At 28.1% G+C, this 56,949-nt stretch overlaps 2 protein-coding genes and 1 non-coding gene across 3 annotated transcripts; all 3 read left to right on the top strand.

Annotated features, from left to right (window-relative positions):
- The first annotated feature begins 904 nt into the window (after positions 1 to 904).
- On the top strand, positions 905 to 976 carry trnae-cuc (transfer RNA glutamic acid (anticodon CUC)). The gene has a single exon. It is a non-coding gene; the product is annotated as a tRNA-Glu (tRNA).
- A 10,732-nt stretch (positions 977 to 11,708) lies between these two features.
- On the top strand, positions 11,709 to 28,925 carry LOC100214359 (uncharacterized). Its single transcript, XM_065803411.1, has 4 exons — positions 11,709 to 12,034; positions 21,400 to 21,487; positions 27,968 to 28,059; positions 28,750 to 28,925. The coding sequence occupies exons 1-3, from the start codon at positions 11,744 to 11,746 to the stop codon at positions 28,051 to 28,053; spliced, it is 465 nt and encodes a 154-aa protein (XP_065659483.1). The 5' UTR covers positions 11,709 to 11,743; the 3' UTR covers positions 28,054 to 28,059; positions 28,750 to 28,925.
- An 18,784-nt stretch (positions 28,926 to 47,709) lies between these two features.
- On the top strand, positions 47,710 to 49,212 carry LOC136083248 (zinc finger MYM-type protein 1-like). Its single transcript, XM_065802648.1, has 2 exons — positions 47,710 to 47,800; positions 47,933 to 49,212. Exons 1-2 carry the CDS (start codon positions 47,710 to 47,712, stop codon positions 49,210 to 49,212), a joined length of 1,371 nt encoding a protein of 456 aa, XP_065658720.1.
- Positions 49,213 to 56,949: the final 7,737 nt, after the last annotated feature.

Below are 56,949 nucleotides of genomic sequence, written 5' to 3'. Positions count from 1 at the left end.
GGGGGGGAGGGGATACTCCCATCTTTGTATCCGTCCTTGGTAAGAAATACATTCAAAACATTCACCAAATAAGACATTTGTGCATGTTTGGACAAACTATAATTAAAAAAACCCAAAGAAATTGACATAGAACATTATACAATTTTTGTATTTTGTAAAGTTTGTCAGTAATTTGTTCTATCTCAAAAGTCAAAAATCACTAAATGCACAATAATTTTCTAAAAATGGTTTATAAGGGTATTATATATTGACCTTGACAATTTTATAATAAAAAAATTTGGTGCAAAGTTTATTTTGAATATTTTTAGGGCTTTTGAAAATTCAAATGCGTTTTTTTCAAAACCATAGTTTAGCGACATAGAACAAGATAATACTGAGGGGACGATTTGTTAACGGCTGTTAAAGTATAAATTTTAAACTTTATGCTCTGCGACAATAGTCGTTACAGCAGCTTGTATTACTATTACTATTTACTATTACGCAGGGCGCCTAAATGCTGCTATTTCCTATTTCCTAAATGCTGCTGTTTCCACTCGTCAATCTTAAGGTAAATATTCGCTTTTAAAACTTTTGTTCTCTCTTTAAATGGAACCTCGTTATAGTTCTTAAAGTTTTTGTTTTTAAAACGCTTCTATTCATCTTTAATCAGGATTCAATGTTAGTATAAAAAATCACATTACATGTTTTTATATATAATAAATATATTTTCATTATAAAGTTATTAAATTTCATTATACATTATAAAGAACAAGATTTAATACTAACGCTTTTATATATAATAAAAATATTTTCACTGTATAGTTATTAAATTTTATTACACATCAAAAATAAAATTTAATATCGACACTTTAAAATTTTAAAATAACATTTAAATATATAATATATAGAATTTGCCATAGACATGTCCCGTGTGGTCTAGTGGCTAGGATCCGGCGCTCTCACCGCCGTGGCCGGGGTTCGATTCCCCGCACGGGAGTATCTTTTTTAACTTTTTTACATGTTAACATTACTTAAACTTTTAACTTTTTTATATGTTTACATTATTTTACATGTCTTAGATTTTAAATAAAAATTTTTTATTTGTATTACTTTTTAATTTCGGAAATAGATTCTACTAAAATTTACAAGTTACAAATTTCAAGTAAACACTTTAGTCAATTAAAAAAAACTGATTGAAGAGAACTTGTACTTTAAGTATAACTATTAATAACTTAGAATAGTAAATTTTAATTATAAGTTCTACTTATAATTAAAATTTACTATTCTAAGTTATTAATAGTTTATAAAAACAAAATACGAATTCTCGTGAAGAACACGTGGTACCATCGATACCGAAACAATACCAGTATAACCAATACCTTCGATACCAATATCGCGTGATCTTAATATCGGTATCGACTGTTATCAATATGATATCGATTATCTAGTGTCTTATGACTATGACGGAATTTTTTTGAATTTCTTAAATTTGTTCATCAAATAAACTCTTATGTTTAACTCTAATTTTTTTCATCGTCTTCCGACGATGAAAAAAATTAGAGTTAAACGACAAGGAAACGACCCACCTTTGATAAAATAAATCTGTGACAGTACTTTTTTAAATATTTTATTAGATGTTTTATTTAATTGTAATGCAAAAAGGGTATTCCAAAAAATATAAACTAAGTTTAAAAACTAAATTTTGAATTTAAAAGAATCTTAACACTTCCCTTTCGGAACAGCCCGGAATACATACATACATACATACATACATACATACATACATACATACATACATACATACATACATACATACATACATACATACATACATACATACATACATACATACATACATACATACATACATACATACATACATACATACATACATACATACATACATACATACATACATACATACATACATACATACATACATACATACATACATACATACATACATACATACATACATACATACATTGATTACATACATTTGAGATGGGTTTCCCTCTCTTTCAAGTGGTTTGTCATATTCATTCTTTATTTTTCCACAAATTACTTGTTTGCGTTTCTTTGCGAGTTCTGTATTTTTATATCTGGCTAAGTATAATCGTTTTTGATTAATTTTTTACATCTTTCTAACAATTTTTGTTAGAAAGATGTAGAAAAATTAATCAAAATTAATGAATGTGAGACCTTTCCTAATCTCACATTCATTAATTCTAAAACTAAAACACTAGCTTGTCTACCAATGTTAAATTGAACAACTGCCTTAAAAGTGCCAAATTGAAGTTACATAGGCTTGAGATAATTGAAGATACATAATTCTTTTGGTATACGCTCAATATTGTCATGTTAAAAAGATTCATTATTATTTTGGATAAGGCCATGAAGACATTTATTTAAAAGAATGTCACTTCTTAATTCACCATAAAATGGACTATTATGAAAAAATATGATCTGGGCGCAATTTTTTTAGTCAAAATTAAAAATTGTGCCGTTGCTATGGCGGTTGATAAGGAAGCTAAAAATACAAAGGTTTAATAAAATTTAGTTAAATAAAATTCTATTGCAAATTTTCAAAAATGGTTTTGAGATGGTGAATCTCTGATAAGTTTTGCACAAAACAAGAAAATAGTTTTTTTTTTCGAAAATTTTTTATTTCTGAAGGGTCTTCCACTTTTAAGCATTGCAAATAAAAGATGGAAGTTTAAAAAATTGGTAATCAATGTTTATAGTTAATTAATTAACTCTAAACATTGATTACCAATTTTTTAAACTTCCATCTTTTAAACTTCCATCTTTTATTTGCAGTGCTTCAAAGTGGAAGACCCCTCAGAAATAAAAAATTTTCGATAAAAAAAATTATTTTCTTGTTTTGTGCAAAGTTTTGTGCAAAGTGCAAAGTATCAGAGATTCACCATCTCAAAACCATTTTTAAAAATTTGCTATAGAATTTCATTAAATTTCATTATTTTTTTATGCTGAGCTTTTTGAACAACTAATAATAAATTTCTAGACTAGAATTGAATCAATAAATATGTCTAGATAAGAATTGGTAGTATTTTTGCCGGATTTAAAAAAAGTGTATTTTATATCTCATATTTAGAATATAGCAATTTGTTTTTAAATCCAGCAAAAATACTATAATAAAAAATAAAATCCTGGAGAGATATAAAAGTTCCTTGCTGATAAAACGTTCTTTAAAAACTTAACAAACCTGTAACTAAACAAGGAAGCAAAAGATAAGATTCAACCAAGTAGTAGTAAATGTCTAAAACTTTGATATTTAGAACTTGTATCGGGGTATTCAACAAAAGATTACTTTACGTAGGTCATAAATTTGTTGTGATTACTACTTGATAGTTGGAACAGTTGTTAAAAACTTATCCAGTCAACATTTAAGAGAGTAAACCATGCGATCGTTAAATTCGGAACGATGAAAAATTTAAAAAATACGTAAAATAGTTTAACTAATGCAAAAATTTAAATACTTATTTTAATCTAAGGAACCTGATGATTAAAAAAAAAGCTTTTCATCTTAATATTTTTCAATATTTCGAATAAATAAGCAAACATTTACACTAATCAACGACATTAACTTCTGCACAGAGTCTTTGGCAATTTTTTTTCTACTAATGTCCACTTTCTAATCTTTAGCTGTACTTATTGTTTTGCCGCTCTTACGCGAATATCCTTTGCTAATTTCCTAAAATTTCGCAATTGCACGGTACTGAGGGCAGTTTGGTGGATTCAAGCTTTTTGGTATGAATTTTATGCCTCTCATTTTGTATCACTCTACGGTCTTCTTAGAATAATGAAAAGAAGTAAGATCAGACCAGAACCAACAGGGGACATCGTGACTTTGATAAAAAGTCACGATGTCCCCTGATGTTGATAAAAGTCTAGCTTGCAAGCATTCCTTGATGTAAACATCCAAAGTTGACGATGTGACGAAAGCTCAGTTCTCAAACTGCAGCTGCATGTTGCTTGTCGTAAGAGAAGTTTCTTACCAAACTTATCCAATGATTTATCCTTGAACTTGATGTTGACACGTCCACGAACAATTGAAGTATAAAATGTACATAAGAACTGTTTGAATTCAAATTTCATGCAGGTTTTGTTATCCATAATTATGTAGCTATCAAATTTTGTAAGCCCTTTGTCATAAAGTTTTAGAGCTTGAGTTTTATCAGTCAGTGTTTACTTACCTAATCGGTTTGGATATTTAATGGCTCGATAAGACTTGAAATTGTTAAACTTCTTAACTTTCCTGACAAAAAACTCTGAAACTTAATACGTTTTGGCTCGTTTTCTGTTCGATAAGCCAAGATTTTGCGTGAATGGTAGTCTAATACTAATTGCTGCTTTCTTATCCTTAAAGCTGTTCTTTCTTCTAGATCCTTTTGCTTGTTCGATAGATAGAAAGTTCTAGTATCGCTTTATGACCATATAACCAGTAGTTTTGCAAGATTCAGATGCTTTAGCGATTGAAAGTAATGATGCATAAGGATTTTGTAAGTAGTTGTGAAGAATTTTTTTTCGTTTTTCTAACTATTTTGATGACATTTTAATTAAGAGAAATATTTTGACTCGTTTGTTGATGTTTTTAATTAATACTATCATTACTTATTGTAATTACGCAAAAAAAAAAAAAGATTTTAAAATGTGTTAGTAACAAGTTTTAAAACGAAGTTCATCGTTCCAAACTTAACTATCTCATGCTTTAATCCATTTTGACTACCGCTTACAAAGGTTACAAACTACAAATCAAGGTTTTCCTTTTTTCAACGCCAAGGCGCCATTTCGACTTGCCTCTGGAATAATTATACTACTAAGATTGTACTACAATTTTAAAAGATTTTCGACTTCGTTCTCCCTCCATTCTATTATACTTCCTACTTACAACTGTTATAATGATTGATGCCTATTGAAAAAACTTAACTCCCAACCAACATTAATATATATATATAATACTATATACTACATTATATAATATATATAATACTATAGCCAAAACAAATTTAATTTATAAAAAAGTTCTAGTTCTAATGGTTTTTTGTAACAAGTCCTCAAGTTATTTTTATGATTTACATTTAACAATATTTTTGCTTGTAAATTTCTCTTGATGTCTCATGGTTTCCATTAATATAGCATCCAATTTTCTTTTTTTAGAATTATTCCCAAGTTATCTTAAATTTTTGATAATGGTTGAGCAATCAATCTTCAATAATTTTTCGAGATATTTTACCTTGAAACAAACCTTTGTTTAGCAATGCCTCTAAATCAGCATCCTCAAAACCCTTTTCGATCAGGTTTATTTAGAGCTTTTGAGAGCACCAATGGCGCCCGGGATAAAAATGGAAAACGGCGCCATTACTTCAAATCAGAAATACAAAATTTAATGCTTTGTGAACGCAGCAGTTATTTATTTCTGATATAGCACATTGTATTTCTTCTATTAATTCTTTGGATTGAGAAGCTATTGAAAACTACTATTATTGAGAAACGGTTCTTTAAATCAAAACTGACATATGAATCAAAATGTAAGTTTTGAAGCTAATAAACAAAAAAATCAATCAACAAAATCTTCAAGAAAGGTTAATAAAGCGCCTAAAATTTTTTTGAGCTTTTCTGGTCGTCCAAATGTCGTTGACATTTGTCGTAGCTCCTCTTTTTATGTAATTTTCTTCAATCGAAATAATCAAATATCAGTAACGCAATCCTGGCCCATGGTCGAACGGAGAGAGTTTTTTACAAATTTTAGTTTACTAAATGATTGTCCAAGTGTATGGAAAAAGGCGATCAAGCTTCTCAAAAATTTGATTGAGTTGCTGGATTGAATTTCCTTGCTTAAAAATTGTTTTGTGGGACTTGTTAAAACGGCGAACCTCTTTAATGAGGCTCTCTTTGTTCACAATATCTCGGATAAAACGTGCAAGTTCTCAAGCTTTACTTTAAACGGAAAGATTATCATTATTGAATCAGAAGAATGAAAACATATTGCCAATTATCATGCTCTCCTTGAAGCTTGAATCAATCTGCTGGATCAGACTATCTAAACCAACATTAAAAAGTTCACTTTGAATTCTTTTGTTAGGCTGTCGTGGAAATGAACTGTATTTGATGCCTCATTGTGAAAGCGCTTTAGTTAAGTACGCTTTAGTTTACGCTTTTTTTTAGTAGAGAGTTCAGTTTCAAATCCTAGAGGTCTAGCTACAGCTAAAGCCTCTTAGAAAACTTGCAACCAAGAGCCCCAAATCTGTTTATGATATTTCAGCAGTTTTGCAATCAAACTTAGTTTGTCATCACCGGTAATGGCTTCATACCGTAGAAGACGACTAACGTTGTTAACAGCACTAAGGGTTTTATACCAAACCAAACTAGAAATACAAATTCAAAAGATGTTAATTATTTTTTTAAGCTTCTATCTTGTCTAAGCTACTCAGATTTTCTATGGCATGTTTAAGAGCTGTCAACATTTCTCTCAACCTCTTGGCAAGTGGTTTGATTAAGTCAGTACGAGATGAATAGAAAGCTTGTGCCGTGAAATTACTGTCGCTTCAGTAAGAATCTTCCATTGGGCAAGAGTTGCTCTAAAAACTACGTACCATGATTCGACATTTTCAAAGATTATTTTGATCTCAACGACTAATTAAACTGCGCGCACACCAGACATATTCAGATTGTGAGCACTACAGGGAACGTACAATGCTTCCGAAAATTTGTGCCTTATTAAGGCTAAAGCTCCCTTGTAAGCACCTGACATATTGGATCCATTATCGTGCCCCTGACCACAAAAATTTTGAATATGCATACTTAGCCTTGAAATCACATCAGGGTTAAGCTTAGCTATATTGACTCATTTCTTCACCTCGAAAAGTTTAACACACAAGAATTGTTCTTTGATTTACCAGCGGTTAATTTCTCTTTCATAGAAGAGAAAACGAATAATAAAGGTTATCTGATCAGTGTGAGATATATTGGGGGTACCATTGACTATGATTGTGAAGTAGATACTATCCTGGATTTCTTCGACAGCTGCACTTTGGATGACAACACCATGTACTATAATAAACTCATTTTGAGACGACGGAGAAAAGTAAGGGTACTCATTCCGGAGCCCTCTTGTTAATGGCGTCTTACATTTTCATAGTGGGATGCAATGACGGTGTTGTGGCGCCCGATAAGCTCTGTACCAGCAAGAAAGTTTCCATTTTCTTTTCAATTCACATGTATTGTTTCACCTGCAAACATAGTTGTATATAGTAATCATAATTAAATTATTACAAATATTATGTAAATATGAATAAAAATATATTTAACTATATAAGTAATTAAAAATGATATTGAGAGAACTGTATATTGAGTTACCTAAAAAAACTAAATTCCTAGAAGCCAAGAAAAGAGTTCAAAATTCCACGAAGAATTGTCATCCATTTAGTTGTCTCAAAATTTATTTACGTCTGGAGCTCTGAATATAAATCAGTGGAGCTGGGAAAACGAAGATATTCCTCTTTCGAATCCATGAAGAACTTTTGGTGCAATGGGCTTGATTCATTCTGCTACACATAGTATATAAGTTTCCTTCATTTGTTCCTAGCTCCTCCATTCCAACAAAAAAAGGGACAAAAACTCGCTTTTGAATACTGCTTTCGTGCTGGGGGTCCCTTTATAATAATTACATCTTGATCTTTTTAACTCAAAACAACTGGCCACAAAGAGGGGTCAGCATTAATTACTACCAAGTCAGGTTGAACATCATATTCTCCACTGTTAGATAAACTTCTGACTCTGATGAGTCACTTTGAAATTTATTTACCTCAACTTCAGGGAAATTGTTTGAGGCCCTTACTGATCAACAGTCCTTCAAATCACATATTTTGAGTGCAGTAAACTACATATATTGAAAGCAGCAAAGATAAAAAAACTCAAATACTTGATAACTGGCCGGGTAGAGGCAAGGCGGCTTATTTGTCTAAACAAGACGACGCTATAATTCTCTCTTTTGCTTCATCAGTCAAATGCTACTTGAAAAAGTAGCGCTTTTATTGTGAAATAGACAAGAAGTGTTTGCTTCAACTTCTTCAACAACCGCGTTGCTCACCTATGGAACACACTACCTAACGAAGTTGTCAATGCTATCAGTGTCGACTTCTTTAATGAGTCAGGCTGATCAGCTACCATTATAATTACCACAGCGCATCATCTTCCGCGCAATTGAGCACAAGCTAGCATGACTAACTGTTCATGGGCTTACGGAATACGCTCTTTTTAACTTTTCTAAATTAATTAGCAAAAACAGTTTTGGGTTTTAACGATTTGTTCTTTGTTTGGTGGAAAACAGTTTTTGTATAAAGCATCACCAGTAACAGGTTTAGCTAATTTTCAATATGATAATTTGCTAATTTTGCTAATATTCATGCTAATTTAAATCAATGCTAATTTTCAATATGATAAAACAAAGCAAACGATTGAAACAATAAAAAATTGTGGTGGCTCTGTTGTTGCTATTCTTGCAATAATAACAAAGTAAATGAAATTTTTTTTGAAATATCTAATCAGCTCCTTTTTTAAAAAAAATAAAATAAATACAATACAATATTTTTATAGTATTTTTTTTCTGCTGTGGTTAGGTAACATGGTACTTAAATAGTATAACAGCTATGTATAAAGATAATTTGTTGCTGATACAGTTCCTGAAATATTGAAGGGCTTAAGACATGATTTGAAAAAATATCAGTAGCTGTATATAATCTAGTTATGTTCTGGTTGACCTTCTTTATTTTATTTGCCATGTTTGGCTGCTTTATCCGTCATGGCAGGATAGCTAAGTTTTTTTCTTTTTTATAAAATAAGTGCCGGGTTAATGAAATCCGAAAAAACTGCATGCTAGGCAGTAAACTTAATTATTTATTTTTTAATTTAAGTGCCGGGTTAATAAAAATATGAACAAAACTACACGCCAGGCAGTAAACTTAGTTATTATCTTTCTTTTTTAAAAGGTTCTGTCTTATTCAACTACAACTAAATCCTATTTTTTTTATAAAAAATTATTTTTTATTCATTATAATAATAGAATTAAAACTCTAAATTATCTAAATTATCTCCCTCTCGAAGTCCCTGGTATTAATCTTTATTTTCTGTTTCAAAAGGTTTGAACCGTGCAAATCACTTTCTACACATTTCCATTGAGTAGAAAGTGGTTTGAAGGAGCATATAACTTTAAATATTTAAAGATTGACTCAAATTTTACAATTAGCTTAATAACTGTGATAAGATTTTATTTACAAAAAAATTAATTGTGTGAAGTTTAAGCCATACGTCAGGAACAATGACATGTTAGTGGAATAAGTGCTATTCAACTTGTTGTTGCAAACTCGGGTAATTATCTTCAAATTACAATTGCAATAAATATTTTTCAATTAAAAAAAGAATGCAACGTTCAGGTATACAGCGTTATAATATATTAAATTATTTACAATAACATGTTTGTCAAGTACCATAATTCTCGGTGGAGCCAACTTTACGAAGAAGGTTTTCGTTAGCAATCATGTATTTATAAAACTGTTCAAAGGTAAGGTTCTTTAAGTTATACTTTGTGAGAACGATGCACTTTATAGAGTCAACTAAAAGTCTGTTCCTTTCCTTTTTCAATTTAGGAATAATCAAAGAGAACACTCTTTCAACATTTCTGTTGTGTCCTGGGATACAGAAAAATGCTTCACAAATTTTAAGCAACTCTGAGAAGCAACTCGTATTTGTACATTTAAAAAAAATAAAACCCACTGTCCATGCAGGGGTATTTCAAAAAAATTGCTCATTTTTGCCTTGCAAAAATGATTTAAGATTACACTATTGGTCAAAAAATGGTACATCATCCAAAATGATACCTTTTTCTATCAGGTATAGAATGCATACCAATAGGTCATCAAATGTGCTGTCTTTTACTTTATTTAAATACATCCTACCAAAGCACTGAAATTCATCAAAAGGTTTCAACCGCTTTTCTAAACAAAGAATGCCTGATTCATAAATTAACTTAACTTTTGCCATAAATATTCTTCTCTGCCACTTTAAAGGTAGAGTGAAGAAAGCTCATAACTTCTAAAACTGACGTTTCTTCCCTTTCAACTACTGTAATATTTACTTAAAAGAGAGACATCAAGAAATGCAAAAAGTAAAGATAGGCGTACCACTAACAGTTTTTTTAAAGCTTCTTTCAAATACGAAAACACAATTTAGTCTTCTTTTCTATAAATGCCTCCAAAATTTACATTAGCATTGTCTCCAGCAAAAGCAACACACTTAGACGAAAATTCCTATGTTTGGAGTATTTTCAAAATATATTGTAATATAATTTCAGAGGTTTTATTTGGTTTGTTATCTAACGGGAGAATTTTAGTTTGGATACCACCTGCCTACCAGTCAAAGTATTGAATGACGATCATAAATATTTTCTGTGAACCGTGATTGCTAGCATCTGTAGAAAGACCAAAACATGAAATGCTACCCAACGATTTCACCAGTTAATCAACAATGTGGGGGCTTATTACCTGGTTTATGATTGCCTCAGTTTTTGTTTTTGAGCATGCGTTATTTTTAGCAATTTCCAAATCTTCAAATAATTTGTGCATTAAACCAATTATGCAGGCTATCGAGTTGTAAGACTGATGATGATAAGCTGTATAAAATGCTAAAGTTCTTCAGCTGCGAGGGATTTTTGCAATATCTCTGAGTTTTTTGATTGAAAAAAGGGTTTCAACTTATTCGATAACGCTGACACTTTGATTAGTTTTTAATGTTTCTCACTGTTAACTGGGCGCTCTAAGTCATTAGCTCCTTATGAACGACGGACAAGTAACTCACAAATCGTACACTTTTCTTCATTCTCGTTGCACCCGTCAGCAAAGCATAAATACTTTGTTTTCATAGTACTTGAAAATTCAGTTCAATTTAAGTGCTGTTGTTGCTATAAGAGCAAAAACTGACATAGAAAAATGTGCTGAGTTAAAAACGTTTTAGTTAAAAAAGAATAGATCTATACTTTTTTTAAGTTTTTTAATTCCTTAAGGCGGATTTCCACAAGACGAAAATATTCGCGCGAAGCGAATTTTTTCGTCAATAAGCATGTACAAATAAAACATTTTTGTCAAAATAACCAGAAATGTTTTATCTGCGCATGCTTATCGACGAAAAAATTCGCTTTGCGCGAATATTTTCGTCTTGTGGAAATCTTTAGCCATTCTTTAAAACAATAATTGGAAAAGCGAAGCACGCTGAGTTAAACTTAGAACCTGACTTTTTAATTTAAGAATAGATCGTCAAAAAGTTTTTTAAAAGTTATACAGTTTTAGGAATACCCAGGTAAAAAAGCTTTATAGAATTTCTATAAACTTTTGAAACATATGGCTATTAATTTCTATTTAAATTGCTATAAAACTTTTTTTTCTATAGAAAAAAAAGTAGAAAAAAAACAAAAATTTCTATAGAAATAAACAGAGACTCTATAGAAAATCTATAGAGTTCTATAGTATTTCTATTGGCTATATGTTTCAAAAGTTTATAGAAATTCTATAGAGCTTTTTTTCCTCCTTTTGCCAGACGTCTGGCAACCCTATATTCAAGCACAGTTTTAATTTCCTTCTTTCGTTCTTTCGCGGAACGATTATGACTTTAATCGCAACTCTCCGTTTGTTTTCATAATTATATGACCAAGGAGCGACAAACTTCCTTCTTTAGCAGATCTCTATTAAATATGGCTGCGTTTCGGGGTGCTCATGCGTTGCGTAATATTAGTAGATGTGTTCCAAAAAAACAAGTTAACAAAATAGCTGCATTTGCAAATCAAACAAGAACATTTCATTTATTAAATATTAATGTTTTAAAGCTTCAATGTTTCCCAAAATCATCGCCATTTGCTGCAAGTTTGAGGTATTATGGAGATGATCATCATGATCACGACGGACATGGTCATGGTTCTTCAGAATCGATCGAGGAACAAACATTAAACGTACTAAAGTTATTTGATAAAGTTGATCCGTCGAAGGTAATATATATGTATATTATTATGATGTATTGGTCTTTTCTTTTTTATTTTGAAGATAAATGATTACCTTGCAGATTAAACAATGCATTGAATAACTGCAGCGGTCCGATACATTCATTAAGGTTATTGCTATCATAAAATAACTACCAATTTATTGAAAGTAATAGTAATAAGAGAATATTTTGCTTTAGATAAAAAGTAAAAGCTTTGCGCTACCTGACTTTCTCTTCCTCCTCTATTATAATTATACGATGGCTCAGATTAAGTAACAAAATAGATCTATTTTTAGATTCTAAAAATCTAAGGAAAGTACTCTAATTTAATTTTAAAATTAAAAAATTACTCTAATGCAAATTTTTATAATGTTTTTACGACTAAAAAACAACTTTTTATAACTATTTAGAAAAAAAACAAAACATAACTTTGTTTATCTAATAAGTTTCAGCCATGCTGAAACTTATTAGACCCTAGTTTTTCCTGGACCCTAATCCCATTGAAATTTATTTACACTCATATCTGTGTGTTAGTCAATGTATTAGGCTTGTTCCTATATCAGTTAACAATTAAACGTTTAAATAATAATAGGCTAAAAAAATTTTAATTTTAAATTATTAGCATTATGATACATTATATACATTAAATACTCTCTTTATATTTTCAGTCCTAGTGGAGTGAATATTTTTAGATGATAAAAATGGATGTTGACAAATCAACAAATATGTTACACCTAACCATTTTTATAAGCAGTAGAATTAATATCATTTATAAAAATAAATGAATGACAAGATTTTTGACTACTATATCAACTTTTGTAAGTTCTAATATATTACTATGATTTTGCTATGTTTATATGTTTAAAAATAATCATCTAGAAACATAAGTATAAGCAATAGAAATAAAAAAAACTTTGAGTGAATGAGAATTCAATTAGTAACTGATAATTGGTGTTGTGTATTTTGCAAAGTTCAACTTAATATAGTTAAATATGACAAGGTGCTATATTAAATGGTGTAGCTGGAATTTATGCATCACTTTGATGTTGTATTAGTGAATAGGGCATAACCGAATCTTGATCCGGAAATTAATACTGGCCTGATTTTGCTAAAAACTGATTAATCAATATTGGTACCAAAACGGAAGACCGATCCAAATAGTTAAAAAAAAAAAAAAAAGTAAATAACCAAAACAAAAGACTAAATAACCAAAAGAACATGTTTTCTGCAAAATGCAAAAAAAAAAAAGCAGAAAAACTCAAAAAGTATTTATAGAAAAAACACCACTCTGCATATATTACTCATTTCTGCGGTTTTGTTGATTTAACAAACACACCATTTAATGAGCATGACATCAAATATCAAATGTAATTATGTAACCTAACTATCCAGATCATATCCGGAATTGGCATATGCCAAATCAAATTTAAAATTATGTTAGGTGTCATTCATATAGTTAAAAACTAGTCATTAATAATTAATATTAATAGCAATATTAATAAGCATAAATAAATTAAAAAACAAAAAAACAATTAAGCTATAATAAATTAATAAAAAGACAAAAAAAAAAAAATGAAAACACTCAATTAGTAACAACAGCAAACGACAATAAAAATAATTAGCAACAATAGCATAACTAATAACAAACTTTACCAAACAAAAAGGCAAGCACAAAAAACTATAAAACAAAAAGGCAAACACAAAAACCTCTACAAAATAAAATAAAAAATAATTATCTTTTATTATTTTTGGTGGAAACAGAAAGGTTTTTTCTTTTTCTTTTTTCTTTTCACCCTTAAATAAACGCTTCCACCAATTGGGATATCATTGCAAGGAATCATGATTGTAAAATGATGCCACTTAGAACAAGTTAATTTCATTTGTTTAACAAATTCAACAGTGGTGAAATCTTTTTATATTTCTCCATTAAATATAGAATTCAATATTTTCCACCAGGTTTAAAAGGCTTGGCCTGGTTTAGAATTCTCCACAAAAGAATTTTTTTATTATTTTGATTTGAAAAAATCTCTAAATGTATTTTCTGTAAACATGTTTTGACATTACATAAGTAAATGGCATTTTTTCTTTAACATTTTCCATTAAGTGGGCATTAGTTAATCTAACGCAGAATTATGATTGCAAAGTGCTTTATCTTAATATTCTATAGGTAAAAATTTATCAAATCAAAACAGTTCTAAAGAAATGTAAAGTATTAAATAATAAATTTTGATGAAATTTGTTATTTTCAAAAAAAAAAAAAAAGTTTTAATTTTAAATGTGATAAATATGTCATCAATCTATTCTTTGAATGAAGCACTGGTTTCATTCAAAGGATGAAGCCTGTGCAACCCTCTGTTGCACAGGCTTTATTCATTGGTGTTGGGTGCATAGGCTTCATTCATTTGTTATTTTCTCTGTGCTAGGGCACTTTTAAATCTAGAACTTTCTAGTAATTTCCAGGCTCGTACTAAGTTACTTTACAGATAATAGAAAGAGTATTGATCAGCCAGTGTGTTAAGTTAGGCTGCTAGGCTCTTTTTGTCTTTTTCATTAAGGTAGTTCATTAAGATATTTTTTTTATAAAATTGTTTATTTAGTTCAAAATAAAATGAAGGCTCTGTCAAAGAGAATGATATTTACTCTGAAGATAAAGTTGAGCAGTGCATTCTTTATTTAGAAACTGAGCAATCTGAAAACAAAGCAGAAGATGATGAAAAAGAACAAGGAAACTCTTTTATTAAAACTGATATCTTTTTTTTAAACTGATATGCTGTAGTATGCTACTTTTATTTCTTGGACAAAACGCTTTTAAACTTTGAAAGATGGATATTAATTGTTTTAAAGTTTATTCAAAAAAAATCCAAGTTTCAGTTATGCTAATTATAGCTAAAATCTTTTCAGTTTCTCTTAAAAAAATTATTTGAAAAAACAATTATTTAAAAAAATTTTGTTTTTTAATTGAGTATAAAAAGTTTATTCTAACAATTAAATTTTATAAGAAAATAATCCACGATCTTGCAGATGCAAGAATGTTCTGATTGGCACACTGTAGAAAAAAAATAGTATTTATTTGCAAAATGCTGCTGATGATGGAGGATTATATAGATACATTTGCCAACTTTTTTGGTTACTTTTTTTTTTCTAAGAATAATGAAAAAAAAAAAAAACTAATTTGAATAAACAGTAACAGTAAAGCAGCTGTTTTTTTTTTAGAAAAATCAAGAAACAAATATTTTTTTTCCGTAACCTTTTTCCGTTTCTCTGAAAGATTTTTGAGAATATTACAAATTATTAATATTTATACATATTTATATATATTAGAATATTAATATTTAAAAACATTCTCAATTTGAATATATTCAAATTTATAAAACCTATACTAAACATATACAAAATAACTCACTGTGTAGTGAGTTTAAGTATTAATTTTGCACAAATTTAAATGAAAATATAGCTCTATTAATTGCAAAAGTAATGAAAATAGTAGATTAAATGAACCTTTTGGTATTAACAAATAATTATTGTTTTCAGCTATTTCAGTAATTTCCTAAAAGTTAGTATTAGCAGAACTTGTCGGTGTATATAGATAAAATCAATCCAACTCTTATACAAAATGTAATTTTGATGCGTGTATATATATATATATATATATATATATATATATATATATATATATATATATATATATATATATATATATATATGGCCAGTTCCATAGTTCAGTGACGCATCATGCGGTGAGATTTTTTTATTACTCTAAATCAATCTTGAATTAAAATTTTATAATATAAACTAAACACAATTGTATTAACATAACACTGCTACATAGCAAAAATTAAAACATGAGTTCAGTGACGCATCGCGGAAAAAGGTGTTTTTTTATCAGCATACTTTTAAATGGAGTTTTCGCTGAAATTTTATTTCTTGCTTGACTTATTAGATTTTTTTGTTGTAATTTATTCATTTGGCAATAAGTTAGTCATAAAAAAAGCCACAAACAATAAAGTTTTCATATTGTTTTATTTTACAGAAAAAAAACTATCAGTTCAGTGACGCAACGTTCAGTGACGAAACAAAAAGACGAAATTAAAATCATTTTAAAAAGTTTTGTTATTTTGTAATAAATTTTAATTATACTCAGGTGAAAATAGCATCGGAACAATGTTATCATTCTAAACATAAAAATATTGTGATTTTGATATACCTTTGATTTTTCTTGAATAACTTAAAATAGAACTGAATCCAAGTTCATTTTTTTGTTGTCTTGTATCGTTTTCTGACATGTGAATTACAGATATTTGCAAATCTTGTTATGCTAACGCAAAATCTGCTGCTGACCTGATTTCGTATTGACTAGTTTTAACTCTCAGGGCTGCGATTCGCTTAACAGTAGCTCCTATTCCGTCAACCACTCCTTACCCGTGCATCGCTGCAAAGAAATGCCAGAAGAATTTTTTATGAAAACGTTTTTCAAACACAACCATTGCAGCCATAATGCTTTTGTTTTTGAACTGAGAAGTGGCATTGTCGCTGAACATGTGTACTTCTTTGACTTGATCAGGAATAAAGTGAAGGATTTTGTCAATGTATGGTATAACGGAAGACTTAGTATGATCAGTTGATTCTGTTACTATGGCAAATGTGTTTAACTCAATGTTCCAGACTGCTAGGGTCATGATAGAAACTTGATTTTGAACAAAATGAGCCGCTTGTGGCTCCTTTTGATAGGAACACCAAGCGTTTTCAGCCCAGTCAACTTGGATTACCGCAATTTCAGAATTAACACACATCGAAACCTCCTTCAGTTTATTAAAAATTGTTGATTGGTTTTTCTTTACAAATGCGTGTTTAACGAACTTATCACGCATTGCTGATATGTGTTGGATGAGTTCTGTTACAGTAGACTTTTTTGAAATTTTTTCAATGTTTGCATATGTTTTAGTTACAGGCTTTCTCCACTTGTCCCAGGATACTTTAAAACCAAATGTATTAAAAGTTTTCAAGTGTTTATCGAACTGTTTCATACCTTTGCATGCAACGCATTTGTCATAGGCGCAATCGTATGTGTACGGTTCACATACAAAGTTATTTATCATTTCAGATCCAACTTTGATTGAAGGCGCTTGAATTGATTTTGTTATTGCATCTAAGGCAAATCGCATATTTTCATGCAAACTACAAACACAAACATGTGTAAATTTTGTAACTGATTTTACATTGCGTGGAGGAAGGTCGCAAAATTTGCGGAGTCCAATTTTTATGTGCAGATGCTTTTCCTTGAATAACTCGAAAGCTTCTTTTAGCGTATAATATAAATGACGTATCTGAATATTGTTTGCTTTTCCGTCAGATAATTGAATTCGAGTGACATCTTTTTTGTTTGGTGATATTTGGGAAACTTCATCTTCATTATAAAAGTTTACAACTGCTAAAACATTGTTTTCAGAAAGACCATACAGCTTTGAACATGCTGGAGGTAGACCCGAATTATCTTTATAAGCAGAGCTATTTGAAAGAATAGAAAGAATTTCAGGTTGTTTCTCCTTTGAAGTTGGTAGTGCTTTTAAAACTTTTTTCAATGCTTTTCCTCTTTGTTGAACGTTTTTAAAAGATGAGCTTGGTCTTTGATATTGATTTAAAAGTTTTCTTTTTAAAGCGCGACTTTTTATAACTCTTAATTTTGCTTTAGCAGCATAAGCTGCTTTTTTTATTAGGATCGGCTTTCAATTTTTCTCGATATCTCTTAGATCTAACTCTGCACATTTCTTTCTTTTTATCAGCATTCCGAGAAACATAATCAGCTTGGTATTCTGCATAACATTTTTTTTTTACTTCTAATTTTGATTCCATTTCTTAAAAGTTTACAACTTTATAAGAAAATGTTAACATAAATCCAAAAGTTTACTAATATTTACTAATAGCCCTTCACAATACTAAAATGCAAAAATTTATTCGAATATGAAAAATTTGAAAACCCACAACGAAATCTGAACTTTTGGATAATATTTTGACTTCCTTACCGCGCTATTTTATAAAACGCTAATTATCCCGTTGATGGGTTCAGTGGCGCAACAGCTTTTAAACTATAACTATATGTTAATACAATGCTTTTTGACCAATTTTTTTTTTAGTAATGATTAAAAGTTTACATTAAAATATATAATTTCTAAAAAAACCTCGCCATAAAGCATAATTTCATTGCGATAATTAAACTTTTTTAGCTTTTAGTTCAGTGGCGCAACGTAATTTTTGCAGATGTGTATGCGACAAAAAAACACTTGAATTATTTTTAAAGAGTAAAAGTTTTTTTACTCAAGACATATATGTAATCTCAAAGATTCTTTCTAAACATAAATATGGATATGTTTTGTTTAAAATATTGCAATAACTCGCCCTCAAATTTTACTCACTTTTTCGAATAATAAAAAGAACAAACAGTTGCTAACATTCATCAAATTTATCTACTTGGTTCAAACATTTTCTACTCAAAATCTATTTTAACAATAATTTTAAGGTGTTCAAACTATAATTAAAGAAATAAAACCTTTTGAAAAAATATATTTTTAAACACGAAATTTATCTCTTCCATCGTGGAAATAGCCATATATATATATATATATATATATATATATATATATATATATATATATATATATATATATATATATATATATATATATATATATATATATATATATATATATATATATATATATATATATATATATATATATATATATATATATATATCAGCCCTCGAAATTAGGGTCGGTATTCTTTAATGCCGACCTAACTGCTGAACTAGAAATGTTTGAGGTCGGCAAAAAATCTCCAACCTTGTTTTTAAGTTTTATGGTTAAACCTTTGTTTCCCTTTATTTCTGTCGACTTCACACAAATAAAGTTCGGCAAATAATTGCTACCTTTTTTTTCCTTATTCTGAGGGCTAACATAATGAAAAAAAAAGAAAACTTAATATGAAATCTTTGTATTATCTTGAAATATCACTAATGATAATCTTGAAGACCTAAATCTACCAAAGTTAATTGAATAGTTTATAAAAAAAAAGCATTATCATATCCAAAATAAAGAATTCAAAATATTCAATCTCAGAAAAAAGCAACATGCATAATAAACTGCAGAGCATGGTTATTTAAAAAAATAAAGGAAAAAATGAATATTTGTTAAAATCATCTTCCATTGCAAACAAGCTTGTGATTTATAAAAGCTTACATCCTGTGTTTATATTAAAATAAATAAATTAAAATATAATATAAATTTTGTTAATTTGGATATATGGATAAAGACTTTTTTTTTTGAAAAAAAAAAGTCTATCCATATCCAAATTAACAAAATTTAGCAATTTAAAGTAAATTATCATAATTGTCAATATTTCCTAATAAGAAAATTTAACAGTTCATCAAATATCTCTGAAAATTTTTTTTTATAAATTACCTAATTATTTATTATAATCATTATGTTGATAAGAAAGAAAAAAGTTGTAGCATTAAATGACCTAACTAAAATTAGAAGATCACGAGTTGCAATTTGCATTGGCCCAAAGCCATTTAGTGATCTTAAAATTATATTATTCGAAGTAATTGTGATTAAAAGTATTGCAAAAAATTTTTATTAGGTTTTAAAACAATGTTATTACAAAATAATTTGGTCAGGCGAATGTTACTTTTGATTTTTTTTTTTAATTGCGGCATATAACAATAAGTATTTTCATCCTGTATTTGTATTAGCTGGATTAACATCTGTTTATAAAAATAATATTTAAAACATAGTAGTGATAAAGTCTCATGAAAGAACTTTGCAATTTTTGTTGCAGTAAATTGTTGATTTTTCTGCAAAGATTTTCGTGATCTGGTAAATTTTATTTTTATTTTAATTTCTAGTAAGTTAATTCACCCTTTGTAAATAATATAACTTTTTTAATTCAGTAATTAATAAAGTTCTTAAATAACAGTAATAAAGTTTTTAAACATATTTTATGTTGCAGATCACCTTTTGTTTCCCTAGGTCTAGGTACGTTCTTTGTTTTTCTAAAGCCATATCCGTTAAAGCAATATTGTGTGAATTAATGTAAATAATGCAATCCTTAACCGAAAAGAAATATGCAGAACAGTGTCTAACACTATATTAAACTAAAAACATGCTCTTTTTTGTTTTTCAATAAAAGATTTTTAAAAGGTGATGAATACTATTTTGGTAAACTAACAAACCAGTATGTATAGTTTAGTATGTGAAAATTTGTGTGCAAATATTTTTTATTCCTTAAATATAATTTAGATTAAACAAATTAAGCATTAATTAGAATAATTAAACTGTTAATTTTTTTATTTGGAAATAATTTTTTTATAAAATTAAAGATTGCACAAAAAAACTTTGAAAAAAATTTGCTGGTAAACTGCTCGCTACCAAAATTAAATTACTAATATTTTTAGAATACAATTTTGAAATTTTTTAAATATGCTGTCATTTTTGTTCGCCATTATGAATTTTTCCAGCTTCTTAACCTAACCTATCCCTTTAAACAGATGCCAAAGAAGAAAAAAAGAGTAAAGAGATTTAGTTAAAATAAATCTTTTTTCTTAAAGATTAAAGTGAAAAACATTTGAATGAAGACAAACACAGGTCAACATCTACACGTTTTACTGTTTACCAATAAATGTTTATTGATGAAAGTGTCTCAGATTTGACTTGACTTTTGAAGAATTTGACTCTTGTTATCCTGCCTTTCTGTTTTGTTGTTTCTTTTTTTTTCCTCTTTGTGTTAAGAAAGTACTTTTTTTAAGCAGTTGTATTTTTAGTTATAATAATTAATTACAATTATAACACAATTATAATAATTTTAAATGTGAAAGTACAATTATATCTACATTTAACTGTCTTCATTTTTTGTTTTCTTTAGTTCAGTGCAAATAAAAATCTGATCAACAAAATAAAAATAAAAATATTTCACAAACATTCTTAAAAACAATTTTAAAATTGCTCATAATTTTTTGCATAAATATTAAACTAATATCTCAAGAAACCGACAGATAAGAATCTTTATTTTCCTCAAACTTTTACATATAATCTGTTTTGTGCATTGACTTGTATTAAATTTTTTTACCAAAAATAACAATCTATCTAAAAATAAGAAAAAAGAAGTAGTAAAATTATACCACAAATCTAAAAAAAAACTTTTTTGTCACAAAATGATGATATGCAATTAAATCTAAAAGTACTTTTTATGTGAAATGATTATTTTTGAAATTTTTATATAATTTTTCTTCTTTTGTGAGTGTTAAGCTTCTACTTAATATATACTTTGCTGTTTAAATTTTTAAAATACTTATGCTTTAAAAATGATATTTTTTTGTAGGTTACTTTAGAAGCCCATTTTATTAATGATCTTGGTTTGGACAGTTTAGATGTTGTAGAAGTTGTTATGGCATTTGAAGACGAATTCGGTAATTTATTTATATTTAACTAGCAGAAAGTAACCCGTAATATGGGTTAGGGTTGGTCTGTTACATAATTAATTTATAAGTTTTTAGCAGAAAGCAACCCGTAATACAGGTTATGGTTGGTCTGTTACATAATTTATAGTGGCTGTTTTCCACAATTTAAAGTTGAGAAATATTAACTGATACCCTTTAAGAAAAATGTCTTCTAATTGAAAAAATTAAACCATCTGTAAAATTAACATAAAAAGTACGAGGAGGTAAAATAATTTACCAATTATTTAACATTATTTGAGTAATTTACAACTGACAAAGATCATATCAGTGAAAGGCAGAGCCATTTTCCTCGACATTACTTAGTTCAACACAATACGTTTTTAGTTACTGACACAAAATTATAACACTTCATATTGATTTAAATTGACGAAAAGCTAAAGCTAAATTCTTGTAATATTTTTTATAATTTAATTAATAAGAATAATATGAAGTGAATGTAAATTATACAGGAGTTATTAATTTTTTGGTATCCCCTTGATACATTTTTCTTTAAAAAAGAAAGTTGTCTTTAAAACATTAAATGCACACAACTAAATAAATTTATTAAAAATAACTAAGCAATTGAGTACAAATACATTAGAAACAAAAAAAAAAATTAATCCACCATCAAACATGTGTATAACATTTAAAAAAATACGTAAACTTTGATCTTTTATATTGATTAATGCATCATATGACAAACAATTTACCTGCATTTCGGTAACCTGTTGTCATACTTAAGTTGCTGTCATGATGCAGCTTGTCAGTGTTGTTTTATGACGTTATTTCATGTTGGCTTTTAGTAAACTCTAGTTTAATTTAAAAGACATTACAATAGATTTAAAATATTTTAATTAAAAAGCAAAATAGCAAATGCTTCAAGAAGCCAAACTATAAATATTTAAGATAAAAAAATCAATTTGAGATATAAATAAATTGCATTTATATAGCTAAACATATTGTCTTGGCTTATAGTAAATTTTAAAAGCAGCAAGTTCAATAAATTAAACTACCAATTAATTATTTTTAATAGAATGTAGCATCATTATATTATAATAATTGGGTAATGAATCAATTTAACTATATTTAAGTTTAATTGGTAAAAAACAAATAAAATTTTAACTAAAAGAGACCAAAACAAATCAAATATACAACATAATTTATTATTAAAAAAAAAATTACAAATTAAAAAAAAAAAAAAAAAATCACTGAAGAAAAAGCAGCAACAAAAAATATAACTGCAACTTCATTATGTGAAGGTAGGTTATATCGACGTCTATCTTGCCCTTCAAGTAAAGACATTTTTACAACCTTCGAGAGTTGCTCGACGAATTTCTTTATCTTCCACTTCAGCCATGTTTTTAAATGCAAGAGCAAATGGGTTCTCTTCACTAATATTAGATCATTACCACGCTGTATTCTAAAATTTACTGCTGCAAGTGGATCATAGATGTATAGTTGACAATATGTCGGCGGAACATCTTGATTTGGCCTAAGATTACCTATATGATGAAAAACTTGACGATATTTTCTTAAATATGACGGCCCATGATTCATGGGTTGAACTACATTAGCTTTAAATGAAGCAAAAGAAAGACAGGCATTATAATTTCTAATGAATTTTTTAAAATTCAGATTAGCATTTCCATCTGCATAGTTCCCTTTAAATAAATCTTCTTAATCTTGTGGAAATGATAAAGGTTGCGACAAAACTACCTTTTCATTATGGCAACATAAAAAATGTGTTTCATCAGGAAATTTCTTAGCACCTCAATGCTGACCAATATAATTCATTTCTCCTAAATAACTATTATCTAATATAGCTTTACTTTTTGCTATACAATACCTTTTTTTCGTATCTAGCAGCAATTCTAGCATTTTGTCGATTATTAATTTTATCTCACCTAAGCCTATCTCTTTCATTTCTGCAACAGTTAACTTGCCTATTAACATTTCCATTTTCTAAACTGCATTTTCTATCTGCTTCTAGCCTAATATCATCCATTTAAACTTCACTTTTGATTGAAAGTAGTAACAAAAATTCTTAAACAAATCTTAAAGATTGTGATCTTTCCTATATAATTTTTTTTCTACTCTAAATAGTACACACAAATAATTTTTATATATAACAAACTGTCATTTGAAATAAATTATACAATTATCTTATGACTTTAAAAAAATATGTGTCAGCTAGGAGATGTTTGAAATAAAATTAGCAATTAATAATAAAAAAAAGTTATTAAAAACATGCAATTCTAATAATAAACATACTGCTAACACAGAAAAATTAAAAAAAAAGCGTTGCAAACCTTTTTACAAACTTAAATATTATTTCTTCAAAGAAATCATTAGTAAAAGTTTTTAAAAAATTAGCTTTTACAAAATAATTTATGCTGGAACATCATGATTTAAAAATATTTATAGCAAAATCATGTAGTAAACAGCACTAAAGACAAAAAATCAAATTGAGGTAAAACAAGTTGTATATATGGCAAAATAATTTGTATTGGTTTTTAGTGTGATTTTTAATAATAAAATTACCTATTTATCATTTTTAACAATAGACACCAATGTGAAGGTAAGCCAAATGTCTATCAACTCAAAAGATAACAAAAAAAACAACAACATCACAGCAACAACACACAACAAAAGCACACACCATAAGTTAATATAATATGCATATAACATAACTTGAGTAACATAACATTCATATATAACAGAACATAAGTAACAGCGTTACGCAAAATGTTGTTAAAATACATTATTATGTGTTTTTAGAATAATTAATAATAAAGGCTTGAAAACACCCAGACATAAAGCAGTAATGGTTTGACACTAAACACTGTTGTGTAATTCTCTGTTTTAAGTACATCACTTGGCTGGCAATGTTGACAAATCTTGATCTACACGGAAACAACATAATATAAACATATGTACCAACTATAAACACAATAGATGTGTTTAAATATGTATAGAAGGTTAAATATCTTATATACATATTTAAACACATTTAAAAAACAATTACATAACACAAATTATCACATACACAAACAATAAAAAAACACTTTCTATTATTTATTTTTTATTTTTTTATAATTCACCTACCCAAGGCCGAGAAGCCCACTACAGATGAGGAGGCTACTTGTGATTATAACCCTCTCTCAACTCTGTAACTCCGAAATATGAACCTTGTCGAACAAGGCTGCTGCGCGGAAAAACAAGTTAAGTGCGGTACTACCAGGGACCGAGGCATAGTATTGAATATTTATGAATAAATTTTTCTGGTGTTTAGTTGCTTCATAAAATGTTGCCAACCATGGTTCTGTGGTCAGCTACATTTTATACTGAAGAGCGAAGCTATTAATTATCAAGTATATATGGAAATTATTAAAAATGATTGTTCCCTATGACATCAAAAAACAGGTAATGCAGAGCATTTTTAAGAAGAACAAGATTTATGGATTCGACTAGACTGGTCAGTCCTGATCTTAATCTGATCAAAAACCTATTTTAAACAAGAGTCAAACATGAAATGCCTTGGAGTGTAAAAGATCTCCAAAAAAAACTTGTTGAAATTTGGATAAAAGAGATATCACCAGACTTGTGTCTTTAATTAGTCCACATTAACCTTATTGAAAGCTTCTGTTTTGAATCATTTGTTATATGAAGTATTGACATTATTGTCATATTTTTTTGGATAATGTATTAAGAACAATCTTGATAAATTTGTTTATTAACAACATTTTATAAGATATTCAGGTTAAATGACAAACTTTACAAATTTCCATTTATAAAAGTTTTTTTGAATTACGCTAAAATTACTTTTTATAATTGTTACTATAGTTACATATCAATATAATAAGATAATCAGTTTATGTGAGTTGATAGTAAGTGTTAAGGTTTTTGCATTGCGTGGCATTTATTATAGTAATTAGTTTACAAAAAGGGTACCTAACAATTAATCAAAGTAATATTGCATAGTCATTAGAAACATGATATGATTAGGGATTGTCCATAAATTACACAACGCTAAATTCATTTAAAAAATGTAGGAGATCTTTCACTCTTTTACGCAACAATTTTTATTTAACTCTGTGACTCTGCGAAAGAAAACTTTTAATTTTTTTTTTGTTTTTTTATTAGTAAAATTTAGTGTTGCTTAATTTACGGATGATCCCTAGTACGATTTCATGCAATATGACATGATCCTCAAAAACTTTAGGTACAATACAGGCCTTGTTATAAATAAAAAATGCTTAACACACTTGTGTAACAAGGTTTTTGATGTCATAAATTTTTTCTTTTTCTTTTCATATTTTTTGACATTAATTTATTTGCACATCTGCAATTTACTAAATCACTTCAAAACTAGTTTAATTGAATAATATACTCATAACAATGTAGAAATGTTATCAAATGTTAACTTAGATACCGATTTTTTTTAAATAAAAAAGTATTTGTTTATTTTCTCGACATTTGACACAATCATGTTTTGTTTATAACTTAATGAATAAAAAAGATTTTGTTTAATTAACAATTATTTTTAGTTTTTAAAAATTAAGTGACTAAAAACTTTACGTATTGTAAAAATTGAAACAAATCATAGTTTTTTTTTACCAGCAATTTTAAGTAAAATTATAATTTTTTTTTTTTACAAAATAATCGTCTTAATTTACGTTTGTGTTATTCAAATGTGTTATTAACACTTGTATTATTTATATCAACTTAAATGTATGCTTTGTACATATTTTTAATGAATTTCATTTCTAGTAATACAAAATAAAAAGGAGGAATAATGGTCTTATAGGTTTAAACAATAGATAATTCCAGCAAAAGAATATAGTTTACTTATTGAAAAATATATAATACTTGCGCTAAAATTTAAAATCAATCAGGTGAAACCTAAGCATTACATGGTTAAATATAAAAAATATATTTTGTATATAGACTAAATTATTTTAAGCATACATGTTAATAATAAATGTCTCTCTAAACTAAGTTAGTTAAAAGTAATGTTTTTATAGTAAAGTTTTCAAAATAATGTTTTTTAAAGTAATGTTTTATTATCTGTTGTATTTATAATACCTGAACAAATGTAACTTATAAAATTAACATTGTTATGCTATTTTGCTTAGATTTACTTTTTTTAAATTTTTTATTTCATTTATTTACATCATATTAAAACAATACTTTTCTTCTGTTGCTGAATATTTTGATTATTTTGATATTTCGATTAAAAAATGTTGAAAAAAAAGTTTGCTTTATAAAAATTTAAACTTAATTATTTTTATTTATCTGAATTAATTTTATTTGTAAATAAAATTCATTAAAATACCCCTTAAAATATATAGAGAGTTATTTAAGTATTTCCAAACAAAAAAGTTTAGCATAGCATAAATAGCGTAGCGTAACTTAAAATCCTTCTTTGCTTTATCACAAGGACCTGTTAACTTGTATGACTTGTAGGCCTTGTATGACTCAATCATATAACTAAGTGAATACAAATTCACTTATTGTTTATAAAAATAAAATATTAAAAATTGTATATTCTCACAAAGAATTGAGCTGTTGTATTAAATAATACCATCACTTCTAAAACAGTACCAGTATAATTGGTATGTTTGATACCAGTATTGCGTGATAATCTTGATTTTAATACTAAGGTATTGTATTGATAACCAAGATTTGGTATCTATTATCTAATGCTTACTGATTACATGGTTTAAAAAACAAAACATAAAAAAATGTGAACTGTAAAAAAAGTATAAATTTAGGTTGATTATAAAATTTATATTTTGGTGTAAATAAATGATATTTGGGACCTGTCTTAATGACTTTAAATCACTAGAGCGTTTATCCAAATTTGATAAACAATATTTTTGAACTATATTATGAAGTTAATGGAAAAACATTAGTGGAAAAAACTTCAATTTTGCAATGTTCTGAAAAAAATCAGCCTAGTGGACTTTTTTATTATATAAGTAGCCTTCAGTTAATGTATGTACTAAATCCCCTGCCTATCTCTATTTCAACATCAGTGATGTTTCATGCAGACAAATTCTGTAGTATAATAAGACATGCAAAATGTTTTTACTAAAAGTTGGTCATTATAAAAGATGAGACTGTTTTAACAGTATTTCTGAAATTGCAATGTTTCCAAAACTTTTTAAAATTTGTAAGTTTTGTCTGGTGGTTGGTCTGAAAGTATTTGAATTAGGAAAAAAGCTAAGTTTACAAATTTTAGCCAGGCTACCAAGATTGAAAATGATGAATTTTTCTAGAAAATCATTAAAATTACGCCATGAAATCAACATTTGTAAAAATATTTTGTCTTGTAGTCCAATGACTACACTGTTTATAATATATATAAATATTTAAATATTTTCCACATAATGTATTTATTCTTTACTTAAGTAAAACATTAAATTTTGTGTTTTTCTTTTAAATAAGGTATTGAAATCTCTGACGATGAAGCAGAAAAAATATTTACTGTTCAACAAGCTGCTGATTTGATAAAGCATAAATTAGATCATTAGATTTTGGTTTGTATTTTTTTATTTTTATTTTACACAAAAAAACATACTTAAAACTTTTAGTGAGTATTTTTGTGAAAACTTTTTAAATATTATTTAATGATCAAAAAGTTTTAAAGTTCACAAAACACTTCTATTAAGTTGTAATTGCTTTTAAATTGTTTTATGTTGCTATGACAAAACATATGACATTTACTAGCAACACTGGATCAAAATTTGACATCATGTGATTCTGATTGTAGTTCTGGAAAGCTTTTTTGTAATTTACATTTTAATACCATAGCTGAAAAGCGAAAACAACTTTGACATATTATTTAATAATCACAAAAAATTTATTATTTAATACTTTAATAATTTAAAACTTATTATTTAATAATCACAAAAAATTGAATTCAAGTTAAGTTTACAAAACACTTCAAGTTCACAAAACACTGCTATTAATTAAATGGTAATGATAATTGAATGGTAAAAAGCTTTTTTGCTTAAATAAATTATGTATTTATGTAAATTATGAAATATTGCAAATAAGTATATATAACAAATATGAGAATTAAGTTTAAAAAATATTAGAAACATAAAAGTATAAATCTTTGTTAAATGAATGGAACTGGTTTTTAGGAAAGTTTTTTAAATATAGTAAAAATTTTTTTTTTACAAAAGTGCATAAATAATAATTATTAATAACACTTTATTTTTTAGTAATCGAAATCAATGAATCATCCGTTGTTTCTTCGAATGTATCCTGAGCGAATGAATGAATGAGCATTTGATCTAAAAATAACCAGCTCCTTTTTTAATTTAATTTTTAGATAAAAACTTATCATTTGGAGAATTGTAGTTATATCTGATTAATCATATACAATTACACAAGTTAATTACTGTGTTGTTATTTCTAATAGGGGAGATGGGGGCACCTTGATCCTTTTCAGGGTTTATGGTTGATTACTTGAAAACCATTGCAGACAACACTTCTATTTTCAATATTTTAAAAAGAATATTTCTTTACTCAAATCAACAAGCTAATTTTGGTACAAATAAAATTTAGTAAGCTAAAACTCAACTTTATAACATCGCCTACAAAGGATCACAGTGCCCCGTATATGGGGCACCTTGATCTGCACTATGGGGCACTTTGATCCTATAAACAGTTTTTACAAAATCAATAAAATGTTGGCAATAAAGCATAATTAAAAACATAGTTCTGCACATTTCTGCTGAGAGGTTCATATTTAAAGTTTATTGCGCCAGTTTTTTCATCAGAAATCTTTAGAAATGTTTGCAAAAACTGAAAAACCAAGGTCGAAAATCAAATGTCGATCGACACGAGCCGTGCCACCATGCTGCATTGGATCGGGAAGCTTGCAGACGATATCATCTCTGATAAACTCGTATAATTGCTCACTGACAGAGATGAATTTATATGATTTTAAATTTTCTCTTTTCAAATATTTGATCATTCGCACATTTTCTTTACAGATTTGTCCAACATAATGAATCGTTTTCTTTTTCGTATCAAATTTAACGAAAACAAAATCCTCCACATTCAGTGCATCAAAGTTAAAGTTCAGGTCTGATGATTCAACTATCTGTTGAGAAGATATCATGTCAAGATCATTTTCACTGTCATCACTTTCAAGCGGTGGTAGGCCATCAATATTATCAGAATCATCGGAAAGTTCCATTGGCTCATCGTCTTCAACGGCTGCACTTGTAGCATTTTTTTTCTTGATACGTTTTATCTTTCGAAGTCTCAACTCTTCCTCAAACTCATCATCGGATTCTTCAAACTGAAGTCTTCTAGGAGCACTTTTTGTTTTAGGTTTTGTTGTGGTCTTTTTTAAATTTTTCTGAACAGTTGGAACTTTTTTTTTGGTCGGTTTTTTTGTTTTGTTTTTTTCTTTTGCTAAACAAATCTCATTTCGAACAGGAGTGTCTGTCAAAATTCTTGTTTTATGTTGCCTACTTGAAATTGTTTTTTTCTGGCTGGAGCCTTCGGAAAGGGTCTCAGAACTTTAGGTGTTATGACATTCCGGATTGCTGTTACGGCAACAGATAATCCTGCTTCGGCAACAGATGGTCCTGCTAATTCAGAAGAGTCTCGCTCATCCAACCTAGCCATTTCCTGCTGATTTTCATCGGGGTTCGATACAATAGTTTCTGCAATATCTGCAATGATTTCTGGATGTTCAACAGTAGGAGGAGTTGGTTCTGGACGATCGGTCACTGAGGCTGCCAGAAATTCGTCATCTGTGAAAATGTCCGGGTTAAATGGTTTGATTCCGGCAACTTTAAACCCTGACTCAATGTTTGATTTTGTAAAAGCTTTACCATATGCTTCACACACAATCGGAACAATGTCATAAATAGTCATCGGTCTTGGACTGCTGACTAGCCAATTGCCACATGCCGCGTTGTAATACCTCTTCAGAGGCCCATACACAGATCTGTCCAACGGTTGCAGCTTGTGACTACAGTGTGGTGGAAAACTAAGCATAGTTATTCCGTTTTCTCTCGCCAAATCGAGGGCTGCCACATATATATGACTCTCGTGGTTGTCTAACACAAGAAGAACTTTGGACTCTTTCGAACAGTGCGAATGTTTGATGAAAGGTTTTAACCATTCGATAAAGATCTCTGATGTCATCCAACCAGATGGATTAGCAAATCCTACGCATCCAGATGCCATCTTTGATCATAAAATCCCGAAACTTCACCCTCGGAAAAACAAACAGGGGTGGTATCGAATTGCCGATCGCATTTACAGCACAACAAGCTGTCACGAGAGTTCCTCTTTCTGCCGATGTTATACTACCTACTTGTTTGACACCTTTACTAGCAATAACTTTAACAGGTTTTTGTATGGTTGTTAGTCCCGTTTTGTCTACATTGTAAATGCTTTCTGAACCAAACTGATGACGTTCCCGCACTTCCCGGAGATTCCGAAAAAATTCACTAACAGTGAATCTGTTGAATGCTGTCGCTCTTGCAAAGCTAGTGGCTTCTGGTGCTCGTAGAGATAATTCTGGTTTTCTTTTCATAAAGCTCTGTAACCAATCGATGCCTGCCGTTTTGTTCTTGATCTATGAATCCGGACAAACTTTATTATCAGCAACAGCCATTTCATATGCTAATTGGCGAGTTGTTTTTGTAAAAAAAGGCCATAGTTCATCTTCGACGCTTGAAGCAAATAATTTGATAACGAATCTTCCTCTTCTTCTGTAAAGACCTGTCGTGTATTAAATCTCGGTTTAAATGTAATATCTGGATTAAGCCGTTGCTTTTTAACATATCTTTTCAATGTCATACGATCGACACCAAACTCTCGAGCAACTTGTTTGTTAGGCCTGTTTATCAATAAAACTTCATTTACAGCGGCTCTCATTGTTTCTGGAGGTATCATTCCTCTATCTGTCTTTCGAATTCTACTTCTTACCATTTTCAGTCAATACCAAATCTAAAATATTGAAAACAAATTCAAAAACATTTTTAGGATTTGATGCAATATGATACAAATTATTGTCTATCAAAAATTCAACAAATTTAAATCGAGTATTATTACTATATCTTTATAGAATAATTTTACCTTTTTATCTAAATATTATTAATTTTATTTATCTAGCAAATAAAAATATTAGTTCTTTGTGCAATGAATGCATTTCAATAGTTATTTTAATGTAATCAAATACACAAAAACCAGATCAAATTAAACATGTATTACTATAATTTTAATATGGGGCACCTTGATCCTCAGATCAACCAGCCCCATGTTAGAGAGATCAAAGAACCCCTATAGGTATACGTCATGTAATAATGGCTGTATCTCGCCGATAAATAACATGCGACGCCAAAATCATACCATAAAATATGGGTCAATAAAACACATAGGGACTCTAGTTGATATTTTACAAATATTTAACATAGCAACAAAAATATATAAATAATTCTCATGTTCATCAAATTTACCTTTTATCGCGAAAATCAAACTTTTATTTCTTTAAATTCGTAAAATTATTTTTTTTGCAAAACAACAACGAAAATAAATAGCCGGAAGTCTATGCGGATAGCAACTTATGACGTCACGCAGATATAATTATAAATAGATGATGTAGTGCAAAAAAATCAAGCTGCCTTCCCCCCCCCCCCCCTACAGATCAAGGTGCCCCCATCTCCCCTACCATAACTTTACATCCATGTTTTCATGAACCGTTTTTGAATTAAATAACACTTTTGCAATACATTCAACATTCACTGATTAGGATTAATAAGCAGACTCTTTGATATTGATATTGAAAACAATCTTTTGCTTTTTTAATAGCAAAAGTTATTGCTATTATTATGTCATCTTACGACAAAGTTGTATTTATTTTTAACGCATGTTCTATAGACGCTCATGTTCTTACACTTTTTTTTTGAAATCAATTTTAGTTTACTTAAAGATCGTTCACCTTCTGTGACAGGAGTTGGCATCGCGCTAAAAAATTCAAAATAGAATGCATAGAGATAGGAAAATAGGCTATAGACCCTTTGAGTAAATTTGGTTAAGAAAGCGTAATGTGTTTTTAGAAGTGATAAACGAAGACTTTTTCAAACTATTAAAATGCAAAATATCTTCCATAAAAATGTCTTCTATTTCACAAGCTTTAATTTTTACCAGTTCTAGATCATTCAACCAGATAAATGAGGATTTTTAATATACAGTTTTCACAATCCTAATTTTAAATTGAATTGGTTGAAGGAAATGACAAAGCGTAATATTAAAAATATTTACTTCAAGTTTATGTTTTGGGAACTGATGGAAAATTAAAAATATATAAAAAAAACTTTTTTTAAAAAAACGACATTTTAAAAATGAACTAAAAATAAAAAATAAAATTTTTGTTTATTTATTACAAGAAACTAAACTTGTTCATAAAAGGTTTAATACCGATGGATGAAAGTAACACCAGGTTTTAATATGCTTTATTTAATATGCTGACGATTGACATTGCTGCATCGGAAGTAACAACCCAAACATATTTTTAAAGAGAGTTTACTGTAGGTGCATCAATTACATCCTGCGCTAGTTCATTTTAACAGTTTGTAAAAAAGTGCTGACGTTCTGGATAACCTTTGATTAGTAGGAATTTTAAACAGGTCATTTTTACTTAATATACTTGCTGAGTTTGATGAAAAAGGCAGTAGTTGTTAATTATAAAGTTCAATCTATTGTAAATGACAAGCAATTTTGCATTGCAGTATGAGTTCCTCGTTCTTCAAGTGTATTTACGCCGAGTAATTTTAACATTTGATTGTAACTAAAATGTTTAAGTAACGATATTGTGCGTTGTAGCACACGTCTGAGTAGAGCAATTTTCGAAAAGAGATGACCTGGTTTGCACACAAAACTTTAGATGCGTTACTTAATGTACAGTTGGTACAGTTTTTTTCCAAAGCTGGACAGCTCCGACACTGAAATGACTTACTAAGAGACAAGTGAAGAGACGCCACTTGTCTCTTAGTAAAGTGACAAGTGGCATCTCTTTACTAAGAGACGCCACTTGTGACTTAATCCCAATCTGACGTTTATTCTCTAATAACTAAACATTGTTGTCTATTAGCTAGCTGACCAGTGATCCAGTTTGATAGCTAGCTTGAAATCAAAGCACATCGCAAAGGCTGCCTTAAAAATCTGATTGAATATCATAACATTCTAAAGGAAACAGTTTACCGTGGTCATCTGGAGTACCGACTTTGCCAAAACATTCAACACAGTGTCACATAACGACTTCTACATAAGATGCGTGCCTATAGGAATATATCTTTTGAAGAAATCATTGTGTGACTCTGAGTTGAATATTGAGACTTTAATATTAGATTGTGCACAGTTTTTCATAATCTAATCTATGACAGTTCTCTCCGTCACCTTGCTTGTAGTTTTAAGAGACACAAGCATGTAGTTTTAAGTCTTGACTTTGTTTCTTTTTTTTTGAGTATTATCATAAAATTTATTAGATTTTTTTTCTGAAATAACCTGACAAAGCTTATCTTTAACAATAAAATGTTTTGTTTGGATAAGATCTAATGTCTAAATGTTGCCAATTTATAAAACAAGTCAAATGTTTTTTTTGGCTGATCCCCACCAATCAAAGAAAAAAGATAAATTATATAAAACTTTATTTCTTTGTTAATATAAATAAAGCAAAGTTAATTGCAATGTGCATTACCGAGTAAATTTATTTTATAACCTCATCAATAAAAACAATTTTTTTACCTTTTTGTAATTAAAATCTCATTATATATATATTTTTTTCGTCTTTTGGCACCAATTATCTTTGCACCCACGGCATATATGCCCCGATTGCCCCTCCCTCTCGACGGCCCTGTGTCTCTGCAAATAAAAGCGCAACACCACGTTTCATTTTTTTTTATTACGAATGTTATTCATTTTGACATAAACATAACTGCTTTTAAGCCATTAAAAAGTCTTTAAAAATAAAATCGCAAAAATATTACCGAATTTTAAACACTAAGGTGTACGTTGTTAAAAGAAATTCACTAGTATCAAATATACATATGCATAGATATATCATATAATATTTAAAATGAATAAATATAAAATGATAAGAGGTATAAAATAAAAAAAACAAAAAACATTGCTTTTGTGTAATCATAATTTATGTCGTGGTGGTAATAAACTTCTGCTCAGAATTGCGTTTATTATTACCGGCATTTCGAAGTGGCTCAGCACTAATACCTTTTTCCCGTTAGATAAACATCATCGTCATTTTTGCTTTACCCCGCGAATTACGCGTAGTCCATACTGCATTAAAAATAAATTCACTAGAAACAGCCAAAACTCTAACTTAACCCAAACTTGTAAAGCACTAATACTTTTGAAGAAAAAGAATATGGACGTGAATTCAATACCAAATAGTATAACAAATTTATAATAAAATAACATATATATATATATATATATATATATATATATATATATATATATATATATATATATATATATATATATATATATGTGTGTATATATATATGGAATTATATCATAATCAGAAATATATAAATATATATATGTATATATATAGAATTATATCAGAAAGGGAAATTCTTTCTAAAGAACTGCTTGCTTTAGCGCAAACCTTTGTGTTAAGAGGTTACGCAGTGAAAGATATCAATTTGCAATTTACTAAAGCTTTGCAATTTATTCAAAATCAACTAATAAATAAACTCCCTACAAATGTAGATGTAGATATATTACCCATAGTGACTCCTAATTGTGATATTGGGAAAGATATCAATAACATTGTTGTAGTGTATTGGCATATTTTTTAAAAAAAATTTTTTTTTTTAAGTTTACAATGTTAGTCGTGTTACATAATTCGTAAGCCGTAATACATAAACATAAGTCGTAATACAATTACGCAAATAATACAAATCAGCGTACTAACAATATAAAGCTCAGCTTTCAAAAGAAGATCATAAGGATCTTATCGTCGGAACCTTAAAAAGTAGTATTTATAACGTATATATATATAAAATAAAAAATATATATATATATGTAAAACATGTATAAATATATATAAAAAATTTAACGTATTTACATTATGCAAAGATACAACACATTTTAATATACAATAAGCTGAAGATTTAACAAATACATTTTACAGACATTTTTAGTAGAATTTTAGAATGTTGTCCTTAGAGAGAATTAATTTTTTTAACTTAATTTTAAAAACAGGAAGAGTAATAGAAGGATCAAAGTTTGGTAATACTATTTTATTCCAAAAATGGGGTGCACGATATGAAATATAAAATTGATTGAACTTAGTTCTACAAAAAGGTTCATTTAAAAAACTATAATTTCTTAATGTGTATTTATTTATTGGTTTTAAAAAAAAAAGGTCGTTAAAAACAAATAAAGATTATCAATACAAATAAAGATAATCGTTTAAAAGATAATCAAAACAAATAAAGATAATCGTTTTTCCATATAAAAGTAAAACATAAGACATTAAATAATTAATATATGTAATCCGCATAATTAACTACGCGGATTGCATTTTTCTGACGGCAATAAAGATGTTGTAATTTACTTTTATCCGTACTTCCCCAGGCGATGATTGCATAATTTATATTATTGTGTATAAATGAATAATAGAGTTGGGTTAATTTTTATTGTTTAGATAATTTCGGGCTTTGTATAAAATGCCAATATTTTTGGAAATTTTTGTGCTTAGATGATCAATATGTTTTCTCCAAGTAATATTCTCATCAAGATAAACACCTAAGAATTTTATAACAGTATCTCTTTTTATTATCGTTTCATCAATATAAATTTGAGGCATATTACTTGGTAAAAAACGTTTTTTGCGCAGGAGTCAAAGATAATCCATTTTGTTTTGTTTATATTTAAAGTTAATTCATTAGCTTTAAACCAATTAGAAATAAGATTGAGTTCTTTGTTTGTAGTTGAAAAGAGTTCATAAACATCAGATAAGAAAAGATTAGTATCATCAGCGAACATTATACTTTTCAATTTGGAAGCATTGTTTAAGTCGTTTACATAGATTAAAAATAGAAGTGGTCCGAGAATAGAACATTGTGGAACACCACAGGTTATGCTCAGAGGTTCACTTTGCTGACCATCATAACTATACACAAGTTGTTTTCGATTTGTTAAATAGCTTGTAAACCATTTTAAGATTTTATTATTTAAACCATAATGTTTAAATTTTTTGATTAAAATGCGGCGATTGACCGAATCAAAAGCTTTTGATAGGTCAATAAAAACACCTAGTGTATATTGAGATTGTTCAAAAGATTCAGAGATGTTATGTATAAATTGAATAATGGCATGCTCAGTTGAACTCCCTTTTCTGAAACCATGCTGATTGTCATGAAATAAGTTGTTGTAATTAAAATAGTTGTATACTCTGTTGAAGATAATTCTTTCTAAAATTTTAGAAAATATAGAAAGAACAGAAATAGGACGATAATTACTGATATTGTATCTGTCGCCTACTTTATGGATAGGGGTAACCCTGGCAAGTTTTAAACGTTCATGAAAAATACCTTGATGAATAGATGCTCTGAAAATTTTAAAAAGAACGTTTTATAATTGTTCCTAGCAATCTATAACAATATTCCCGTTTATTTTATCTGCACCAGGTGCTTTATTTTTTTTTAAGGATTTGAAAGCTTTTTCAAACTCATCAAATGATAGCTCAGCAGATAATTCTTCAGAGCAAATATCTTTGTCAATAGGTACCAAAAAATCATAAAATGAGGTTTGGGTATTTGGTATTTTTCTTGACAGAGAAAATATTTCAATGAAATTGGATCATTTCATTGAAATATTTATTGAATTCATGAGCTATTATTTGTGGTTCATACAAGCTATTGTTATCAATTTCAGCATTTGTGGTAAAGAGCTTGAGCATGTTTTTTGTTTTCCAGTAATTTCTTTTAATACTTTCCAAGTGCTTTTTGAGTCATTTTTAACTTTATTAATAAATTTTGAATAGTAAGTTTTTTTTAAATTTTTTAGAAAAGATTTTTGTAATCTTTGTAAATTTTGAAAAAGCAACGGATTTCTTTTTTCCGTTAAATTAACGAAGTAATTCGTAACCAAAAATCACAAAATTAACGGAGTATATCAAACGGGTTCTTCGAAATTTCTTTAATTCAACGGATCAAATATTCAAATCCGTCGAAAAACAACTGAACTTTTTATTAAAAAGGGTCTCTATGAGAAATTTTGAAGTGCTTTTTCTGTAGATTATATTTTTAAGTCTTGTTTGTTTGATTTAGATTTGTCAATATATTATAGTTCTTTATTTATAAATGATAAAGTTTTAAAAGGCGTTTTTCTTAAACCACATTTAAGTTGTAGATAAAGGTTTGCTGCAGTGAGTTTAGCTTGCCATTTTTTAAATTGCTTCACATTTGGACTAAATGTGAAACTAGTTGAAAAAAGCGTAATTTAAATTGTGAATATCCATTTGCTTTTTTTTACTAAATTTTAGTAGAGAAAGCAAATGGATAAACACTGTTTAAATTACACTCTGTTATTTGTAATTTCGAAGGTTGTTAAACTTATTTTAAATTTTCTATATATACATTTTTAATTTTTTTAATATGATAAACTAAAGGCTTAGTTGAACAATTATTTCTATAATTAAGACTATATGACTTGTATATATTCTTGTGTATTTTTCTATTTTAAACGTGACATGTAGTAACTTACGGTTACTACATGTCACGTTTAAAATAGAATATAAATATATAAATATAAAATAGGTTATAAATTTAAATCAGTTTTAAAATTAAAAATGTTAACATTTCTTTTGATGCCATCAAAAGATCCATCAATGATGAGTATCATTATTTAGGTTATTTGCAGCTATGTTTACACAGAGCTAGTTTATATGATTTTATAATTTGCAATTTTAAACATGTGGCATGCAATATCACAAGTAAACATTTTACAACTGTTCATCAATTGTAAAATGTTTACTTGTATTTTTTTATGGGTGTTTATTTAGTTTATATAGATATTGTTTAATTTGTATATTTAAGTGTGTATATGATTTTATGATTTGCTGTTTTAGACATATGTGATGCTATATCACACTGTAAGTTTAAATTAGTTGTAGAACTATTTTTTTTTTTTTACTTGCAATTTTTTTATGTTAGTTGCAACTAAGTTTATATATTGCTTGTTTATATTTGTATAGAACTTGCTACTTTAGACATGGTTAATTCAGGCATGAGGTATCAAATTTAAATTCTAATATTAATACTTTTAACGTGTTTATTATTACTAAATAAAATTTAATTTAATACATTGAAATGTAGAACCAATAAAATAACATAATTTTTATTAGCAATTCAGAAATAAAGAACTAGCAACAAATGTTTCTTACAGGGTTATTAGTAAAAGTTATTAACATTTTGTATTATGGTATATCATTTATATTCAATATTTTCTTTATTGTATTTTAAGGATTATTTATCTTTAAATAACCGACAACAGGTTGCTGGAATTGAAATGTGCACATACATGAATTTGCAACAGTATTAAAAATTGAAATCTAGAATAGTAACAATTGTATACATGTCTGTGTTTTTTATATAAATGTTTTTTGACCTTGAATATAATAACCGTATTAATAAAATATATATTAAAAAACTTTTTATAACTTTATTTAAATTTTTTGATTTTTTTTGTAATTGAAAGTTTCTATATTGAATTAAATTTTTATAAATATTTGATTAGTTTTCAATTAAAAAGTTAAAAAGTGTTTAAAGCTTGCTAAAAAATCTCTCCCGATCAAGTTAGTTTGTATAAATAGTACTGCTTGTATCAGATGTTGAATATCATAATAAAATAATCTATATTCTAAAAATAAGAACTATTTTGTAATGAAATCTCAGTTTTATCTGGCTTAATTCCTTTTAAATTTTAATAAAGGGAATAATAAATTATTCAATACGATGACGTAGTAAATTCTTCATTTTACCAAAACAGCAAAAGTCGCCCAGCGTAAAAATTCCTTTTTTTTAACGAATTGTTTGTTGCACGAACGGAATAAATCCATAATTTCAACGGACTAATATCGACGAACTTCATTCCGTTAAAATTTTAATCCGTTAACATAACGGAAAACCCGTTGGTGCAATAGCGACAGATGCAGTTCGTTGTATATAACGGATTTTTTCTTAGAGTGAACTAACGACAGTTCAACTTTGCTATACTAATTTAGTAACTCACTAATTTAACAAAATTATTATTTTTTTTATTAAAATATGCATAACATTCAAAATTGGTATGTCTTATATTATTTGATGTCTCTGTTTTTCTTGTATTATCAAAAAATATCAAAAACTTTTACCTGCTTTAGTGCACAGATGGTCCAGGAAAGACACTTTAATGCTTTTAGCATTAAATTTCACTAATATATAAGAAGAGTTATAATATATAAGTTTAAACTTTTTGGTTATTGAAAAACTTTTGTAATTGCTATTGTTTTTGTTGTGAATGATTTGCATTTTTTTAACAGCAAATTTATTCTGTCAGTCATACATCGCCAAGTCTGGCCCTTAATGTTACTGCCAAGTGGTCTTTGCAGCCAAATGTAGCAAAATCTGCCCATTAATAATCAAGGATTTAACTTGTTAACCCTAAATCACGCATTCGGAATGTCTCGTTAGCTTCGAATCGTTGTGGAATGTCTTGTTTTGTCACGTATCTTAATAGAATGTCTCGTATCGTTATGCCACGTCTCGAATCGTTATGGCATGATTATGGCATTAATATATATCATTGAGACAGATAGATATAAATATCTATGTCTCAATGATATATATTAACTAAATGTCTAACTTCAAAAAAATTCTGTAAGAAAAAGTAAAGCAAATTTTTAAAGTTTTTAAACCCGCTTTATTTAAACTGGACAATTAATAAGTGTTTGTTTAGCTTTGCTTTTATGATTGCGTCATTTCTGGCTGGCAAAACAAACTTGGTTGGCAAAAAATTTTCTTCATTGGGAAAGCGCGAGTTAGATATCTAGTTAATATAATGATCTGTCTCGTAACGTTCGTAATTATCCGGGACACAGTTTTTAAATTCCGAGAAAAAATTTATGTCTCGATTTATACCTTTATTCCGGGATAATCGTTTCCTTTGTCTCGTTATTTTTTTCCGGGAAATTTCTCGTCTCATTACGCTTTTCCCGGTTCATTTCGAGAAAACGATTTCGAGACGCAGACCCTTAGTGCTTATTGAGTCACATAAAAGTACTTATGTCAAAGTCAATTTTTCAATGGCGGAGTGAACTTTTTTCAAAAGATGTGCAAATAATAGTTCATTTTGCGCTTTTTAGGTAAAAGTTCATCAAACATCAGTACAGGGTTTGAAAAAAAGTCATAACCCAAATATATATATATATATATATATATATATATATATATATATATATATATATATATATATATATATATATATATATATATATATATATATATATATATATATATATATTATTGATAAATCCTATACCTGGTTGCATTGAATGATTTAAGGTGGTTTGCAAATCTGAGCTTGAATGCGTTTTTACTAATACCGATGTAAGATTAATCCGTAAAACTGGGATCAGGTGATGCTAAAGTGGCTTTATATACAACATTTTTTATAGACATTGGTTATTTAACGCGCATGCAGTTTTCTTAATGCAGTTGTAGTTTATATCATTAGCGGTGAGTTTGTTGCGCAAAATTTGTTCGTTGTGTAAATTAATAATTGATCGAATATTTGGCATGCAGCTGTGACTAATTTTTATTTAAGTCACTTTAGCATCACCTAATCCCAGTCTTTCGGAAAAATCTTATATCGGTATTAGTGAAAACGCATTCAAGCTCAGATTTGCAAACCACCTTAAATCATTCAATGCAACTAAGTATAGGAATGATACAAAACTTCCCAAGGAAATCTGGAAACATAAAGACGCAGGTAACATGCCTATAATTAAGTGGAACATAGTTAAAGATGCCCATCTTATAATCCATCTACAAAAAAGTGTAACCTTTGCATCAATAAAAAATATTTTATTATTACTTTTGATAGTCGATTACTACTTGACAAAAAAAGTGAATTGGTTTCTGCTAGAAGGCATAGGAAAAATTTTTTACTAATTACGGCGATTAACAAATATCGGATCGCGACGCAAATATCGGGTCGCGACGTCAGATGCCGTTGCAACGCTAAACTTGTATATTTTATAACGGTTTATATTTTATATTTGAATAATATGGCTAATGATTGCCGAATGACACGAAATTTTAATTTCCATTATAAAGTTGTATTTTTTCATATAAAATATTTTAATATATATATATATATATATATATATATATATATATATATATATATATATATATATATATATATATACATATATATATATATATATATATATATATATACAAATATATATATATATATACATACATACAAAAAAACACGATATTTTTTAATCTTGACATGTTTCGTAATTAACATACTACATTTTCAAAAGATAAAATTACAATTTAAAACTCTGGATATAAATATAAAATCAAAATTTGAAGACATTACAGAGAAATAATAACAGACAAATAGAATTGTTACAAACCAATAAAAATTATAATACAAATTATGATACCGTAAATAGCAAAAAAAATAAAAATGAAATTATAAGTAAATAAAAAAAACAAAACAAAAAACTACTAGACAAGTTTATATTATAATGAACAGTTTGTTTATTTAAAGATGGGTTTTTTCCATTTAATAAAGAGTGCTTCTTTAATATTCAATTTGTTTTTGTTAGAAGCAGTATCCAAAACTTTAAAAACAATTATAGTTACTTAGATTTTTACAATTAACAGATAAAATTAAATGCTTATAAACATAAGATTGTTTGTCACTTGTAAGATGCTCATAAATCCTTTTTGTTAAGTGTCTGGAGGTTTCTCCAATCTAACTGGCATTACATCCAGCACAAGAAACATTGTAAACAACATTGGATTTAAGCAGCTTAGGAAGCGGATCTTTTATACATAAACTGTTTTGTAATTTGTTTATAGTGAAAATTAAATTAATTATAACATCTTTACAATATTTGTTAATGACTTTATTATATATATGTATATATATTATGCTAGTGTATTCTACAAACAGAGTGCTCAATGTTCTAACAGAACAGAGCAATATATATATATATATATATATATATATATATATATATATATATATATATATATATATATATATATATGTATATATATATATATATATATATATATATATATATATATATATATATATATATATAAAGAGAGAGAGAGAAAATTTTTAAGGAACATTTATATATATATACATAAAATATATATATATATATATATGTATATATATATATATATATATATATATATATATATATATATATATATATATATATATATATATATATATATATATATATATATATAAATTAGTAAAAACACTTATCTAATTTTTTTGATTTCTTCTACACAGTGTTTCACCATCAGTAGGTTTATGAGGAAGAATCTACACAGTGAAATACACAGTGTAGAAGAAATCAAAAAAATTGGATAAGTGTTTTTACTAATTTATTATTGCTCTGTTCTGTTAGAACATTGAGCACTCTGTTTGTAGAATACACTAGCATAATATATATACATATATATATCTGTATATATATATACACTTTAATAAAATATATATATATATATATATATATATATATATATATATATATATATATATATATATATAAATAAGTAAAAGTTGATATTAGTTGATCAATTTATTATTGCTCTGTTCCTTTAAGAACATTGAGCACCCTATTTTGTAAAATACATTTTAAAATTGTTTACATATATATATATATATATACATATATATATATATATATATATATATATATATATATATATATATATATATATATATATATATATATATAAACGTATCAACTCGGTGCTACTAGTCACCATCACTGATGACTTATAGCACCGGTGATGATTCAGCTGTACTTCCTTAGAAAAAGAAATGTAAATGAATAATATTGCAAAAAAATGCAATCATATGAAGGTGTGAGAAAGAATAATTCCAATAGCAAATGATATTAGTTTTTATATGAAAACATTTGCTTAAATTGAACAGTAAGCCGTGACAAGTGTTGGTCAGGAAGAGCAAAACATTATCTTAACAGAACTTGCAAAAATCTTGTTATTATTTACCGCTTCATGCAGACTCCGGACCCTGGGCCAAAACTAAGTTGTGAAACTCTAAAATATTAATGCCATCTATACAATCACATTGTAAACATGACTGTAAAAGAATTTGATATATGGCAAGTATTGTAATTTATTACCTGACCCCAATAATTTAAGGCAGTTCTTAAATCATATATATATATATATATATATATATATATATATATATATATATATATATATATATATATATATATATATGTATATATTACCAACTAAAAAAAAGTTACTCTGCTTTTAGGATGAAACCAAAACATGCCATTAATGATTGTATTTTCCTCGATTACGATATCAGTTTAAGCAATAGAATAGCAAATAGCTGACAATGGGTTAGCTTGTTTGTATTATAACTGTGACTTCAGTGACAACGACTTAGATGTATTTCCTAGCACAAGTGAACAATTTGGTGGCGTTTGCATTGCTGATTTTCTGTGAACACACTTTATTTGTTCGCAAGGAAATAGTTAGAGTTAAAGTTAGACAGAGAGCAATTTTCGAGAAGTAAATGCTAATGGCAATGCAGTTTGTGATTGGATCATTAACCATAGACAAAAACCTGCATGGTAAACAATCTTTAATATAAAATCTTTCATCTTTGTTCAGTTTATTTGATTGAAATACTTATAGTAAATTTTTTTCACATCGCATAAATTTCTATTTCTTGACATTAAATACTAAAATAAAAAAAAATTAGAAACAACTGGAAGCATACTTACGCCTAGTTGAAAAAAGGCCTTATACAATTGAGTAAAAGCTTGTATTCTATGGTACGTAGTTCATAAATTTTACCTTATTTAATTAAAATATTCTTTGCTTTGTCAAAAAACGTTTTGATAACATATTAACAAAATAAAAATTTAAATTTTTGTTAAAATGTTTGTTGTTTTCTTAGGGTTAAATCTGGTCTTTCTACTTTATAAAATATATTTGTTATCACTTTTTAACCTTTTAAATAATTTTTACTTTGGTTTTAGGATGTTCTCGCCTCCTTCCTTACCAATGCCGCTAGTTGTGCTAGATCAGGCGCAGCCAGAAAGGTAAAAAAAAGGCAAAAATTATACAACTATCATATATAAACATATGAAGCATCAATACTTCAGATAGTATTTTAGGTCAAAAAATTGACATTTGCTATAAAAAATATTTTTTACGCGTACCTATGACGCGTACAACGCACACTTACGCGTGCATGTGTAATTTATGGGCGAAAAAAAAATTAAAAAAAAAAAATTGGATTCCTTGATCCAAAATACCAAAAATTAGAATACCACATATTTTTAATTTATATTTTACCAGTGCCTAAGACGCATCCCAGACAGCAAGGATATAGTGATCCAATAAAGGCTAGCCTATACCAGCGAATTCATTAATGGACCAATAAAGTTCCGTTCTTGGATTGCCAGTTCTAGGAAGCTGTAACCGTTTTCGAGCCTTTAAAAAAATTGCCTTACCTGGGTAGCCGCAAAGAAACCATTAATGGTCCAAAAAAGATTTGCCAAAGAAGATCAACAGCCATTGGGCCGATACTGGCCCATCAGTGGTAAAATCAAATTAAAATTGTTATAATCTGAGGCATTTTTTGTTTATAGCGCAGATTTTTGCATCTATCTTAGAATCATCGTTTTTCTCACTTTTCATACAAATAAACTTAAGAACTTTATTGTTTAAAAAAAAGACATTCAAGTCAGAACCTTTTCTGTTTTTTATATTCTATTTTGGGTGTATAATAATTTCTAGATAATATTAAAAAACTAATACTTTATTAAAAGAAATTTATGTTTTTTTAATAATTACAAAATAAATTATAGCAAGTTTAACTTGCGAACAAAATAAAACAAAAAAATTAACTTGAAGTTAATTCATTTGTAAAATCAATAAGAGTTCGTATGTGGCGTGTTGGTATACTGCAAATAACATAATGGTTATGTTACGTCAACATTTCTTACGAGTCTAATTTTCTCAAGCGTAATTATTTATATCCAACATCAACCATTAAATTGATTTAATGTTTAAATTTTTTTCACCAAGCGAAACTGGTTAAAGAAACTTAAAACCTAATTTATGTAAACAATGGCAACTGAAGATTGATCGAAATTGATAGAAAAAACCTGATAGAATTTCTATCAAACCTGGATTTTTTTTTTTTTTTTCGACATCTTTGCTACCAACATGGCTGCAAACAACCACTATTAGAATTGGAAGTTACAGAAAGAAAAAAGATGCAGTTATTGAGCAAGATAACGATTGACAGACGACTTGAAAGATTGCAAATTATATGAATCAGGAAAGCAAGATGAAAAAAACAAATTCCGAAGAACTGATGTTCGAAGAAAAAAGCTAGACGAATAAGAGTTTTTGGAGCAATTAGGAACAATCACAGAAAAGAAATCTTATTAACACGAGTAACACGAGAATAAATTTTAGTAGATTGCACAAGAGACGCTAGCTCTATAGAGCAGTGACCATTATGGTATTTATAGCAGTGGCGGAACTACTGGACGCAGAACCCTGCGTTGCGGGGGGGGGGGGGCCAACCAGCTATTGGGGGCCCTCATATAAAAAAAATTATACTCTCAATAATATTTATACTATAAAACTCTTTTCCGCAGGTATAGTGGGCCCTAAAATATAAAACTTGGATAAAAAAAATGTCATCCATCGTATTAAAATATATTGTTCAAAAATTTATTTTTGTATTGGAGTGCGTAGTTTACATTTAAACGAAAAGTTGTAATCTTTTTAAAATTGCATACGCAATTGAGAAATAAAGTACGATTATCAGCTGCGAACTGCCAGATGTTGTTGTATAGTTAATTTTTATACCGTTATGTTGTGTTTGTGTATGAATTAGACAATTAGACTGAATTCGGTAAAAGTAATAATTTGTTGCGTATAAATTTTTTTTAAACTGTAAGAAGTTCTTCAATTTATAAGTTCTTAGTTGCATATTCAATATTTTTAAAATATAAACAATATTATTTGTTATGTCGTTGCATATCAAGGATAATGATTCTATAATCCTTGTTGCATATACAAATTAACTTTTAAATGTATGTTCTCATTTTCAATTTTATATTAAATCTTCCGTTGTATTAAGTTAACTTTTCATTTCTTATTTTATCTGAATTACTAGTCTCCAATTTATTTAATCGTGTTACGAATAATAAAGTATTGTTGCACGAGAGTTTATTACTTCACTGATATATTTAATAAAAGGTAATTAATAAATTTGTAATAATTAAAAATTTTACAAAAGGTACTGAATTTATAAATTTGTAATAATTTAGATTTTGACTCATAATAATGGAAAAGAAATTAAGTAGTACAAGCGGTGCAGCAAAAAGAAGAAAGTTAAAAGAAACAAAAGCTACTTTAGCTAAATTGCCGAAGCTAACAACGTTTTTGAAACCAATCGAAAAGCGAGCGGAAACGGAAGTGGAAAGTCAAAACTCTGCAGAAGTGGTATGTATAAATCAGTCAGTAGAACATGATGATATCGAAGAAAACATTGCTACTGGTAATAAAAATGTGAACGAAGAAGATGTGAATAGGTCTCCGAGAAACCACCGAAATGAAGACAAAGAAGATTCAAACTCTGATACGAATGACGCCATTGAACAAATTAATTTAGAAAAATCAAGTGAATTATTTTCTACTGACATTGCAAATTTTCATGGTAAAATACTAACAAAAGATATTAAGAAAATAATTGTATTATCGGAATCGTGTCGGTCAAAAGGTCCTTTTATACGCGACCCCTTGCAAGAAAACCGTAGGTTTTCCAAGGAATATTTTAAAACTACCACAAAATATGGATCTGTAGAAAGAATGTGGCTTTGCTATTCCCCAAAACTTGATGCCGTTTATTGCGAGCCTTGTTGGCTTTTCTCAGAAGAACAAAAAGCAAAGGATAACTGGCGTGAGCATGGTGTCAGAGATTGACGTGGTCTTTCTAAAAAAATTAAAATTCACGAAAATAGTCAGCAACATATATTTGCTTATTGCATTTATGAAAAATGGCAACATAATGAAACAATTGATAAAAATATAGAAGAACAAATACGATACCAATCAAATTTTTGGGTGCAAGTCTTAGAGCGGATAGTAAATATAACATTAGCACTTTGTAAAAATTCTTTGACTTTTCGTGGTCATCGTGAATCATTTGACAATGAATATAATGGTAATTTTTTAACCCAAGTTCAACTTTTAGCTAAATATGATAATGTTATGAAGCAAGTTTTGAGTATGCCAAATGGATCTATAAAATATTTAAGCCATCAAATTCAAAATGAAGTCATACATTGCCTTGCAACGCATTTAAAAGCCACTCTTACTGCTGATATTAATAGTTCACCTTTTTATTCAATTATAATGGATACAACACAAGATATTACTAAAAGAGATCAGCTCAGTCAAGTATTTAGATACGTAAAAATTATTAAAAATGAAAAAGATGAAGCCACATCAATTGAAATTAAAGGAGTTTTCTTGGGATTCACGGAAATATATAACCACACTGCTGCTGGACTACATGAAGAAATTTTAAATCTGTTAGAAAAACATCATATAAAATTAAGTAACTGCAGGGGTCAAGGTTATGATGGTGCGAACGTCATGAGTGGGATATACAATGGGGTTCAGGCCCTTTTTAAGAAAAATCAACCCAATGCTATGTATATGCATTGCGCAGCTCATAATTTAAATCTTGTTATTAACGATGCGGTTAAATGTTGTGTTGAAGTTGATTCATTTTTTGTAATGCTAGAAGATGTGTATTCATTTTTCGGAAATAGCAGAAACAGGTGGGATCTACTATCCCAATATACAGGAGAATCACAAATAACATTAAAAAGGTTAAATCCAACGCGATGGGCAGGACGATATACTTCTCTTTTCGCCGTTAAAATTCGCTTTCTTGATATAATGAAAGCTCTTTCCAAGATATCAATAACAAGTACAAAACGTGAAGAACGCAAAGAAGCAGTACGAATACAAAAAAATATGAGCAGTTTCGAATTTGTTTTTTTATGCATGCTTTTGTCTAAAATCCTTAATGAGGTACATATACCATCAAAATTGCTGCAAACTAAAAATTTAGATCTTACGACAGCTTCAGGTTCTCTAGAAAATGCCAGCAAAAATTTAAAACAATATAGAAAGATGTTTGATTCAGCAAAACTTGAAGCGGTAGAAATAGCGACTACATGGCAGATTCCTGCAATATTTTTTCAAAAAAGAAGAAAAATTGTGAAAAGGCATTTTGACGAATTATCTACAGATCACCGTTTTGATAGTAGTGAGGAAATTTTTCGCATCAATTTTTTATAAAAATTTTGGACGTCGTTATCAACCAACTCGACAATAGATTTAAAGGAATGCAAGAAGTGGTACAATTATTTTCCTGCATCCATCCAAATAAATTAATGGTAATGAAAGAACGTGAGATCATAAGCTGTGCAGAAGCCATTCAGAGAAAATATAGTGAAGATATAACAACTGAATTTCCGCTGCAAATGGTTATGGTAAAGTCAATGCTACACGATGAAATATCAAAAATATCATCTATACGTGAATTGGCTGACCTTTTAATAGTAAAATTGTCAACTATAGTTGCAAGCGTTCCACAAGTGATAACAGCATTGTTATTTTTTCTTACATTACCTGTTACTGTTGCATCAGCTGAACGTTCTTTTTCGAAACTTAAAATAATAAAAAATTATTTACGAAATACCATTGGTAAAGAACGTTTAAGCGACCTTGCAATAGTTTCTATTGAGGCAAAAGCGGCTGGAAAAATGGAAATGAAAAACATCATTACCGATTTTGCCAATATGAAATCAAGGAGGAAAGTTTTCACTATTTAAGTTCGGTTAAGTTTTAGTTTCGTTTTGAAGTTATCTTTATCTTTATTTAATTTTTTGTTTTTAAATATGATATATGAAATAAATATCTATTTAATATGTGAAGCTTTATTTTTTAAAAAAAAACAATCTTTTGCGGAGGGGGGGGGGGGGGTTTCCTTGGCTAAAAGAGGAAGGGCATTATTAGAAAATCCGACACAGATATAGCAACAGTATTCTATACAAGGCCGAATTTGAGACTTATAAAGATATAGAAAAAAATCCGGAGTAAGAAAGTATTGAGCAAAAGAAAGTGATGCAACCTAAGAGGATGCTAAGTTAGCGATGGATTTGATATACAGTTTTCAAGAAAGATCGGAAGTAAAAGATAATCTTAGAAGATGAAGGATAGATAACTCGTCAAGTACATTACCGTTCATAAATATAGAAGGATCTAAACTATTGCGATAACGATTATTTGCCTAGATTTTCCGTTCACTTTTCTTATAAAAAAAAGTGCTACAACTCTCTCGCTATTACCTCAGTTGCAATGGCTGCCATGAGTTCCATGTCAAACATGCTTGAATGAGCACTGCTATTAAGTTATTATATTATGATATGATAATAAATACAAAATAAATATTTATCTTATCTAATTTTTCTTTCAAGAAAACAAAAAATGAAAACCTAAAAACATTAATAAAGCTTTAGTTCATTATTACGATATAAACAAAGATAAAACATCAGGGGTAAGTACTTTTCCATTACCAAACTTGTACTGATTAAAACAAATATTTGGTATTACAGGATCACTTCTAATCAAGAGGTATTGGTGCTGGATTATCATAACATTCGTTTTAGATTTTATGGCTGCATGGTTCAATCTAGCTTTCCGAATTTCCTTGTTCAGATCCTTTAGTGTCGCTTAAGAGTAGTAACCAAATGGCAGTTCAAATGCCTCAGATCTGCACACCATGTTCCAAGAGTTTATGAACAGTTGGGGGAAGCGCATACCAGCTGTTGAGAGTTAGTAACGAAATACAAAACATGTTGATTTGTAAGAGCGCGTTCATGTGGAATGCATTAGAACTCGTGAGTTAGTAAGAAAGATTATGTAGTGCGGAAGAAAGATTTTTAGTTGTACATAGTTGCAAATGGAGTCAAACAAGATGCGCAAAAAAAGGAAACTAAACCCTGAAATGAACTGATTACAATAAATACAACAAAATGTGTGATAAACTCGATCAATAATTCAGCCGAAGAAAGAATATAACTTACGAATGTTACGTCCTTACGAGAATCAAACAAAATGGAGAGGAAAGTACAGTGAGTTTTGTTACGCAATTAAAAAAACAAGCGGAAAACTGTGCCTTTCCAAATGTTACAGATGCACTGATCAATTCATATCATCGTGTTATTTTTTAAAATTGAAACAAAAACTCTTCAAAAATAGAGAATAAAATCTCGAGAAATGAATTGAAATTGTCAAAACAAGGAAATGCCAAAACAACAGGCAAAAGAAATGTCTGATATAAAAGCAAATGAATGCACAGAGGAAACTGATCTAGTAGATTATTTAGAAAAACAAACCTTTTCTGAAGAAGAAAACAAACAACCGATTTCAAATCGAGACCTAGCCGAAATGATATTATAGACAAAAAACGATGTGAGGAGAAATACTTTATTGGTAGCCAAAAAGATTGCAAAGGTTATGACAAAACGCGTTTCAAATTTCAAAAGAAAAATCATTTAGCACTTTGTTGCCGATATACTCTACAAGTATTCTATAGGATAAACCGACAAGTTAAAGAGGAAAATTATAAAGCTAAAAGTAAACATCAGTTCTGAAAATGAATCAGAAGAAGCGGTTGCCTTGTAGTTCAACACAGAAAAGACAGTCTAGTAAAACAAAATTATTAAATGTAATAGTGGAAAATGCCACACTAAAAATGATTATTGACTCAGGTTCTAGTGTGAACTTAATTGATAAAAATACGTTTGAAAGAATTAAAAACAGCAATCCTAATTTAGTAATTAGGAAATCATCAGCGACCATATTTCCTATGCTTCAAAGTCTTTAAAATTAATAGGTTGTTTCGAAGCTGAAATTGAAGCTAAAAACAAACTAACTACTAAAAGAGATGTGAGTCGTTTTTTTAATTCTTGTTTTTTTGCAACAAAACCCCGTTTTTTTTTGTTTTTAGGTGATATTTATTAAAGAAGAGTTTTCATTCTTTTATTTAAAATATAATTTTATTAGTATTGCCATTAAAGTTCTTAAAGTAACAGATCCCAACAAAAATAAAAATAAAAATTTTTATAGTCAACTTTAGTGAAGAACTCAATAGAGAGTATAGTTAGTAATATGAAAACTGTTTTTGTAATTTAATTTAGTTTTTTAAATAGCTATGTTTTAGCGCACCATAGTTTTTTAGACTTACCTAGCTACCACCAAGATAGGTTTAAAAGTATAAACGTCAGATTTTGGCAAAAAATGCTGTTTTATCACTGCTCAAAAACTTTTTTTTTGTTTTTTTTTTGTATTTAATTAACTAACTACTTAACACTTTTAACTTTAACATTTAAACATCACCGAAAAAGTGTGTTTTTAGATGATATTTATCAAAAGGCTTTATCATTCTCCTATTTAACATACCATTTATCTGTCATGTTTTACAAGTTCTTCATTTAGAAATGTCCAGTTAAAGTCAAATACAATTTTTTAAATAATGACACAGCCATGTCAAAAAAAATCATGACAGAAACAACATGCAAATTTAAAAACCTTATTTCAAGTAAGTATTTTAATAGCACAAATGTCACAAACATTATTCCAGACCCTTTAAAACATTTAGAAACAATTTCTAAAAGGGTAAATTCTGTTCGATGTTTGATAGCATGAAACAATGTGAAAAAGTATCATATTCTTTTAAGTTTTTTATTTTGCATAGTATATTTGTTTTTAATTGTTTACCTGAGATAAATAATGTCATAGGAATCAATTGATGCACATCTCTCTAGAGCTATTTACGCAAGTGGGTTTCCCATGAGTTTTGTTAATAATAAATACTGGAGAACCTTTTTAAATAACTTAAGATCAGCTCGTATCAAGGTATTAAGTGTCAAACACACTTTTGGATAAAAAACTCAATAGAATATCAAGAAATGTTAAAGAATTAACATTGCAATTCAGTTGCAGATTCTGTTGGACTTGTGTGTGATGGACGGAGTAATATTAGGTGAGTATTAGTTTAAAAAATTTAAACAAAAATGCTAATGTATTATTTGTGCAAATAATCTAAAATATAAAACATGAAAATCATTTACATTTTGCAGAAATAAAGCAGTTTTCAACTTTGTGTTGACATTGCCTTCATCATTGCCTATTTTATGTTTATAGGTAAAATTTACATAAATCTATATTTATTTTTAGGAATAAATAAAAAGAACATTTTTTTAAAATTATTTTTAATTCTCTTTCAACTCTTAACTTAGTTCTTCACAATCAAAACTTTTTCTAATTTTATAGCTGAACAGTTTATAAAGTATTTACATGAAAGTAACAATTTTCAGGTTCATTAAGTCATTCTGGTGAATACATAGCACATGAAATACGGAGGGTACCAGAAGAAATAATCCTAAAAAAGTCTTAGAAATAGTAACAGACAATGCAGCAAACATGAAAAGGGCATGGAAATCATTATAAAAAAAAAAACTATCCTCTCCTTAATTGCTATGGATGGATTAGTGCAATATTCAAAGAAAATCAAAAATCAACCGTTGATTCAAACATTTCATTAAAACTACCGGTAAAGACCAGGTAATTGTTATTTTTATACAATTAATTAATATATAGTTTTATATAGTAATCTATTTTATTTCTAATTTTACGTTATTAAATTAGGATATGTGATTAAAATCTATTTATTAATAGATGGGGTTTCATTGTGTCTTGAGGGTATACAGAAAAACAAACAGCCTTTAAAATCTCTGGCCATCTCTGAACAATGTGTATTAAATTCAAAAACAAAAAATAGCTTGTTATCAGATGTTGTTTGGGATAAGATTCAAAGATTTTTAAATCTGTTTGCACCAATAGCTGATGCAATCAAGATAACAGAAGCCGAAAGCCCAATGTTGTCGTCTATAGTTGAAATCTTTTTTAATTTAGAAAATAATATTAATCAAAACATAGTAGGCAGTCCCATAACAAAAAAAAAAAAAGAAAGTAGAAACGAGTGAGCTATTTGCTAAAAAAAATATCGCTTAGCAAAAATTCATATGGCTGCTAATCTACATGACCCCAATTATCAAAGAAGATATTTAAATGGCGAACAAAAGGTTAAATTATTAGGAACTTTTGTTTATTTTTATTAAACTAAGTAAATACATTAATTTAATATCTCAATTAACAGATTGATGCATATGAAGTAATATATTCAACTGATGTAAGCTCTCCTAATACCAACGTTGATATTTTGATGGCTGATTTAGCAAATTACCAATGTAAAGGAGGAGTTTTTTTCAAAAACTTTTATATGTACAGCTATTAATCTAACGTTTGGGCCAAACTGGTGGAGGGAATTATATTTATCTACTGAATTATTAAAAGTAGCAGCAAAAATTCTTCATTTTCCTGCTACAAGTGCTGCTTGCGAAAGAAGTTTTAGCAGTTATGCAAATATTCACAGTGCCAAATGAAACAGATTAACAAATAAAAGAGCAGTACAATTTGTGTTAGTATCACAAAATTTTAACTTGAAGCAATAGATATGTGTGCAACATAACAACCAATCCTGCCTAAAGAATTAATAAATACTTTAAACAAATTTTACAAATCAACAAATGTTTAAAATGAAGGGTCACCTGAACAAGAATTCGAGTCACTTGACCAAGAATCAGAGTTTCTAGTGAAGATTCTTCTGTAGATGAGTTTTAAATAAAAAACTTCAAATAAAATTCTTTCTTAACAAATTTTGAATTCAAATTTTGAAAAGAAACAAATAATTCGCTAAACATTTTCCTACTAAAAAATCAGTGATTTAACTCTTTTGTGAACTTTATTAATTTTTTTTCATACTTAAACAATTTACTTTTTCAAACCTTATTCTTATTATTATTAATACGCAAAAATTTTAAAAACTAATTTTAAAATAATTAATTTAAAAGTAAAAAGTTTATAAGTAAACAAAAACACTAAAAGTATCTGTTTAAGCCTTAAAAAAAAAACAAAAAAATTTGTTTTTTTTAGGTGAAAAAAACGCGATAGCAAAACGACATGTTTTTTGCATCTCTAACGACTAAATATATATTTATTGTTGATAAAAATAACGTTGGATCTGTAATGTTAATCAGTAAAAATCAAAAAATAGAAAAATAGTTTGTTATTTTTGGTTAAAAAAAAAAACGCGACAGCAAAAAAGTACGTTTTTTTTGCATTTTTAACTACCAATTACATTATATATATATATATATATATATATATATATATATATATATATATATATATATATATATATATATATATATATATATATATATATACATATATATATATAATATATATATAATGAATAATCAGGCACTTTTTTTAATATTGTAAATTTAGTTTTAAACGGAACCTTATATATGTTACATACAGCAAGCCGGAAAATAATATAAACAACCGGTTTTATAAATAATTGCTCCGAAATTTTTCCACTACCAGAAGTCTATTCTACTTTCAATTTAAAACACAGTGGAGTTGAAAGTTACTTGCTCAAGTAGTCTTGTTTAGTACTTATTGATTGAGAAGCACACTTTGTTACTATGTGTGGAACAGATTTTATCAATGCTTTTCCGATCAATTATATAACTGATTGTGTCTTCGATTGTGTATCAGTTTTTAAATAAGGAACCCAAATAGACAGTGCATATAAGCACTTTATATAACCCGAGAGCCATATTTTTATCAATAAAAGTGAATGTCTTTTGTAGCATACCAAGAATTTGTAAGGATTTAGAGATGAAAGTTTGAATATGTATGCACTATTTAAAGTTAGATGTAAAATTGACTCCTAAATCACACTCTTTAGTAGTGCTTTTTAGACATTAATTTATTCCTTGTTTTTTTTTAGAAAAGTAAGTGTATAAAGGGTTGCTTTGGCTGTTATGAATAACACAACATTTATTAAAACATAACTTGAGTAACCAAATGATTGGCCACTCGTATACCAAGAATTGATGATCCTGCAAAAAAAGAAAATTCGTTTTCGATAATAATTTAGAAAAAGTTTAGCATTATCGGCAAATATCTCACAAGTTTCAGTAAGTTTCGCAATATCATTTTTGTAGAGAATAAAGAGGAGCAGGCCAAGAATAGAAACTTGAGAAACGCCAATGAGAACATTAACCTAAATAGAGTTGGTATTGTTAATTGCAATACGTTGCTTTCTGACGACTAAAAAAGAACTTACTGTTAGTTCCGAAAGATCATAATATTAAGAAAATTCTGTTGCAGGGTCCAAAATAAAAATATTTTGCAATTTTGAAATAGATTACACCAATAAAGTGGTGAGATTGGTAAGACGAAATGAATCAAAAGTGTCTATTAGATTAGTTAGGCATAAACTATAACTATGACTGAGAGCAGGTTAATATCATTAATATGCTTAAAGATTTTGTATTTTACAAGTTTTTTGAAGATTTTTCAGGCGACAGAGCTTCGGAATATAGGTCGATTAAACTTTTTCTTTAATTAAGTAATGCTATTTTAATTCAGAAGAAAGTACTTAAAATTTAAAAAAATATTTTGAAATTGTGAATTTCTAATTTCGGTTAGTAACACATAATTCGCCGTTTGAAACAGTTTATAAAAAACTGAAAACTTTTTCTATACATTTGAGCTACGATAGTTAGAGGTTTGTATGATATTGGGCAGTTTTCGCAATGTCATGGAAATTATTTTGTTTTTTGAAAAAGTACGTTTTTGGATACAATTGTTATTAACTATAAAACTTATGTGCGATTTTATGATGAACAAAATAAATTAGGAAGCATTCTTTTTCTAACAAATTTTCTTTATGTTCTGATTAAGATATAATATCTTTTTGCAATTTACAGAAGCTCACTTTCTCGTTTTCAGCGATTTAGTTTAAAAAAAAAATGCAGATAAAAGAAAGTTTTACATATGAATAAGAGTTTATCGAACGATTTTGAGGTCCAATTTACACTAGAAGTTTCAATT

Source organism: Hydra vulgaris, chromosome 08 (assembly GCF_038396675.1).
Source record: "Hydra vulgaris chromosome 08, alternate assembly HydraT2T_AEP".
Lineage (NCBI taxonomy): Eukaryota > Metazoa > Cnidaria > Hydrozoa > Anthoathecata > Hydridae > Hydra > Hydra vulgaris.
This window is presented reverse-complemented; position numbering and strand designations above follow the sequence as displayed.

What these genes read in the sequence shown, in the direction of transcription:
- LOC100214359 (XM_065803411.1), top strand. Translation starts at nt 11,744, where the DNA reads ATGGCTGCGTTTCGGGGTGCTCATGCGTTGCGTAATATTAGTAGATGT. An exon ending in ATAAAGTTGATCCGTCGAAG is followed by an intron (nt 12,035 to 21,399) that starts GTAATATATATG and finishes ATTTTTTTGTAG; the next exon opens with GTTACTTTAGAAGCCCATTT. An exon ending in GGCATTTGAAGACGAATTCG is followed by an intron (nt 21,488 to 27,967) that starts GTAATTTATTTA and finishes CTTTTAAATAAG; the next exon opens with GTATTGAAATCTCTGACGAT.
- LOC136083248 (XM_065802648.1), top strand. Translation starts at nt 47,710, where the DNA reads ATGTGGCTTTGCTATTCCCCAAAACTTGATGCCGTTTATTGCGAGCCT. An exon ending in AAAAGCAAAGGATAACTGGC is followed by an intron (nt 47,801 to 47,932) that starts GTGAGCATGGTG and finishes ATAAAAATATAG; the next exon opens with AAGAACAAATACGATACCAA.